The following is a 72,089-nucleotide window of genomic DNA, read 5'->3' on the forward strand; positions in this document are numbered from 1 at the left end:
TGGTTCATACCAAATTATGGACATGAACTACTCAATGCAAGGTTTTCAATAACCATAGATAGAACTCAAATACTTGGAACTCAAGAACTTCAATGATACTACTAATTTTAAGAATGCTCAACTCAGAGGGTTCGTGCGGAATTATGAGCATGAACGACTCAACTCAAGGACTCAAAGATACTTCTCTTCTCAAGACTGCTCGACTTATACGATTCATGCGGAATTATGGGCATGAACAATTCAACTCAAAGACTTTATGGGTAACATGTAATAGTCCCATGCTTAGAAATATAATCTCAAAGGGGATTAAGAACTCAATACTCAAGACTTAGAACTTGAAGATACTACTCCTCTCAAAGATACTCAACTTCTGGAGTTCATGCGAAATTTATGGGCATGAACGACTTGACTCGTAGGTCTACATAACATTATGAAACTCATGTATGTGTCTCTTCTCATTCTCTGACTTACTTCCTCAAAACTTAGTTCAAATCGATAGTTGATCTCAAAGGATTCACAATTGAACTCAAAGGCTTCCTTGAACTCTACTCTTAACTCTCTCTTGAATTTGAATTATGAATTATGAATTCAAGAGTTATGATTCATGATATGAAGGATCTCAATAACAATATAGCTATTCGATGATTAGGAATAGAACTTTTAAAAGAAATATGAATTCAGGAACTGAAAATCAACTTATCTCAAGAATACTCAAATCTAGGGAAAGTATCCTAGATTACTCTTTTTCTGATCTGAAAGTAGATGTAGTGCGTGAGGACGAACTAGTCCAACACTATGATAGCCTTACATACCTAGAAGAACAAGATTCTTGAAGAATCTTTAAGAATCTTGAAGAAGAACTTGATTAGAAGTCTTGAAACCCTAGCTTGAAGGTAAACAATCAAGAAGACCTTTCTTGAGATTCTCGAGTTAGTTTATTAAAATCTCTATAGCCAAAAATTATGATTTTCATGAGTGAAGATGTAAATCTGACTGTTTTGAGCTTTTTAATTAGTCAAGAAATTCGTTGATGGTTTTCTTGGAGGTAAAAAGACAAGAAAACGATTATTTTCAATATTTTCCCGTCGGCTAATTCGTAACAGCACTGTGTAGGTTTACTAAAATAGTCATAACTTTTTACTCAGATATTGGATTGACATGAAACTGGTGGGGTTGGAAAGTAGATTCAATTACCTTTAATTGGATAGGTTATGGATCACGTAACTCTTAATATTCTAAGAGATATGGTCGTTTAAAGTTGATCTAAGCAGAATCTTACTTCAAAACTTAATAAACTTCAAGAACACTTATCAAGAACTCATCAAGAACTTAAATCCATAAATTTCAAGAAGGAAATTCGCTGAATAAATCATGATTGACGTGTGGGTGAAAGAACCCAACACTATGGAAGCTTACATACCTCTTAGGGATCAAACCCAAAATCCGCAACAAGATGCAAGAATCTCGACGAACGCTTTCATCCTTTTTCTTTTCTCCTCTTTTCTCTTCTTGAATTTTCAACTAAAACCCTAGGCGTATTTTAGGATTATAAAACTGAACCTAATAGGATTAGACCCTTAAAATATTATTAAAAACGAATTAAATCTGGTTGGGTAAGGAAAAGACCAAAATACCCCTCTTTATTTTCGGCTAACTTTCCTTAACTGGACAACCTATCTTCAAAAGGCCATATCTCACTCATCCGACCTCGAAACATAGCAAACTCCACGGCGTTGGAAAGATAATTCAAAGATCTTCGCTACGGTATCTGGTAGCACACCTAATTCATCCTGAGCTAGGAGTTATGGTTGTTTGAAGTCGACCCAAAACTCATACTTAAGCATAACTTGCAAAATTTCAGATTTTGCTATTTCCAATTTAATTCTTTTTGAAACTCAAGGTGCTACATCTAGTGACCTTAACACTTAAGAAATTTTAAACTCCTTGGTAAAATCTTACTCACTATGAAGAACGGTTCGAGTCCTAGTTCAAAATTTTCTGGGGTGTTACAAACTTATACTAAAAATCAAACTATTATTATATCAAATTAAAACTAATATAAAGAAAAACATTGAAACTTTAGAGAGAATAAATCTCCTCATAAACAAGACTTTTAAACGACTACATTGTGGATGCTATTATGTTATGTTATGAGAATAGGGATATTCAATTTATAGATCTCCAAACATTTCCTCTAAGGAAAGAATAAACCAAATATGAAAGAAAATTGTATTTTCCTTTTAGAAAAAGTTCAAACATTTATGGTAATACTTTGACTTTTCTTTAAGGAAAAATAAACTTCAAATAAGGTAAGAAAATCAGGGCAAAACCCTAACAAATCTCCCCTTTTGGCTGGATTTTCTTGACAAAACTTGATCCGTCTTCTTCATATGCATGATATCTTCGTTCTTCACATAGTCTTCATCACTGCTACTTGCCATGGTTAAAAATAAAGTTTAAAATATATGGGTTAAAAATGGTTTAAAAATATTTTATTTTTATTTTCAAAGATGCAGAAACGGGAATGTTGAAAATATAGTTTTAATCTTTTCTCCACATGTAGCTGGACAAAAATCTTTTTTATCATCAAATTAGTTGCAAATTGATTTGAAACCACTTGAACCTGTCTTCAACCTCATTCAAGCATTAGATCATTGAACCATATGCTCTGATACCACTTGTTGAGTTCGAAAGGGTGATTAGGGCGTCATGCGGAAGCTTACAATTTGCAAATCATATAGTTGATAAATCAGATAACAAAAACTTATACTAAAAATTAAAATGTTATTATATCAAATTAAAACTAATATAAAGAAAAAACATTGAAACTTTAGAGAAAATAAATCTCCCCATAAACAAGACTTTTAAACGACTACATTATGAATGCTATTATGTTATGTTATGAGAATAGAGATATTCAATTTATAGATCTCCAAACATTTCCTCTAAGGAAAGAATAAACCAAATATGGAAGAAAATTGTATTTTCCTTTTAGAAAAAGTTCAAACATTTATGGTAATACTTTGACTTTTCTTTAAGGAAAAAATAAACTTCAAATAAGGTAAGAAAATCAGGGCAAAACCCTAACAAATCTCCCCTTTTGGCTGGATTTTCTTGACAAAACTTGATCCGTCTTCTTCATATGCATGATATCTTCGTTCTTCACATAGTCTTCATCACTGCTGCTTGCAATGGTTAAAATAAAGTTTAAAATATATGGGTTAAAAATGGTTTAAAAATATTTTATTTTTATTTTCAAAGATGCAGAAACAGGAATGTTGAAAATATAGTTTTAATCTTTTCTCCACGTGTAGCTGAACAAAAATCTTTTTTATCATCAAATTAGTTGCAAATTGATTTGAAACCACTTGAACATGTCTTCAACCTCATTCAAGCATTAGATCATTGAACCATATGCTCTGATACCATTTATTGAGTTCGAAAGGGTGATTAGGGCGTCATGCGGAAGCTTACAATTTGCAAATCATATAGTTGATGAATCAGATAACAAAAACTTATACTAAAATTAAAATATTATTATATCAAATTAAAACTAATATAAAGAAAAACATTGAAACTTTAGAGAGAATAAATCTCCCCATAAACAAGAATTTTAAATGACTACATTGTGGATGCTATTATGTTATGCTATGAGAATATAGATCTTCAATTTATAGATCTCCAAACATTTCCTTTAAGGAAAGAATAAACCAAATATGAAAGAAAATTGTATTTTCCTTTTAGAAAAAGTTCAAGCATTTATGATAATACTTTGACTTTTCTTTAAGTAAAAAATAAACTTCAAATAAGGTAAGAAAATCAGGGCAAAACCGTAACACATGCAAGGAGTCAGCTATTGATGATGAATCCCTTACCCAATGTCAGTAAGGCATATGCACTAATAGTTTCAGATGAAAGTCAAAGACACACATCTGAAATGCACACAGGAGGAAACATGATCGAGGCCACAACACTGTATGTAGGAAAAGGGAATTATGGATCTAGAAATGGTCGAATTAATGGTGATAACAGTGAATATGGCAAAGGGAATTATAACAATAAGAAGAAAATAAATTGGAATTTGTTATGTGATCATTGTAAGCTTCATGGGCACACTAAGGACATTTGCTTTAAACTTGTTGGATATCCTGAAGATTGGAAGTTTAAGAAGAAAACAGGACACAACAATGAACCTAGATTCACAAATTCTAGGGGAGAAAATCTCAACAAAGGCATGGCAAATAATGTGCAAGTAGATAAGGTTGATGATGGATTAAGGTCTGAGAAATCTGCACAAAAATCTTACGAAGCACAAGGATCAGGTGATTTTGACTCTATTCGAACTAACATGCAGGCTCTTGCTATGAAGTCCACATACACACATGCCCAATATAAAAAAATAATGAAGTTCATTGATGAAGAAGATAAGGTGGAAGCTGTAGTCAACATGACAGGTAATTCTAAACACATTAATGTTTCCTTGTTCTCTGATAGAAAAGGAATTGATGTGTTGAATGCTGGTAATGCAAATGTTATGCAAAATAAAAGGAAACAATGGATAGTTGATTCAGGAGCAACTTGCCACATGCCTTCTAATACTGATAAGCTGGATAACATTTGTTCTTCTAAAATGAACATAGGACGAAAGGTTTATCTACCTAATGGTCAGACTACTATTGTTACTCATTCTGGAAACTGCATAATGGGAGATGGTGGTTTACTAGAGGATGTTTTGGTGGTTCCTGATTTTAAGTATGACTTATTATCAGTTTCTCAAATGACTAGACAGTTGAAGTGTTCTGTTAGTTTTTCCCCTAAATTCTGTATTTTTCAGGACCTCTTCAGTGGAGAGGTGAATGAAATTGGTAAAGAGATAGAAGGTCTGTACTATTTTCCTAAGAGTTTTTGCCAATCAAGCACAGTTGCTGGCAGTATTAACAATGGTCAGAGTTTGATGGCAAGATCAGGTGATGCTTCACAAATGTTATGGCACAACAGGATGGGGCACCCTTCATTCAAGGTTTTAAAGCAGTCGTCATTAGTGAATAAAGATGTAAGTGTGACTGATTGTTCAATTTGCCATTTGGCTAAGCAAACTCGACTTCAATTTCCAAGTAGTATGTCTAGATGTAGAAATGTCTTTGATCTAATTCATGTTGCTGTATGGGGTCCATTCAAGTTTACTACACATAATGGATTCAGATTTTTCTTGACTATTATAGATGACAATTCCAGGATGACTTGGTTGTTTTTACTAAAGTTCAAGAGTGATGTTTTTGCTACTTTAAAATCTTTCTTTGCCCTGGTAAATAATTAGTTCAGTAAGCAAGTTAAGAGGATTAGATCAGACAATGATAATGTCTTCAATTCAAAATGTCATACATTGTTTACTTCTTTAGGAATAATTCATGAAAGTAGTTGTCCTCATACTCCACAGCAGAATGGAGTGGTTGAGAGAAAACACAGGCACATTCTTGAAGTGGCCAGAGCTATAAGATTTCAGGGCTATATTCTAATTTGATTCTGGGGTGAATGTGTGTTAGCAACTGTGTACTTAATTAATAGGATGCCTACCGATGTGTTGCATGGTCTGTCCCCTTATGAGATTTTCCATCATACTAAACCTTGCCTTGATCATCTGAGAACTATTGGTTGCTTATGCTATGCAACTAAGTTGGTCAAAAATGATAAATTTTCTGCTCGAGTTGATGTTTGTGTACTGATGGGCTATTCACTTACTCAAAAAAGGTATGTTCTATACAATTTGAGCCTTAAAAAGTTTATAGTAAGCAGGGATGTTGTCTTTAAAGAAACTGTTTTTCCATTCAATGGCCTCAAGGAGCAGCTCTCACCAGTATTTTCTGATACTTCCTTATCTGATTCCACTGATCTGAGCCCTGATTCTGTTCTTCCAGCCGACCCTCTGGGTAATGAACAAGAAATAAATGTTGATCATAATCATGCAGTATTATTTCCACAGAATGATGTAGATGCAGCAGGTGATTTAGTTCATGCAGGTATTCATGAGGAGAATCAGAATGCTCATGAAATAACTTTTCTGCCTCGTACCTCAGCTAGACACTCTCATCCACCTATTTGGATGAAAAATTATGTCACTCATGTCATTGATCACCCTCACTCATTAGCTAACTTCATGTCCTATAGTCAATTATCAGCTTCATATCAGGCCTACCTGAGTAAGATGTCTGCAGAGGTTGAACCAAAAACTTATGAAGAAGCTGTAAAAGACCACAGGTGGGTGGAAGCCATGAAACATAAGATTGTTGCATTAGAGGATAATGGCACATGGTCAGTTGTGAAACTTCCACCAGGCAAGAAGGCAATAGGATGCAAATGGATTTTTAAAATCAAATATAAAGCAAATGGGGAAGTTGAAAGATTTAAGGCCAGACTTGTGGCAAAGAGGTATAGCCAGACTGAAGGAATCGATTACCAAGAAACATTTCACCTGTAGTGAAAATGGTCACAGTGAGGACAATTATTGCTATTGCAACAGCTAAGAATTGGATGGTCTATCAAATGAATGTTTTTAATGTCTTCTTACAAGGAGACCTTCTTGAGGAAGTGTACATGGACATGCCTAAAGGGTTCTCTACCAAGGGGGAACAACAGGTATGCAGGCTTATGAAGTCCTTATATGGACTGAAACAAGCTTCCCGACAATGGAATGTAAAGTTAACAAATGCTTTGATTAGTTCAGGGTACATACAAAGTCATTTAGACTATTCATTGTTTACTAAGAGAAGGGGTGCAACATTGGTGGTTGTGTTGGTTTATGTGGATGACTTACTGATCACAGGAAATGACTCAACATTAATACAAGAGACTAAGCAAGTTCTGCACTTTCATTTTAAGATCAAGGATATGGGAGAATTAAATATTTTCTTGGTATTGAGTTTTGTAGATCAGGACATGGAATTCTAATGAACCAGAGAAAATACGCACTGGAACTAGTGTCTAAGACTGGTCTGGCAGGTCCTAAGACATCAGCAACCCCTTTGGAAAGTAATGTGAAACTTACAAATGCTGATTTCTTTTTGAATGATTCTGATGGTTTATTTCCTGATGTAAGCAAGTACCAAAGACTTATTGGAAAGCTACTGTATCTCATAAATACTAGGCCTGACATAGCTTTTTCAGTACAAAGTCTAAGTCAGTTCTTACAGAAGCCAAAAGTCCCACACTGGAATGCTGCTTTGAGGGTAGTAAGGTACATTAAGACAGCACCAGGTCTAGGGCTGCTTCTGAATGCTGAGAAACAACCACAGTTAACTGGTTTTTGTGATGCCGATTGGGCTGCCTGCCCTAATACGAGGAGATCAGTAACAGGCTATTTGTTGAAGTATGGGAAGTCTTTGATCGCATGGAAATCAAAGAAGCAAAGCACAGTTTCTAGGAGTTCTGCTGAAGCGGAGTACATGAGTCTAGCTACATTAACTGCTAAAGTAGTTTGGGTATCTAACTTGTTCAAGGAGTTGGGATTAAAAGTGGATGAGCCTACTACTATACATTGTGATAGCAAAGCTGCAAAACCCAATGATTCTGGTGAAGAACTTGGAGTCCTCCGATATCATCTTGTACAAGGACCGTTACAAAACAAACATCGGTATGTTGAATAGTAATTGCATGAATAACTAAGATGACAACAATCCATATAATCTTTGAGATAACTGCGATTGAGACCGAGACCTTCAGACAATAATTCAAACAATGAGTCGTCACATCCTTGGAGTAGTCCATTAGTACTTCCCTGCATTGAAACAAGACATATTTTTATAAAAACAGAGTAATAACAGAACATGCTTAATTGGCTCTCATGGACCTGTCTCCGTCTTTAGATAGTCAATCAACTGAGCTACTAAGAATCCGAACAGTATACTCCAAAATTCACATCAAGCATAAATAAATCACTTGACACAATACGTTTAATTTAATTCGGATTGAAAAATGAAAATATTTACCCGCATGGAATTGGAAATTCTTGTGGACTGGGAGGATTCGGAGCCACGAAACAGAAAAGATTGCTAGTATAAAACACCTTTTTCCCAGTATCTCGAGTGTAATACTTTTTCTTAACCTCAGTATCTTACTCGAAAAACTGTCATGTTCCTTGCAATGTTTAGTCCAGGATGAATGTTGGAATGCCATGATTAACCACTTGGAAGAAACCCCATGTCTCCGATGCATCTCGAACTTTGTCCACAATCTCCTTATGCTTGATTGGATCCTCGTCGATGCCTTGAAGGTCTATCACTGAAAAAACGAAGTGTGTTTCACATATTTCCGCCTTGTTTTTTGGGGGTAGAATGAATATTTGAGGTACTTTAGTGATTCCAGAATCAACAAGACCTTTGACACCAGTCTTCGTATCATCAAAAGCTTTAAATTCACTCATTCTGTCATAATTTTCCTCAACTCTAGAGCTTCCCATATTTTCTCTGCACTATGAATGGTTAATTTTTACAACAAATATGAATGATTTCTCAAAATGAAGATGCCATATTTATTATTATAGAATAAAGAAATGTGAACAAGAAAGAGATAAAGTAGTTCACTTTTGAAATCCCAAGGGTGGAGAGATAGAAGTAGTTCACTTTCGATGTAGTGGACGTTTGGCCATAACGATCAAAAAACGGTTTGGGGAACAATTAAAATTTCACAATAATAATATAGTAGTCAACTTATTATTTAGCTAAATAGTAATGCTAAAAATTAGATAAATATTACTATGATAATATATAAATATTAGTGTTAAAAATAAATAATTTGAATCGTACTGAGTATTGTCCTAAGAATCGTACTAGACATTTTCTTAAGAAACTGTTTTCCCAAATTAAACAAGTATTCCCTATTTAAAAAGAGGATACAAAAATCAACAAATTAATTATCATAAGACAAGTGTTAAGAATTGGACAAGTGGCAAGAAGACAATACACTGCCTAGTGCTTCATTGTTGCCATTTCTCCAAGAAAGAAGACAGCTTGACAACTACATTTCTTTTATGGATTTACAAAGTACATTTTAAAACAGTCTTTTGAAACAAATCATTTTGCTTATACAAAAACAAACGATACAATAAATGAAAAACTAATTGCATTACATATAAGAACAATAATATAACAAAATACTTGTAACAAATTAATAATAACATGAAGATTTATGAAAGAAAATTGAAAGTTATCTACCAAGAGGTTAACAACACGATAAATGTACCACTAAATCATGAAATAGTAACATTTTTTTCTAAAAAGTGATTGCCTTTTATAATTTATAATTTAGGGGGGAAAATTGAATTACACAAAGAAAATAATTTTTTAGGTATACAGAGAAAAATTTTAAGTGGTCAAAATTTGAGAGAAAACGAAATTACCTCTTCTATTTTCAGCTCATATCAAATGACAAGGAATTAATATCTTAAATGGTCACCCAATTAACAATTGTTTTTAAAGAAAGTCACTTAACTTCCTTTTATAACCTCAAAGTCACTCAACAATGAATAGTTTACCTACAAAGTCACTCAATTATTGATATTTCACTTAGAAAGTCACCCGGCCAATTTAAATAATTTTTTTAATTAAATTTTGTTGAAACACAAATATTGGTTTAAACTAATATTTTTAAAAATAATAAGATACTCATTTAATTATTTTATTAAATTTATTTGAAACACCATTCTTGTTTTAAACTAATTTTAAAAAAACGATAAGACAATCAATTTAATTATTTATTAAATTATTTTGAAATATTATTTTCTAAATATCTGTGCAAAGGTGCTACTGTATATAGTAGCATACATATTAAATGAAAAAAAAAAACATTGATAATAAACAGAAAGGAAGAAAAAAAAAATCAAGTAAATCACCCGTGTTCATCTTTAAATCTCATTTTTCCAGCCAATTTCCTATCTCGTTCTTTGCTTTGTCAATCCACAAGGAATATTAACAAAATAGTATTTTAATAAAATAATTAAAATGAGTATCTTATTATTTTTTAAAATTAGTTTATAACAAAAATTGCGTTTCAACAAATTTAATAAAATATAATTAAATGAGCATCTTATTATTTTTTAAAAGACTAGTGAACTTGATTGCGCTTCGTGCGATTATAAATTATGATAATCTATTAATAATTTTATTAAATATAATATAGATAAAAGAGGTGTGCATATATATACACACCTATAATTGATTTCATAAAAAAAAATTTGGTTAGTAGTCAGTATACTTCCAACAAAGTCATATGTTACTATTGAACTAATAGAAATTATAAATTTAAGACAATTAGATACAAAGACGTATCTAGGAGAGGGTCATCGGGTTCACGTGAACCTATGCTCCCCTCCTGAAATCATATATAGCAGTATTATATTTTTAAAAAAATATTTAATTATAGATGTGTAAATCCACATTTGAAGTACCATATAATGCCGTGTAATAATGATTGAGTGCACCTCTCTAAGTGAGGCTAGAAATTTGAATCTTTGATTTATCTTGTTTTATTTTTCTTTCTAAAATTGGGTAACGCCTCTCTAAGTGGTTTTGATAGGTAAAAATAATTTTGGACCTACAATTTTAAAATTTTAATGGTTTTCAGTGAAAAAAACCTAAATGTTAAATCGATCAAATTTATATCTTAGATCCACCTTTTTGTAATGGTACACCCATCATCACAAAATTCTGGATACGCCTCCGCTCTCCCAATCTCGCTTGTTTCTCTTCTCCCTCTCCCAGTCTCGCTCGCCAGATATACAAATACATATGTATAACAGTTACATATACAATTATCTGACATATATACATATATAATTCGATAGATATACATATACAATTCGTCTCTCTGCCCTCTCTCGCTCGCCTCTCTTCTCCCTCTACCATGTAGCTACAAATCGTAATTAACAAACTATAACTATAGAGCACAATTAAGTTATTTTTGAATAACTATATGCAAAAAAGAAGTACCTAGATGGACTTGGATCCATCCTTTCTGAGGTAGGCAGCTACATATAATGATTTGGTTTGAAATGGGCTGGTAAAATGTAGCCATAAGTTTAAATTTTATGATATTTAGTAGGTGTTTGGCCATGCGATACCATATCATGATATGGTGTCGTGAGATGAAATTAGTGTTTAGACATGCGATTTTACGCTGATTCCATCTCATGATTCCATATCATGAGAGGTGATATCATATTCTCCAAAAATCATGATATAGAATTATATGGTGATTCCATATCATGATTTGAGATATTTTAATACAATAATTGATCCATGAATTTATATTTTGTTAAAACAACCCCACATTTATATCTACTAACCATTTGTTTCATATGTACATAAAATTTATAATCACATCATTACTTTTTAAAATTTATTATTCTCACCAATATAAAATTTATTATTACTTTAAATTTGGTGAATATAAATGATAAAGTAGAAATTCATTTGGTGAATATAAATAAGAACGAAGGGAGTAATACTTTTTTGATTTTTCATAATTAAAAAAACGTCTTAATCTTATGACTAAGCATAATATTGATAAAAGACAATTTTCATTGGCGGTGCCGCACTTTCTTAATCTTAGTATTCGCAAAATGTTCGTTCACATGATCGAAGAATATCAAGTCCAATGGATTGAGGACTTGGGAAAAATTTGATCAATTAGTTATTAATATTTAGTCAAGTGGACTAGTTATAATTTTTTTGATTAAATTTTATTAGAAGTGTTTTTGACTCAAACTTGTGGTAACTTTTTAAAATTTCGTTATTCTATAATAGTTAACTATTGATTTTTCTTGTAAATAGTTAGAAGTCAGTGATGTTTGTTAATTTTTATCTTAGTGTATTTAACTTCTAAGTTAATATTTACTCACTAATGTATGTTTTTTTTCTACTTTATAGGTTATTTGTAAGAGTAGTTGAGAGATATGAGCATATCAAGTACAATTTATGTTCATTTTTTTTTTATTAAATTAAAGTTAGATGAAACAATTACTTAAGTGAAGAACAAATAACTTTGTAATAATTTATTATGCGATTTTATAATTTTTGTTTATTTGATAAGATTGAATAAACAATTGGGGCTATTTTAATAGTTTTACAACTTATGAGATTTTTATGTTTATGAGAAAATATACAACACAAAAATTCCATATTGCATGTCCAAACAAGCCTTCAATTTCATCTCATGATTCCATATCATGATACCATATCGCATGGCCAAACGGGCCCTTAGTGACCACGAATATTTCTGATAACAACAAATTTAAATTTTATAAGTAGTACGTTATAAATAGTGGAAAAATAAAAAATTCGTTAAGAATATTCAAAATTTAATATATACTTCATATACTTTTCTATATAAAAAATATAATTTTTCGACAAACAATGTTCGACTGACCACCCTTGATTGCATGTAGTAATGCAACTAGTCACAAAATATTATACTTTCACAAAACATCTTCATTAAATTAGTACGCACATCACATCAATATAATTAACACTTATTTGTAGTATGTTTATAAGGTTTCATTTTAATTTTTAGTATGACTTTAATGAATTTGCCCGTGGTTTAGCACACAAAAGTACTTTAATCATTTTTGGTCCGGAAGAATGCGACTCCTCAAAAGATCGTAGTGGAATCAAAAATTTTATGAAGGGTCTCCAAAAATTATACAAGTATTTATTTTTTGGACCAATAAGTGTACTACAAAATTTACTTTAAGGTTCATGTCTAAAAATAAATGAAGAAGGAAAAAAGGCTTAAACGCGCCAGCAAGTGAGGTTTGAACTCGTGATCACCTAAAGCTTGAACTTTCCTCGCATGCCAGAAATCACTAGGCTACAACATTTCATTCTTTCAAGGGCGTTCAAATATGTTATTTAACCATTTAGCGTATAATTTCACTTATATATATATAAACCACTTTTTTTTTATAAAAAAAACAGGGAAAATTTTCAAAACAACGAACTTTTAGCATTAAATAGGGTCATTAGCTACATTTTCAATATTTACAATAAACAATTATACTTTAGTTTGCTATGGGTTGAATTATGTACTTTTTATTTGGTTTAACTTAACAGAATACAACTAAGAAATAACAAATTAAAGAAAATCAGGGGAGAAAACCTTTCAAATTAGGTAATATTAGTGTTGAAAATTCTCATTACTTCGTTACAAAAGATTAGGAGACCAAAAAAAGTGGTTCTCTATTTTCTTCCTCAAACTCTATTGCGACTGATAATTTTCATTGGTTTCAATTCTCTAGTGATAATGTTCCTTCTTAAGTTGATTGATCAACGTTTTTGCAATTTATTTTGAATACAAAAATTGAAAGTTTTTTTCATAAACAATTTATATTGAACACAGAAACTGAAAGGTTTATTTCGAATTCAAATTGTTTTGGAAATAGCAATTGAAAGGTTTACTTCCAATACATTTTGATTTTGATACAAAATTGAATTGTTGAATGGATATGAATTTGTATGTAGAAAGTTTCGAATACACATTTGGATAGAATACATTTTAGATGACGTTATACAAATTGAATATTTAATTTAATATAATATACTTTAGAATACAATTGAGGTTCGAAATACATTTTTACTTTGTAATCTGTTTGAGATATAAATAGTCCATGTTGAATGATTTTGATTTGTTTTTATGTTAGATGATTGGAATACAAATAATTTAGAATACAATTTAGCTGATCTTCTATATATTCAACTTTGAACATAAACATAAACATATTTTTGGAATACAAAACAAACAAAAATTTTTGATGAAAGATTTTTATGATTTAGCAATGAAACATGGGGGGAATATGAGAACGTGAGTCTTATTTTTTGTTTTAATTTTAGTCCCAAAATGTGGTTATTAGTTGAAAAAAATTAGGAACTAGATTAGAATACATTTGTTATATAAATAAAATATTCTTCTTTTTAATAATTATTTTAAACTGTAACTGTTTTCAATAAATAAGTTAGAAATTTTGACTAATTTTATAATTTTTCCATAAAAGGTCATTATATAATGTTAAAAACTACCTACTCAGTGACCACGGATATTTTCTGATGACGATAAATTAAAATTTTGTATGTACGTCGTACGTTATAAATAGTGACAAAATAAAAAAAACCGTTAAAAATATTCAAGATTTAATATATACGTATAAAAAATAATTTTATATAAAAAATATAATTTTTTGACAAACGATGTTTAACTGACCACCCTCACCGCATGTAGTAATGCCACTAGTCACAAAATATCATACTTTCATCTCATGTAGTAATGCCACTAGTCACAAAATATCATACTTTCATCTCATGTAGTAATGCCACTAGTCACAAAATATCATACTTTCATCTCATGTAGTAATGCCACTAGTCACAAAATATCATACTTTCATCTAATATCTTACTGTAGGTGTTGATTTTCTAGTCTCTGATTGGCTTTTCACTTAGAAATATTGTAGCATGTTTATAAGGTTTCATTTTAGTACAACATCATATATCTATCAAAATCCAAAGGGATTCACCCTATCTTATCTTTAAATTTGCTTGTGGCTTAGCATACACAAGGACTTCAATCATTTTTGGTCTGGACGATTAGGTTAAAAAAGAAAAAATAAATAGATTTGGTCCACTTATTTTTTATGAGACAGTTTTAATTGAAGATAGTGATAGAGTCATGAACTTTTCATGCGCATCAAAAATCACTAGGCTACAATACTTCATTGTTTCAGGGGAGTTCAAAATATGTTATTTAACCATTTAACGTATCATTTTACTTATATATACGGTATAATTTTTTACGAAGGATATTCACTTGGACACCCTGAATATACTGTAGCTCCGCCACTGACCGGAGAGAAGTCACGTTCTTGTGGTCGTGTGTAATAACACGTAAAACATGTTCTTAATGAACATTCAAATTTTTATTTTGTTTTAGTTAACTTTTATATATTGACAACGTAAAAGTATCTTTACAAAAAAACATAAAAGTGTTATGAGTCTAAGCATAGCTATATATAGTATATATTTTTTTTGGAATATCAATATATACAAGTTAAATTCTTTTAAATTTTTCACTTTGAATTCTTTCAATTGACAAAATTTTGTTCACGTTACATGTCGATCGAGTCGTGAACATCAAACATTAAAGAGAAAATTCATCAAATCACTCTCAAATTCACTTGAAAATTGTTAAGTGGTATTTTATATTTCTATGTAATTAAATGGTCAAAGTAAATTTCTCTCAAATTCAGAGGTGGTTTGAAAAGACCACATAGCTAAACTTTTCCTACCCTATAAAACTATGAATAATTTCAATAATTATTTCATTCATGGAGAGAACTAAGGGAAATAGTCCTAGTATCCTACTATTTCCATGGTTAGGTTTTGGCCATGTAAATCCCTTTTTGGCACTAGCCAAGAAATTATCAAAAATGAATTTTCACATATATTTTCTTTCTACACCAATTATTCTCAAATCTATCAAGGAAACCCTAGATAAAAACTCAACAAATTATAATCTCTCCATACAACTTGTTGAATTTCACTTGCCTTATTTGCATGAGTTACCTCCTCATTACCATACAACTAATGACCTCCCTCCCCATCTTAATTCCACTCTTATTCAAGCCTTTCAAATGGCTTCTTCCAAATTTCCAAGCATAATTGAAACCCTAAAACCTAACTTGATTATATATGATGGGTTCCAACCATGGGTAGCAACTATGGCTTCATCATGCAATATTCATGCTATTATGTTTTATGTTTCTTCAACTTCTGGTCTTGCCTACCTTTACCACCAATTTCTTCATGGGACTTCAAACCTTACATCTTTGCCTTTTTCTTCATTGTATCTTCATGACTATGAGATCAAGAAATTAGATATAAAACCAATAAAACCACGCGATGAGAAAGCCTTTGCATACGTGGTACTTAAATCCTTTGAACAATCTCACAATATTGTTTTTTTTGAACACTTGTAGGGAGATTGAGGGGAAGTATATAGATTATGTTTCTACCATAGGAAAGAAGGAGTTGATACCAATTGGACCACTTATTCGCGAGGCGACCATAGGTGAGGAGGAGAATTGGGGGACAATTCAATCCTGGCTAGATAAGAAGGATCGTTTATCATGTGTTTATGTATCATTTGGAAGTGAAGTCTTCTTGTCAAAGCAAGAAATTGAAGAGATAGCAAAAGGGCTTGAGCTAAGCAAAGTTAGCTTTATTTGGACAATCAAATTTTCAAAAGGGGTGAACACTACAATAGAAAAAATGGTTCCACAAGGTTTTCTTGAAAGTACAAAGGGAAAGGGGATGGTTATTGAAGGATGGATACCACAAAGTCAAATTTTGAACCATTCAAGCATTGGAGGTTTCGTTACTCATTGTGGATGGAATTCGATGTTAGAAAGCATGAGTTTTGGCATACCAATAATAGCCATGCCTATGAATCATGATCAACCATTGAATTCAAGATTAGTGGAGGAACTTGGCATAGGGGTGGAGATATTGAGAGGTGAAAATGGGGAAATAATGAAAGAAGAGGTGGCAAAAGGAATAAAGAGGGTGGTAGAGGATAAGACTAGGAAACAAGTTAATTTAAAGGCAATGGAATTGAGTGAAAAGATAAAATTCAAAGGGGAGAAAGCTATTAATGAAGGGGTTAAAAAGTTGTTGAAGCTTTTGTGTTGATTTATAAGGGAATGATGGATGATTGAATTGGATTTGGACACTACATGAGTTGAAACCTTATGTATTGTTTCATAATATATTGTATTGTATTATTTCGTATTGTATTGTTTTAATGAATACAAAGTTTGAAAAGATTTACATAATATCACATTTCCATAATTTAAGCGATCAATACGATACAATAGAATTTAAGTAACAATCAAAACAAACTTTGTATTTAGACTAACAATACAATACAACATGCAACAACCATCCAAACAAGGAGTATAAGTATTTTTAGATACTAAAGATTCAAATAAAAGAATTTTATATACAACTAATATCGAATGTTGTAATTTAGCTAGAAATAATTAGAGTTAATATCTCAAAAGGTCATTCAACTTTGAGAATTTATCTAATAAAGTCATTGAACTTTATTTTATATCAATAAAATCACTCAACTTATGCATTTGTATCAATAAAATCAATCAACTAAGTTTGACAAAATTATAAATTATCTTTAAACCATGAAACATAAATCCCATAAGTAAATAAAATTAAAGAAAACTCATTAAGAAATTTTATGGACAAATTTAATTAGTGAAATAAGTACTCTTATGGCATTACAATAAATAAATATACAATAATATCATACCATATGAAATTTCCTGCTCGACAATTATCATTTCTAGCGAAAAAAGTTAAGCACCTATCATTTTCCACGAAATTAAAGTGTTTCGCAAATATTTTCATAGAAAAAACATAAAAAACGAAACAATAGAAAAGTTCAATACTCATTTTATTTATTTTTTGGCAATACTTACCGATGCAATTGTATTCTGAAATTCGCCGGAAACAGAGCAAAATTTTTTTAACAAATCCTCGCAACTTTCTGAAAATAGAAAAAGAAAACCTCGTAGACAGAAGAGGAACAATAAAGTTGAATTTGTGAGCTTCGAATTTTCGTCGTGAATTTGTTTCGAGTATTAGTGTACATTTGTTTATTGTAATATCACAAGAGTATCGGTTTAACTAATTAAGTATGTCCTTGCTTTTTTTGTAATGAGTTTTTAAAATTTTATTTATTGTGGGGTTTGTGTTTACATGTTATAAAAAATAATTTAATGATAAATTTAGTTGAGTGATTTTATTGATATAAATGCACAAATTGAGTGATTTTTTTGATACAAAACAAAGTTCAATGATTTTACTAGATAAATTCTCAAAGTTGAGTGACCTTTTAAGATATTAACTCAAATAATTAGCTTCTTATGATCATATTGTCTTGTATGAATTCAAACTCTAGAGAGGATTAATACCTATTATAAGTTGAAATACTTAAGAAATACATATAATGCTTAAATTATTTCAGACATGAACAAGATACTTTAAAGTTAAAATTCACCATCAAGGAGTATTTTGAGATGAAGGAGATTATATTCCTTTTTCTTTTCCAAAGATCTCGAACTCGATTCCTGAAAAGTAGAAAAACTTAATCTTTTCCCTTTATAAGTCCTACTCAACACACATCTATATTAATTGGAGCAATATTTGGCCAAATAATGGTTAGTTATACATATATAAACATGTCACGTGATGATTGATCAATTATTTCCCAAAGAGAAAGATATTAGTGGGCTAAGACAGGACATATTCATCAATAGAGCCTATTTTTATTTTTTCATTATTTTTACCCTCTCTAGGAGCTCCCATCCCTTTTGCTCCCTTGGTGACTCGAACTCGCAACCTTCGGGTTGGAAGTGAGGAGTGTTTACCATCCGAGCAACTCCCTCTCGTCCAATAGAGCCTATTAACTTTGACATTACGTAAAAAAAATAAAAATTACACACAACCAGATCACCACTCCGACAATATTTAAAGGTATTCATTTTAATAGTAGAATTTGTAATTTTGAAAAAGAAAAATGAAAGACAAGTTACCTTTCGGAAAAAAAAAAAGAGGAGGCATTTTTTGGCACAGGTAAAATAAAATATGGTCTCCCCTTCCATCCAAGTGGACTATATTTTTCTCTTTATGGAAATTAAAAAGAGAGATATACTTCTACAAAACAAAAGATTGATGTCCTTCAAAATTCTAAAAAAATCAAGAAATATGTGCCTTTAATTCCTGCTTTTCTTTATTATGAATCAAGATGAAAGGTCGGATGTACATGAGTTAATAATGCAATAAATTGAAAGCATAAAACATTTGTATTATTGTACCAACATTATTTATACATGATATACACAAATTTGCTTTCTTGTATATAACCAAGAAAACATATTTTACTTGTCTTTCTTTGATACTACTAAACCCTCTAATATAGGATAACTAAGAACCAAGACATAAAAAGAAAGGAAACCTTGTCCAAACATCTCCTCAAAGTTCCTCTCTAAGACCAATCTTTTCATTCCAAATATGAAACATACCACATTAAACACCACTAAAAATGTCAAAGGAACCATAAACAACTTAGCACCTTGGAAATCAAATTTACCCTTTTCATATTTCCTTAATTTCTCTTCATCTATGGCTTTGTTTGTTAACCTGAAATTTGCCTTTGCAACACCTATCCACTTCATTAAAACATCTAAGCATCCAAATAAGCAAGCTGTGACTGTTTTTATTATCCAAATTCTTTGTTCATTCCACCATGTCCTTAAGTTGCCACCACTAGACAAGACTTCATATAAATGTTGAGCCAAAGATGATAAGAATATGGTTGTGAATAGTGCAAACCATGGGCTTGTCACCTGTAAATAAATAAGGACAATTGAGTGAGTCATGTATATGAATTTTTCAAAAAATAATTATTTTGTCTCACACGACTGGCACTAATTCTAATATAATTTCGAATTAGTATATCACCAAAGATTTGTCGGGATAGATAAAATTCATTTTAATCAAAGGTCTGGAATTCGAGTCTTAGGAATGTAAAATTTTCTTATAGGGAATGCTTCCTCCTTAATGGGCCCCTATGCAACATGATCTGACTTAAACCACACCAATAAATTTTGGATACCAGATGATTAAACAAGAAAATAAACTAGAAATTTCATTAATCACCACTATAGTTCAAGGAAATTTCCATCAAGCCTTTTGGATCGACTTTTCTTTCTCTTGTAATCAATCACTCATATGTCCATTTCGACTTGCAAAACCGGAATTTTCAAACATATTTTTAATGATATTATACTTGAAAAGATACTTATATATAAGTGATAAAATTAAGTTTTTACCTTGGGAAACACTGGAGTGCCCATCAAGAAGCACAAAGGTGGAACAATGCCATAAAGGAAGCAAGGAATGGAGAGAAAATGTGAGAACATGAAGTATCCATAACACATATTTTGGACTAAAGGCATTTTTGACATGAGCCCATAAGTAAGTGGGCTGTATTTTGAAAGCCCAACTTGTACTAGCCCAGAAGCCCACTTCATTAGTTGGACCAAAGCATCTTTCATATCAATGGTGCTACAACCAAGGAAGCATGGCCTCTTTGGATAAAGATATACTGATTTCCACCCCTTAGAATGCAAGAGATAACCTGTGTATGAGCTCTCTAGTAAACTGTTGTATGAGTACCCTATCTGAAACAACAGTTTAAGCTTTTAGATGAAATAATTACATAATTTAACAGACACAAATACAAAAGTATTAATTGAAGTGGCAAAACAAGCTCATGAATATATGACACATCTAAACCGTCCAAGTTTGGATTGTCTAACGACTCGTTCAGCTAATTTAGCTCTTTTGACCCACTCAATTTAGTCAATCCAAAAATTGGGCTAAGCAATTTTTTTTTATTTGATGTGTTATATATGACCATAATAAAGAAAAAAGAGTTTTGTTAGTTCTGTTTGATATAATTAAACATAAAAAGAGTTATCAGGTTTGATTATGATTCATTATTTACTCCATCTTGACTCGGCTCATTTTAATCTTGAATGAGTTAATGACTTGTTTATTTATTCTCTTAACTCAACTCATTTTAACCGTTTTAATTCAGTTCAACCTGCTTATTTAACCTTCCTAAAAATATATATGGACTAGTAATAATAGGATGATACTTACTTCTTTACCCCATCTTGTATTTTCTTCAAATGTGCAAGAAGCAAGAGTTTTAGCTTCATCAATCGTCTCATCACATAGAACATTCTCCCTTCCATTTCTTTGATCATTCAAAGAGTTAATAGAATTGATGAACTTTCTAGAAGCACCAAACTTTTCTTCTGCCTCTTGAAGTGACTCCTCTATGAATCAAATATATTTGATTAATAAATAAAATGTTCATAGAATTATATGCTTAAAAAAAAAGGAAAAAGGACAAATATATTCCGAACTATCGTAAATAGTATGTAGATACCCTCCGTCATACTTTTGGGACATTGGTGCTTCTGCCATCCAAAAACTAGAGCATATATACCCTTCATTCTAATGGAAGACTCAAAAGGGACATGTGACACAAACTTATCTGTCGATCCAATATTTAATAAATGTCGGGTCGGTGGATAAGATTATGACGTGTATGTCCGTTAGTATAAAGGGTACATATGCTCTAGTTTTTGGACGATATGGGCATCAAATGTCATCCAACAGTATGACGAATGGTATATGCATACCATTTACGATAGTTTGGGAGTATATTTGTCCTTTTTCCCTTAAAAAAAATAACCACAATTATGTGTAAATTAATAAGATGAAAACCTGATTGATACAATTGAGATTCCCACTTGTATTCTGATTGAGCTTTTAGAAAAAGTGTAGTCATATCATCTTGGTTAATTGGAGTACTATATAATGCTTCTTTCTTCAAATAATAGCCTGTGCCTGCACAAACTGTCCCTCCTACTCCATCCATTCCTTGATACTTATTCTATAAAGAGAGAGAAATGAGATTTTAAGAAGTATATACTGATGATTTAAAAAATATTTATACGATCAGATCATTTATAACATATTATATACAATAACTATAAGTAAACTTATATGATTAGCATTAGTGGGTGATCTAGTAAAAATGGTCACTAAAAATGTTAAGCAATATAATAGTATAAAAAATCTTGTTGTAACCTTTGAATTATGAAATTGTCAATTAATAAAATGAAATGAAATTTATTTTCAAATTTGTATCCACTTAAAAAGTTCTTTAAAAAAAATTAAGTTACATAGCCAAAAAAAGAAGAAGAGATAATTATAGTCCAATTATGTCGTCTTTGATGATCTAATTTACAAAATAGCCAGTAAGTATATAATTTTTTTATATATTTATGAAGTATAAATGTACATATAATATACATAACCAATATATAAGTCTGGATTAGTGCTTGTAATTAAGTTTGGCCGATGCATCAAAAATGAAAGAAACCCGAAAAGGGCCCAGCTGGCCCGGCCCACCCCAAGCCCAACAAAACCACTCTTGACCATTTTTCTCCAAGACCCGGCCCCAATCCGACCCATTGAAAACGGCCAAATGGATCAGGTTTGGCCCAGCCCAGCCCGGTACTCACCCAAAAATTGTAGTTGAAAAACTTGTAATATATAGAATACAATTGTTGCAACATATATTAAGAGGATGTGTTGGTACCTTGTATGCTGATCTTGATTGAGCATCATAGATGTCATTTTTACTAACATTATAAAAGGTTTGAGGGAATTGTACATAGGAAAGAGTAGTAGAAATATTTTGATCAAGATGAAAACACATTGCTTGCTTGGCTGAAGAAGGGTCATTGCAATACATGTCACAATCCAAAACAAGCATATATGGTGCATTGCTCATTACCCCTGAAACCCTAAGCTGCATGTCACCACAAACCAATAATAACCATAAGTGATTGTTCAAAAATTGACTGATTTCTAGTAGTGATTGTTCGTGATTTTTAAATATAGGAAAGTAGCTAGGTTAGTAACTAGTTTTTATGTGTTATCCGGAACATACATACTGGCCAAAATAATTTGAATTCATGTTGTGTAAATGTGCTTCTACTAGGATTGATTCAAAACCAAAACATCTGATTAAAAGATCCTGTCATCACATTGTTAGTATGTTTTGCAGCTTACCAATCTTTATATATCTCTACTATAAAAATTTACGTGTGATTGACTTTCTTAGATGATCTGATAATATAAAAATTATATTCCCATTTCCTAGACTCTTTTTTTTTTTTTTTAAAACTATTTGTGATTAATCTTGATACTAGAAAACTAGTGTTAAAGTTGATGAAATGTAAACTCAACCCCTTTATGCTATAAAAACTTTTCTTCCAGATTACAATTTTAATGATCGAATATTAAGTGAACGCGAAATATTTTTTGCACGGAATAAAATCGAAAAAACAAATTAAAACCTTAAGTAGGAGAAAATATTACTTACAAGAGCATTTAAGGCTCCAGCCTTGAAACGATGAGGGCTCGATGGTCGCCTCTCACGTGACATATAAACTAATTGTGGCAATTTGCTTTCCTTATCATCATGTATCACCTGCACCTCATAAATACTTGATTATTATTGTTAATCTCACCTTAATTACATTTTGTAACCCTAAATTTTTCTTACATTTGTGTTAACAAATCAAAAAAATTAAATGAAAAATACTATAACTTACAATTATCGTCGTATTAATATGATGAAAAAAATATATTTAAATATTGGTTAAAGTCTATATAGTTTGACTCTCGCACTACTAAAAAAACACTATTTTTTTCATTTAAATTTTCTACTAAAAAATATTCAGTGACTCATAGATATTTTATTTGAATCAATAAGAAAAGAAAATATGTCTAGCGGCTATTCCTAGTTTTTAAGAATCTATTTTTCTCCATGCATTTTTTCAGTAAATTGAAAAATTATATTTTATAAAATCTCTATTTTTAGTAGTATCGAAAGATAGAAATAAGTAAAAGTGAACGGAGAACCTCAATATAGGGTGGTCGATCCATTCTGACGGACCCTTCAACACTACTGGCTTTCTCTACATTTTTCTTGAATACTTCGTATGCTGCCTGCACAATAAAATAATTATATTTCACTATCTTATAAGTTATATATGTATAATAAAAGTCCATATTACCCTTTATAAAACAATAATAATAAAAAAGTTCAACCATGGACAAAATGATTGTTGAAATCGCAATTATAAACAGATAAACTAAAAACATATATTATTTAACTATATTGAGTTTGGGTCGATAATTTTAAAGAATAATAAAATTAAAGTCTCGATGGTTAATGAGACGAGTGAACTCCTTACAAGGCTTGCGTAATCCTTCTCTCTTTAAACTAATTTTTAGAGTGTGAGTTAGATTCAAAACCTTAATTTAACATGATATCAGATCTTTTTAATGATAATTTTACTACTTAATAGTAAAAAAATATGATAGGGATTTATGCCAAACCCTATGTCACCACAAGGTGGATTAAAAAAACAAAAAAAAAGTAGGAAGAATAAATTAATTGATAATGTCATTAAATTTGAAAGAAAAAAAAGTAATATAATTTTGGAGGTAGTTGCTAAAGATGGCGGTTGGTACCATATTATTGTTCTTAAATTAGTCCGCTAAGATTTTGTTGAACAAGGAAGAATTCAAGGTGACTATTGTAAGGATATGTTTTTTTTTATCCTATTGTGTTAATTAATGTTGCTCAATTTAAATAAATAATTAATATGCTCAAATTAAAATGTTTTATGTCTAAATCACTTCAAGAGTAGAGAGAAAGATTGTGATGGAATGTTGGATATATACTTTTTTATTTATTTTTAATGAGTAGTTTTGGGTTTGAGTCCAAGAAACCAGAGTCACTTTTGATAAGGAGTACATTTATATTTTAACCTTCGTAGTAAAAAATTTCTGATGCGAATACAGATTAGTCGGATTTCAATGCGATGAAGTTCTGCATCGGTGGTGGGAGGAATAATTAGCTCCTACATTCATTTTTTTCATGGTTTCAGAATCAACTCTATCCTAATTATTGGTTTACTTGATGTTGAACTTTCATGTTATAGTATTCACGCTCTAGATATCTAGTCCTAAGCATGCGAGAGTGTTAAAATCCCTATCAATTATGGAAATTGGTTTATTTACCATTATCCTTTACATAAACATTTTATTATAACAATAATATATTTTCTGTGAAATCGATTTTTCATGTTACTTATGTTATATATTATATGTTCTCTATATATAATAACATTTCATTATTGCAACCAAAAGATAATAATAACAAATGACGTTATTATAAAGAGGTTTGTCTATATATGATTTCGATCAATCTAATTATCTCTTATATTAACTTTTGGGATTGATTCAGACTCAACATCTATTTCTTTCGGTAATATTGGAACATTTTATCATCCAAATTAAAAAGGTAAAAAAAAAATTACCTTAATATTTTTCTCTTCATTCTTGAATTCATTTCCTCTGAGGATCAAACGTTCATCATCACCAAAAGAAGAGAAAAACGCATCTGGACATATAGTCTTCACTCCATACTTTCTACAAAAAGGAACCCAAACCCTAGCAAATCCACATGCCTCCTTCATAGCATACAACGTCACGGTGGCGCCACCATCATCGGAGAGATAAACGGAGAGTTTTTCCGGTGGATAATCGAGTGACATAGCCGATAAAACTGTGTTCATAACCTCAAGAACCGGTTCCTTAGTAGGATCAGCCGTGCATATAAACACGTCGACGCCTGGTAACTCGGAATCAGCCGGAAGATTTTCCGGCATGACGGACCGAGCTACCGGGTGCCAGCGGAAGGATTGTGTAACTAACCATATTATAGTGAAAATAACCTCAGAAATTGTGATAAGTCCCCATGAAATAATTGATACATCATCTCCTTGTAATAAATTTTTTATTCTATAGTATAGTAACCCTAATATGGCTGAAAAATGTAACAAAATATGGATTCTACTAAATATTGCACGAGGTTGTTGTAATGTGCGTGTATTTAGATAAGGTGCACCCATGACCAGTTTTTTTTTTTTGCACTTTGTTTTTGAGTTGGTTTTAATTTATGGAGATGGTATATATTACTCCTATATATAGGAATTTAAGAAAGAGGGTCTAGGCTAAAAACAAGAACTACTATAAAAAAAAAGGGTCAAAATCGACGGATAGAGTTGGTTGTTAAGGAAAATTGATTAAATCAATGGATTATATTGTACATCATCGATTTTGCTTGTTTTGTGAAATCGATAAATAGGATCGATTAAAATCGAGGGACAGTTGATCAATGGATAAGGTTGATTTTTCAAAAATATACACAAAAAATGTAGCTACTTGAAATCAAACTCATCTATTTTCTATGACTTTATTTGGATAATCGTACAACTCGATTATACGTGCTGCTCTTTGATCAAATATTTCCATTGTTTTTATTTATACTCTTTAAAATTGCATTTTTTTTCACTTCAAAAATCGACCATGTCTGTCAGTTTTTGTAATAATAATAATAATAATTAAAAACCGAGGGACTGTGGTGATTTTCTTTTTGACATTTTTTCTAAAAGAAAAACCCAATGGACATCTGTCAGTTTTTAAAAGTTTTTAAAAAATAAAATAAAATTGATGAGTAGGGTCGATTTTTCAGACCGACCCTATCCATCATTTTTTTTTCATTATTTTTAATAGTGAAGTTGAGGGTTTAATTTTTATGAATTCTGAATTTTACGATAGCTACCTTAAGTAATAATAACTGGATTCAAAATTACAATTTTTATATATATCAAATAAACTCCTTAATATATCATATAAAATATGAATTAAAATTACTAAATCTATCGAATTCATAATTGACCACCTAAAAACAAGTGACAAGTATTTTGTTTTATTGGTAGTGATAAATAATGTTAAATGTGGTGAAACGGCATCCTGGTGAAAAATGACAAAATAAGATTACTTAAAAATGTATAAACAAGCTGTTTTGTGATACTTCTTTTTGTTTCATTTCACTAATAATATTCAATATTTACTATGATTAGATTAATTGAGCACCCAATTTCATAAAAATGTTAAAAAGAGAATAAATATACTTAATTATATTATGTCTTAATTAACACGCTCCTTGTGATATGTGGCCTATATTTTCCAGATGAAATAAGTAATTTTTGGATGACGATAAACTATGTGTTGATGTTGTTAACATGTTAAAGGGTGTCACCTCTTTTATAACCTCTATCTTTCTATTTTTAAAAGACAAGAACAAAAGAACGGCAAAAATATATGTATGTGTCAATTTTAAATTTAGTCGAGAGTCTATAAAAAACATTCTTTATATTTTTTATGATTGGAATTAGTCTGTGTGCAGACTATTATCTTCAGACTTAACTGTAAAATTATATGTGGTATGTTATTTTCATTTTAAAAATCGAATTATATATGTAGTAGGGTGTTTTTATTATATTATTCATATGTGATGATTGATGAACTAATTCTCACGTATCTTGAATGTTAATTTGTTCGACTGAATTGTCAGCCAAAAATACTGTAAATGAAATGAGATCCTTGCTTTTTTATATATATATATATATAATTTTAATAAAGGAAAACGATATTTTTAATCTTTTACGTGTAAAAATAAAAATTTCTTTGTCAGTCACCTCCTAATAGTTGACCTTGTATAAACGAAAACGACTAAAATATTATTATTATTTATTATTCTCCATTCCAAATTGAAAGCCGTGTAATGCTAAGATTCTTAATTATGTCGTCTATGAGTATTTAATAGTTAATACCATTAAAGATAATGACTACAATGTTAATTAGTCCCATTATTTGTCTAAACGTAAGCATGGGATAAGTTTTACTACTATTATTAATTAAATATATTTCCTTTATGCATTTTTAGATTTAAGTACTCCTTTTACTATACTTTTATGGATAAACTATCTAATTATACGAACATTCAAGTCAGATACATCTAGATATATATTATTTGCTACCAAATAAAATCAAAATAAGGAGAGAGGCGAGAAACAACAAAAGGGAGGCAAACAAGATTTGTCTATGTATTCAGATACATTCGAATCACACTTGATATACTAGAATCTAGATACATGTACCTATATGTATCTAGTGTGATTACATATACGGGATACAAGACACATAAGAGAGTAACGAAATACACACCAATTACACCTAATTTTGACCAACGTATCCCGAAATACACACCAAAGTCTGATAAGATTTGTAATATTGCAGAAAATAGGAAATTTTTGAAGTTTCATCTTTACTCAAACAATGCAATTGGGGCAAATATCCAACACAGCAAGTTTTAAAAAATACATCTAGTACATAACATCAATTTTATCAGTCACAGACACTCTTTGATGAATTATAAGTTGGAAATTTCATCCACAGTTTACACAGCTTTGATGTTGACCGAAAAGATTCAGGAAAGAAGTCTGCATGAATCTCGAACGAGAAGGACAGTATATCACCTCTATCATTTGATGAGTAATCGGAAAAGTTTCATGTAATGGAGATACAAAAAGTAAAGGAGTAGAGCAAGTGACTTGCCATGGCTCCTCAAAAAGGCATCCTCCAGCTGAACGTAGAACGTAGAATTTGTTGTGTAGAAAAGAAATACTAACTTGTAGTGATCGTTCACTACAAGTGAATATTTCTAAGCAAGTTCTTCAGGATGTGTTTCTCTCAATCGTATCCTAGCTAGAATCCAGAAATAAATCGCAAATATTATTGAAAACACAGCATACATATGAAGGGAAAAAACGAGCAAATTCTAAGCATGATCAAAGTGGATTTGAATTAGGACAGCAGCTAAAATTTCAATAGGGGTAAGGAATAACCTCAAAGACAGGAAGGATCAAGCCAAACTTCCGAAGCCATCAATTCTTTGTCGATGTTCCATAGTGTTTTACAAACTTCCATGAAGGTGTAACACCATCAGACAGAGGTCTTTTGGATTCCATAAGCTGTTTGGGCCGACTGATTTTGTTTGCAAGTTCCTCTAAATCAAGAATTGCTTCCTCCAATTCATCGGACTCCAACGAATTGAATGGAATTTCACCACTGGTTTTAAACTTGTTGAGTAGGCCCAACACTTTTTGATCCATATCAGTTGGCGCAACACTTTTTGATGCATCATCTCTAATAGATGAAATGTTTGCAGCTTCTTTTAGTTCAGCAATGTTTGAAAATTGATCAAGTAACTCTTTGGATTCAGAGCCCCTTTTATCATCCAAGGCAGGTAAAGATTTTGCAGAGCTATGAGCAAAGGAAGATGCATAAGATGTGGTTTCTTTTAACATGTCGTTTGATCTGTTTGCAGCATCTTTTGAAATTGTGACGTCCCTTTGTAGGTAACCAGACAAACGAGTATAGAAAGATGAGTTTGACGACGATCCAGTTCTTGCCTGTCTGCCCCTTCTCCCTTTAACTATAGCATGTCCTACAATTAGAACATCAAAATAAGCTGCAATCATAGTTACAAGCCGAAATCGAGTAGGACTTTTTCAGGTAGATAATTCGTATTTAACAGAAAACAAAGATGTGATAATTTTAGTTGGAATGCATTAAAACTGTGATTCAAGTAAACACTCCTAACAATGATACGACAAGATCCAGAGATCACCAACTGTATAAGCTAAATGAGTGCAGAATGAGATTCAATTAATCAGTTTCTTCTGGGAGAAGTGCACAGAGCTGATCAAGATAAACTTACTCGCACCTAGTGTTCCACACCAAACAACATCAACTTACCCTGGTTAAGTTATTTAACAAGGTGCAAATGTATATTTATTTAACGAGTGGGGGTTAATGTTAACTGCCTATTGATGTGCAATACCACTTGATTTTACCAGCGCAACCAGGTAAGCCTAGGAGATTGAAGAGAGAGCTTTAAAGAGGAATGATAAGCATAGTTCTGAATATATATTTACGTCAAAATTAATATATTGGTTTAAACGTAAATCCATCTTTAATCTTTTAAAGAATATATATTTGCCTCGAAATACAAAGGTAAGGAAGCATGTTCCAAATTAAGCAATATGAGTGCACATAATAACATTATTTAAATCATATTTACGACCTATGTCAAAGAAAGAAACAGTAACTATTCCAAAAACTACAGATTGAACCATAGCGATGCAATCCTTCTAGTCAAAGAAAGACAAATTTAAATAACAGACATTCAACGAATAGCTACAGCATCACATGCTTATTGGTAAAGCACTAAAGGGGCCATTTTGGTTTAGAGACGAGTTGTGCAGAGATGAGTAATGTAGGGATTATTTCTTTTTGGATGTTTAGACTGATGTATAGCAATTAGTGCACAAAATAAAGTTTGTCTACTAATATGACGGTTAGTTTTGGATTTTAGTGTTATTAATCCATGTATTACTAAGACCTACATTCGTATTCTACACTAATTCCTACATAAAATAACATACAAATTCCTACATAACGTGGGCACATACTAAAGAATTCTAGATTTTATGTGGAGATTAAAACTCCTACCTAGACCAACCAACCCCTAAAGTTTCACAAAGTTTAGGAGCAGGATCATATTTTCACTGGACCAACAGAATCTATTCATTTACATTACAAAATAAAAAACATCACTTCCCATTACGATCTCTTATGTAATTTTACCCCTATGGGTACAGCAATAAGTTCTTTAACAGTCAATTAAGAAGTTTGTATCACATAATTGTTACCTTGACTAACAAGTTTAAGTAGCTGAGGATATTGGCAAGAACTTTCACCAGCCTGCAGTGGTCAAATGACAAGTATACGAAAGAAAATTAAGCACCAGAGGAAGGAGTATACAGAAGAATATAGGTCACGTAACGTAATTCCAACATAAGAGTAAATGGTTAAAATGATTGAATGCTTCTCTTGAAAAAATTCCTTGACCAAAAAGAAGCAACCGTGCACAGAAAAGCGCCCATTCTTCAATAAACAATCATCACTCAACTATGCCTCAACGTCATGTCAATTTGAGTCAGCCATAGAAATCCCCTATATCCATTCTGCTCTACTTAGGCCCATTTCATATAAATACTAAATTATTTTCCTTTCCAGTCAAATTAGGTATTCTTTAATCCCGCAATATATTTCCCTTATCCTTGAATGGATAACATTTTCTAATACTACTAACTAATTGAGATCATAAAAGTTTGAGGAAAGAACCTGTGATGCAGGCATAACCCAACCACACTCTGGAGACCAATCTAAGGATGGACGCAAATCCTTGACAAAGGCGTCATAAGTTTCACCTTCACCCAATGGAGGTGGCAACAACTCAATCTAAAAAGAAAAAAACATGAAGTATTATCATACAAATCATTAGCTAAGATACAGAGCTGTCATGCATGGTGAGTAGAGGATGGATCTTCAAGGAAAAAAATTTAAGTGCACAACTAAAGTTGCTTTTAATTATCACATCGATTTGAAGAAATAAATCTCAAGTAAAAGGCATCATGACAGTCCCCAGAAAGTAGTTGTTTTGCCTAAGGATCTCAATAATCAATCAATCGACCAACTTTCAATCCCAAATAAAGTTGTGGAATCATATGTAATCATTCAGCTCTATCCAAGTTCATATCATTCCAATACAATGTTAATGATAATGTAAATTCACCATAACAGTAAATATCCTGTATTCCTACAATATCCTTAACAACTTTTTGCAGTAATTTATTTCTAAAGGACAACTAGGGGATTCCTAATGCATATAACTGGATATCAGCAGTAAACACACCAACTTATTAATCAGCATGTGTGAAATACAATACTATTACCTTAGCTTTACCATTGTAAAGTAACTTTGTCACTTGTCCGGACCAATAAACAGTCATCGTACAACCAGTCAACCAAATCGCCCTCCCTCCAAGTACCATCAACAACAACAGTTACATCCGAATTTGAGCTGACATCAGACACTTTGTTTTTCAAATGGACTGGAGGATACTCAGGTCGCAGCATCAGTTGCCCCATCTGATTTAGCTCTGTCCATGCCCATTCTATAATGACAATCACAATGAGTAACATTTACTTGGATATAGTCTGAAAGCAACAGTGTATCCAAATACACAAGTTTCTCAATTCACAAATCAAGAGAACTCTGAACAGTAACTTGTCATGACATATGAGGTTAACCCATACAAAATGCTCATCATTTAAAACACTGAACTCAATAGAGCAGAAATGACCAGTTACAGCTAACTGTCTCCATTTGGTATATCATAATGGTAGGTATTCAAAACTAGCTGAGTTTTCAAGTTGTAAGTTAATGTAACCACAACTAGGGAATAGGTAAAAAAATGTTGGAACTGGAGATAATTATGAGAATATAATATAATATAACAAAATTTGTGAAAGCTTGAAGTAGGAGGCAAGGAAGATGCTGAGAATTAGGATTTGTAATTCAGTATTTCTGGGAAAGTGAAACACAACAGTGTACATGCTCATTGACATAAACATCAGCATCTATTGACCAAGAACGGAAGCATTAAAATACAAGTTGTAAAGAGCAAAACTCCATTGATTCCAATGGCATTAACAGAAAAGAAGGTACTAGCTGAAGTTGTTCAATGACAGAAGGCAATAGGGCTAGCAGCACAGTGACACTCTCCCTGACAAACACTAAAAGGTACCTAAAAGATAGATCCAGCAAACTAGGAGGCAGTGTTTCGGCTCACTTACTCTAGATCAATAAACCAGCTCTCAAGAATCAAAAACATGAATAAAAGAACTAATACTACTACATTACACAATTTCTCTGTGATCGGAGATTTATCAACTTTTTTTAGCCTCGGTTGGAACGAACACCAAGAGGATCTGTGTCTAGCTCCAACTCCCAAATTCTGCCGAGGGAAAGAGTAAAGACAACTTCGACATATAAAATGTTTTTCTGTCTACTTCTGATACTGCCAGATATGCCAGGTTTCCAAATGAGTGATAAGAATTTACAACTGCTACAGCCTTGAGATGGAAGTATCTTATGTAACTTTTCACAACAATATTTTGTACATGTATTTAGCAACTACAACTGCAGAACCCACTTGTGGGATTTGACTGGGTAGGTTGTTGTATTTAGTAACTACAAGATATGGCATTAGATGGTAGTCTCTGCATAAAATCTCCATGCATTGTCATTTAAAATTCAGATATCAAGAAAGTAAATTGTCCTGTAAATTAAACATAGAAAATGCACCCATGAATTTAAGATTCGAAATTCCAAGGCATAAGGCATTCTGTTAATTAGCAAGAGCAACAAATTAACCAGAACATATCAGAGAACATACTTTCATCTGGATAGTCAAAGTATTGCAATAAGGCACTCCAATGTCCTCCTCTGCGGCTTATCTCCTGTATCTGATATCATATATATACAAGAAAAGTGTAACTGCATCATAGTCTACTTCTTTAATCAATGAAAAGTCTTTTGTCTAGCAAAAAGCAATTTATTTTTATTGATAAACAGCAAAAAAACAATTATTTAAATGCAAAATATGGAAAAGAGTTGAAATCTCTAAAATGAAATGAAAAAAAAAAACTAAAATCCTATATCACTGCTAACCCCTATCAGCCCAACAAGTAACAGCAGGCTGATGAAACATTGATTACAAATGTGACAAACTGTCTTAGTCCAAAAGGGTAAGTTCTGATACAATGACTTTAATTTGAGGAGAACTACCAAAAGGTTCAACATAGTAGTTATGGCAGAAGTTTTACAAACTGAAAACTTAAGCAGTTAGGAGTGAAGCAGTCAATGCTCTAAGAACTTGCGAATCTCATTCAAATTCAGGATATCACTGAGCAACCATAAGCGTATGTTTCCAACTTTTTCCCATTCTTACTGACAGAAATAAGAAACAATAGCAGTACCCACCAACAAATAGGCGCCAAGCATATGCAGTTCACAGCAAAGCTCTGAAAGAGCGGAAAACACACACATAAAGACATAAAAGAGTTCTTCCTTTGTTTTTTTTTTTCTGAAACAGCGAGAGGACATAAAATAAGTAAAGAATACAATTAAACTAGAACAAACGGATGAATAACTTGAGACAAACGGATCGTGACCAAGCTATCCAGCCAACAACCACCCCCACCCCCCTAGAATCCACCAAAATATCCCACTAATTCAAGTTTGTACCTTATAATGCACTTCCCACAACCACCTACTGCCTCCGAACTATTGACTAACACCAAACAAACTAAAGCATTATGCATGATAGAAAGCACAGAGAAAGTCCAGAGATGAAACCCTTTGGTACCAAAACTGTTTTTTTATGAAGATGTTATATTAGTATGGCATCAAGTGGATGCAGAGTAGTTACAGTTGGTACCAAAACTGTTTGTCATGTTTGTAATTGATATGTCATCAACAACAACAACAACAAGAACGGCATTATAGCAACTAAAATATGTATCTTCAACAACTTCATTCTTAGTTGTAATAGAAACCCCTCCCGATAATTGAGATGACATAAGCTGTATATAACTTACTAAATAATAATAAGAAATAAGGCTACATATAATTTTGCATCCATGGAACAGTAAATAGTGGTAATGTTCATAGGATGTGTGGTATCCTGATGAGAAATCTATCCTGTCTATGCAGTCCAAGGTCAAATATTTAGCTTGCTACTGTACCCTGTGGCGTATTTTTGTCTTATCATATTCACAAAACTTATACAATGCAATGCTTGTAGATAACTGATCATCATTTTTTCTTCAAGAAAATCTTTTTAGGTCATTGAAGTAGAGAAAAAATAATTCTGCGCAAAGCACGGCATCAAAAGTAACAAAAACAACAACATACCCAGTATAATAACATAGGTGGGGTCTGGGGAAGGTGAGGTGTACGCAGACCTTACCACTATCGTTGAGGAGGTAGAGAGACTATTTACAATAGAACTTCGACTCGAGAACAGGTTTGAAAGAAGAAGAAGAAGAAGAATAAAAGGCATTAAAAGTAAGCTCTCAATAAAGCAAAGTTCTGACAAGTGGACGACTTTGAATATGCTTATACTTTAGGGTACGCATGAGCATTTCAGTACAAGTTTAAGAACACTCACTGCACTTCTATTCAAGTCATAAGGATAGCATATTCTGTAACAATTCAAACAGAATATGTCTATCTACTAAAAGAGTAGTGTAAGTTAAGAGCATTGCTAGAGAACCATGTGAAAATTAAGCTCAAAGTTGCCCAAGAAATAAATATACTCTTAGGGCAAATTAACTTGGTAAAGAGAGCAAGAAAACTACATCGAAGTGACCATGAACTTGTTCAAAAAGGACTAGATACAACTAATAAATATTTTTCAACATATAAAATGAACCTGTTCTATATGCTTAGAATCCAAATAATATAATTTGCAAGACTGAAGCTCATGCTATACTCCTAACGTATTTTAGTACCTTACACCGAAACCACGCTCCACGATATCCATCCTCCAAACACCTTGCTTCAGCTGTTTGCCCTACCTTGAAAGGTAATTGATACTTCTGGTCCATGATATCTTTACTAAACAAGCAGCTTTATCAAACACTGATTCTGCAAAATTGTATGTAAATTTTTAGACAATCATAGTCGTATATACAAATATTGATAATATGAACCACACAACGTCAATGTTGTTTAGGAGTGAACACGGGATTATAATTCATGAATCAAGATCTCAATCATTAAGGCGTTGTTTGGTAGAGTGTATAAGAATAGTACTGAATAAGATGTATTAGTAATGTTTTTTTTTTTGAAACTGAAGGTGTATTAGTAATGTTGAAGTTATTATGCAGGAATTATTTCTTATTCACTGTGTGGTTTGGTGTATTAAGGAGAGTTTTGTCTTTAACCATGCTTATTCATGTATTAATTGCTCTTGTATTGCTAATACCCTGATTTGCTATGTATTAGTTATACACCCTATAATGTTGAATATGGTGTATCTGAAAATCTTACCAAACAAAGGACTTAACAATACCATGACTAATAGATGTATTAGATTCTCTAATACATCCTACTAAACAACCCCAAGTGTCTTTGATTTTAGTTCTGAATCTTAATCAAATTTTATTTTTTTTGATGACCGAGAAATTCGTCTGTGACCCGCCTTTTGGACCAATCACAGCCTTCTAAACTCAGTGGATAATGGGCTTGCCCCTCTACCCTTCTCCACTTAAATACCAGGCTTCTCTTTGCATGGTGTGGGGATTGAATCTGCGACCTAAGCCACAAATTTTGATCAATAAGTACGCTTTTTATTTCAATCATTTGATAGGTATAAATAGATTTGAATGATTAATGTAAATATGGCATTTCACCAATACTCTACTTCCATCACTAACCAGTAACCACCCTCATGGACGCCATTGCTACCGCTCATTATTATCAACTGCCATCCTCGGCCATTGCCATCAACCACTTTTGTCCATAGCCACCATCCTCGACAATCACTACAGTCAATTGTCACCACCATTAGCCACCATTTTCAATCATCACCAAAAATTGTCTGTACTGCAACAACCACCATTCACTACCGATAATCACCACCATCAGTCATCATTATATATCGCCAACTATGCTATCAATCATCATCACCATTAGTTATCACTATCATCCACCACAATTATTAATTGCCACCACCATTGTCAACCATCATCACCATTACATAATGATAGTTCCAATTCTCACCTTTCATCTCATTTTTAACAATCCATTCCTAGTTATATTTACCAACATAAACGTGCCCTTTAACTTGGCTTCAACTGACATCTATGTCTTCCAACTATGGGTGAGCACAAGACACATGCATCCTACATGGCAATTCGTGTCCAACGTGTATTATGGCATGTAAACCACGTGTGCCAAGTTCAAGTGTCTACTTATGCACACCTAAAGTTGGAGAGCATTAGATATCAATTGAGGCCAAGTTAAAGGGCACATTTATGTATGTCTTTCTAAAAATTTGCCAATCTTGCCCTAGTTTCTGCTTGAAGATCTTGATCTTGGTCACTTGGTTCTATGTTAATTCAAAGAAATCACTGATGCACCTCAATTCAATCTTTTGTCAAATAAAATGACAATTTACTTTAATATGCTTTATTAATTCATGAAAAATTAGGCTCAAAGTAATATGTATTGAAACTTGATTGTCACATACCAATTTTATGGTGCATCTTTTCCACATCTAATCTTTTGGAGAAGTTGTCTGTCATACAAGCTCCTTTCTTCCAATATGTCCAATACATACTTCCTTTGTGAAATGAAAATTCAATTGCTAGATTGTGTCACCTTAATACCTAGAATATAATCGAATTTACCAAGGTCTTTAGTTTGAAAGTGGCTAAGATTCAGCTTAAAATGAATAATGTCTTCATTCACTTCAAATCATGTCAAAATATTGGACAATATTTTGCTAAATTGGTCAAACCATGCCCTTGGTAACCATACCCTCGGTGATTACTTGAAAGCATAAGGAGATCGAAAGCCAACATACTAATCCAAACTCCTTCTAAGAAACAAACCTTGACGATTAATCCATGCCGACCTCTTTAACAGGTTCATTGTTTTATAACTGTGGCATCCAAGCCAACTTGCACACACCTCAACTAATTCCATGGGATACCTATTACCTCCCACTGACAACATGTACCATGTAACTTTGTTCACCAAAGCTAGGATAGACGTGAAGAAATCACCTAGTGTTTTTGTCTTAACTGAGAGATGAACCTGAAACATCATGGTTCTCAACCACTTCATTGATCACTAGGTCACACACTTAGATGCATCCCTACTCAGCAAGTTCATTCTAAAGACATTTTATATATCTAACAGATATAAGTGACCAATGACACATGGTTGCTATTTAATAAGTACACATGTCTACATTCGTACACATTTAAGCGTCGTTTGGTAGGCCGCACTAGAAGAAATAGTCAATGTATTATGTAAGGTATTATTTACTACTATGTTTGGTAGGAATTTGAGCCTGTGTAGTTAATCCGTGGATTGGTTATACCTCCTACATGGTATTATAGGATGTATTACTAATACCTTCCATTTGGAGGTATTAGTAATACATAGGGTATAATACCATGGGATAAGTCTATGTAAAGACAAAAATATCCTTCAAATCATTTTACTTATTTTGTTTATTTTCTTGATTTTATGATTTATATTTGTACTAGTAAATTTATTTAAATAAATTAGCTTACAAATTATTTAGAGAGAGTTGTTTGTTACTAAATAAATCCAATACAAATCAATACAAATTTGAAATGTGAGTTGTTTAGTTGTATATGACGTTTGTGATCTTAATTGAGCAATTTAAAAAATTACATACATATTAAAATTACAACTTGCATTTTTTATCTGTAAATGTAGATGGTTTATTCAATTTTACCATTGTTGACCGTCTTTTCGATTTTAAAAGTAGATGGTTTATTTTTTAAAAATTTAAAAATGACATTTTGTGAGTGATCAATTTATTAAGATGACAATTATTTATCCTCAAATAATTCAAGTGAAAAAATAGCAAACAGGACAACAAAATTGTTCTTCTCATAGCTAGTTAGAAAGGCCATAAAATAATAATATTGTCCGACAATTATCTACCTTGACCCAATTACATAATAATTCAAGGGTATAATTGGAAAGAAGATTCTTATAGAGTTTTAATCCAAACACAAGATGAGGTGGGAAACAATGAACCAAACACTTGATAAAAATAAACCCTGCATTATTAATCCCTGCATTACTAATCCCTGCATTACTAATCCTTGCGTTATTAATTTTTGTACCAAATGACCCCTTAGATTCATTGCAACCCAACAAGGAAAATTACACAAAATATTTTTTAGTTCTACATTAATAGAAAATGTGACGAGAGGGAGTTGCTCGGATGGTAAGCACCCCCCACTTCCAACCCGAAGGTTGCGAGTTCGAGTCACCAAGGGAACAAAAGGAGTAGGAGCTCCTAGGGAGGGTAAAAAAAAAGTAATAATAATAAAAAAAGAAAATGTACTTACCTTATTAGATATGGATTGATTATCTACCGTAATATACACCGTCAGAAGTTTTTTCTACTAAACATACCTCCTGTTTGGACCATTAAATAAAAAAGAGTTAAATAACATAAAGAAGATTAAAAAGCAAAACTTTGGCATCATAACCAAATGAATGGATAATATACTTGGAATAGAATCACCACAACTTTTAGTCTAGTAGTATCAATAGAGGTATTCGACAAATAAGTGTAAGTTCGATCTCGAAGAGAAATTTGGTTTTGTAATTTAGTACAAATGTTATTTAGGCATGCGACATTTTTCATAGAGATCACCAAAAGTAACCTGGGAGATCCTTATGATAGCATTTTTTTTTCAAATTATAAGTAGGCATAGAAAATTACTTCATCAATTTCACTATCCCTCTATTTCCCTTCCCCACACAACAATAACAACATACCTAGTATAGTCCACATATGGGATTTGGAGAGGCGTGGTGTGAACGCAGTCTTACCCCTACCTTGTAGATTGTTTCTAATAGCCCATCGGCTTGAGTAAAACATAATAAAATCTTACTAACTAGGGTCATGTCCTTAATAATGGAGACCACAATGTTCGACTACCTACCAATCTTCTACCCTAATTCTCAACCTCTATATCTTACTATCTAGAGTTATGTCCTTAATAAGCTGCAAAATGTGTCATATCCATACCTGATATAGTCAACCTCTCGCACATCTGTTTTTCACATGCTTGAACCATCTCAGTCTATATATTCATATATGTCTACCACAAAAATCACTCTCATTTTTTTTATAACCGAGAAATCTGTCTGTGACCCGCCCTTTGGACCAATCACAACCTTCTAAACTCGGTGGATAATGGGCCCACCCCTCTACACTTAAATACCGGGCTTCGCTTTGCATGGTGTGGGGTTTGAACCTGCGATCTAAGCCACAAATCCTCCACTTTTTGCCACTCAAGCTAGGCCTTAGGGGCATCACTCTCATCTTATCTTGAATATCTTTATTTCTAATTTTATTCATTCTTGTATGACCCATTCAAAGGTGTATGTTGGTATAAATTTAAAATTTTACACATGTTTAGTTGGTGGACTTTCTAAGAAACAAGTTCCATAAAACGAGGAAAATGATTTTCTTAATAGAAATAAAAGAAGCAAAAACAAGTTCCATAAATAAACATTTGAAGTTCACTATCTCCTACTCACCTAACCAACACCTCCAACCCTCACACCTAACAAGCAATCTTGGTCAATCCAAAATGTTCATAACGAAAATCAAAGAGATTACAAAAAGATAAGGGGATGAAAAAACATGAACAAATTAAACTACATACCTTGGAATATGCAATCAATTTAGGGATCCCAATAAAGCTTCACTCATATATATTCGGCGCAGGTATGTATACTAGTTGAATCTAATATAAGTAGCCAAAAGGTTTACCATTCAAAAGAAACCCTAAAACAAAAGTTATAATTACCCTATTGTTTTTTTATACATAGAGGCCCAAGCCCAATATATCTATTAGAGGAGTTGATAATAATCACTCATGACCTAATAAATTGAGGTTGTCACGTGTTATTAAATGCCTAATAGGTAGGCTTGTCTATTTGGTAAACCGCTGATCTAAAGTATTTCAACATCAACCTTCAAGGGTCGTTTGATTAGAACAACTTATCCAGGGTTAAATTAAACTACATATCTTAGGATATGCAACCAATTTAGGGATCCCAATAAAGTTTCTTTCATATATATTCGTGCGGGTACATATATTAATTGAATCGAATATAAGTAGTCAAAAGGTTAACCATTGAGAAAAAACCCTAACCAAAAGTTATAATTCTCATGTTGTCCTTCTAATACATAGAGGCTCAAGTCCAATATATCTATTGGAGGATTTGAGAATAATCACTCAAGACCCAATAAATTGAGGTTGTCACGTGTTATTAAACGCTTAATAAATATGCATACATATTGGGCGTTTAATAACACGTGGCAACCTCAATTTATTGGGTCATGAGTGATTATTCTCAATTCCCCTAATAGATATATTGGGCTTGGGCCTATACGTATAATAATTAATAAGGACAATATGAGAATTATAACTTTTGTTTTAGGTTTTCTTCTCCGTGGTTAACTTTATGCCTATTTATATTAGATTCAACTAGTATACTTATCTGCATTGAATAAATATGAAAGAAACTTTATTGGATCCCTAAATAGGTTGCATATTCCAAGGTATGTAGTTTAATTTAATCTTGAGATATAACCAAATGACCCCATAAAGTTGAAGTCAAAATACTATAGATTAGCGGCTTACCAAATAGATAAGTGTATCTATAAGGCGTTTAATAACATGTGACAACCTCAATTTATTAGGTCATTAGTGATTATCATCAACTTCTCTAATAAATATATTTGGTTTCGGCCTCTATATATAAAAAGGACAATATGAGAATTATAATTTTTGTTTTAGGATTTCTTCTTAATGACTAACCTTTTGGCTACTTATATCATATTCAATTAGTATACGTACCCGCGTTGGATATATATGACTGAAGCTTTATTTGGATTCCTAAATTGGTTGCATATTCCAATGTATATAGTTTAATTTGTTCATGTTTTTTCATCCTCCATCTTCTTGTACTTTTGAATTCTCTTTGATTTTGGTTATCAACATTTTGGATTGGCCAAAATTGCTTGTTGGGTGAGATGGTCGAGGGTTGGGGGGCGTTGGTTGGTTGAGTAGAAGATACTGAACTTGAAATGTTTACTTATGAAACTTGTTTTTGCTATATTTCTATTAAGAAAATTATTTTCCTCATTTTAAGAAAATTGTTTCTTAGAAAAATGTTTACACCAACTAATATATGTACCAGCATCAAATATATATGAATGAAATTTATTGCTGCATATTCCAAACTATATACCTAACCATACCTCAAATCAAACATAGAATAAAAATAATGCTACATTTTATACTGAGAATTATACCTTATACCTCACGCCAAACGATTCTTGGATGCTTTGCATCATTCCACCTCGAATGCAAATTGCAGCCATAACTTTCCAGTTCCAGCGAGAGAAACACGAATCTGAACCTTCTCTTCTTAGAGTGAAGTCACATTTTTGCAGAGAATTACGCAGAATTTTTATTATGAAATTGTTGGACAGAGTGCACAATAGTACCGTCGATTTGCCGCCGCCACCGGAAAAATGAGGTAAGAATGCCTCACAAGTCTCCAATTAAAAAAAAGGGACAAGTGGGGCCTCTTCATCTCTTCCTCAATTTAATTTAACTCTTAATTAATATATTGGACCAAATTAGTATTTTTTAAAACTTAGGAGACTTTATTTTAAATTGTGAAGCATATTAAGAATGGAAAAAACCTTTTAACTTATTCAATTTTCTTTTTAAAACTGAAGTTACAGGGGAACGTTGGAATCTCCAAGAACGGGACTTTTTTTTTTCAAAAAAAAATAATTTCTTCTTCATCTTCAAAATCATCAAATCTTCTTTGAGTTTGTTGTGTTTTTCTTTTCAATCAGTAGCTTCTAATACAAGGTAAATTTTCTTCTCTTTTCTATTTCAAAGGATAAGATTAGGGTTTAATAAAGAAGAAAATCATCATCATCTTGTTATTATATTTTTTTGTTTTTTTACATTATATTTATTCCGTTTGAACTTGAAATTAACTCAAAAGAGCATTTTTGATAAGTATAAAAAATATTTTGTGTTCATTCTTCAGCTGGGTTTAGTGAATTCAATTTAGTTGTTTCAGCCAACAACTTAAGTAGTTGTTTGGACAACTACTGAAGTTGTTTATAGAAATAACTTTATATTTTTGTTAATACAGAAATTGTCCAACAACTTCCTGTAGTTGTCCGACGATTCAGAAGTTGTCCCAACAACTACTGCAGTTGTTAGACAATTGTGTTTAATTGTTGGTCAACTGATTAGTTGTAGGACAAATAATTTAATTGTTGATCTATAATGTACCACTATTGCTCCTTTTTTGTTGATCCTATTCAGTTGATTTCTTACTATTTACTAACTTTTAACTATTTAAGTGTAGTTATAATGCTTCAATATAAGAGGAAGAGAACTGGAACATCTTCATCCAATCCAAATGCTAAAGAAAATGTTGAGAGCTTAACTGTTGCTAGAAAAAGAGGTACCACAACACTTCAAAGTATCGGTGGACAACCATCTGGAGAAGAAAAAAGTGATGAAAAAAATATTAAGAATAACAGTGACCTATCAGGTGAAGAAAAAAGTTATGAAAATAGCAACGAAAGTTCAAGTGAAGAGAAAAAAGATGGTGAGAGTCATGGAGATGAATCAAGTAGAGAGGAACAAAGTGAAGAAAGTGAAAGTGAACAATCGGATGAAAAAGAAGAAGAAGGTATTGAATCCTCTCCAAATTATGTTAAAATCATTTCCAATGATAAGTATAAGTTTAAGACCCACTTGAGTGTGTCTGGGTCTTATGATTCAAGCATCAATGCGAGAGTTGGTTTTGGAGCTCAATTTGTTGAGTTTAGAAAGATTTTAATCGCACAAAAAATTGAAAATGATTTTAAAAAATCTTGTTTTGGTCACTTTTTGAAGTTGGATCAATCTGTAGCAGTACAACTTCCAATGAAGTTAGTACATGGCTTTTGTCTTCGTCGTATATTTTCTGAAAAGAAAAAAGAGGTTTGGATTGATTATAATGGTTTGCCTCTTTGTTTTGGCATTAATGAATTCGCTATTATGATTGGACTTCGGTGTCATTCCCTACCTCCTCTAAGTCAACAATTAGCAAAAATTGGAAAAGAAGGTGAAATTTTGGTTGATCTGGTGGGTCAATCTGCAAATGCTGCTGTACTCATAGAAAAGATGAGTGATCCATGCTTAGCCAAAAAGCAAAAGCTTGCTATTAGTATGGTTTGGTTTCTGCATTGTGTATTGTGTTCAAAAAGTGCAGAAAAGAAGATAGAAACTCATTGGCTAAAGATGGCGTCCAAAAAAAGTGTGTTCAATTCATATCCATGGGGTCGAGTTAGCTTTGATCTTATCATTAGCTATCTTTTGAAAGAGCTAGATTCAACCAAATCTCAGTATAATCTTCATGGATGTCCGTGGGCGTTCGCCGTAAGTAATTAAATTGATGTTTTTATTTTATAATTTTTAGTTAAATTATTATTTGACTTTATTATCTATACTAAGCTATTTTTAATATTATATTGTAGGCTTGGGCGTTTGAAGCTATTCCGGCACTTCAACGATTGGCCAAGGATTCTTCACCTGAAAAATCAATTCCAAGAATGATTAAAAGGATGGCTGGAACACCTGCTTACAAGACAAATATTGATCCTATTTATCAGACAAAAGAACAAGTAAGATTATATCTACATAATATTAGTAGTTGTGTTATGCAAAAGTTAAACAAATAGTGTAATTATTGGACAACTGAACTTGTTGTTCCGTCAACTATTCAAGTTGTCCAACAACAGTGAAAGTTGTAAACATACAACTTAGCTATTATTGTACAACTAAATTAGTTATGTCAAAAATATTATATATCTATATAATATTAATTGTGTTATGCAATATTGAAATACTACTGTAATTATAAGACAACTAAACTTGTTTCCACAACTACTTTAGTTGTCCAACAACAATAAAAGTGATTTCCACAATCACATATTACTGAAGTTGTAATTGGACAACTGATTCAGTTGTTTTTAAATTATGAATAACTTTTTTTTTTAAATGCAGATGCAAAATCAAGTTGTTCACCCTTTTCTTTTTCCAACAAACATAGAGAAGGAACAAATTTATGTTCAAGATATTGAGTCATATGAAGATAGTTCGGATCCAAAAATTGATGCTTTAAAAGAAGAGTTGGCACTTGTAACAGCTATACTGAATATAACTGTTGTTGAAGAAGGTCTTGAGATAACTGGTGGAGAGAATAGTGTTGCGAGAAATTATGAAGTTGAGAGAGACGGTGATGGCCAGATTGCTTTAGATACTTGTAGATCTTTTGGTGGAGTAGGAAGAGATGAATCATATTTAGCTGATCTTGGTAGGGGAAAAGATACCCCTGGTGTGATAAAAACAACAAATGTGAATGCCTTCAATATTGATTGTTGCTGTAAATGTGAAACATATTGTGATAAGTATGAAACTATTTTGAATGAAGTAAAATCTTTGTCAACAAATTAGATGGGCAGCAATCAAAGAGGACTATATATTCGAACTATGCAAGAAAATCTCCTTATACTCCTGCGTTAAAAATAAGGTTGGCCATGATTTCCAAAGCCAAAAATGCAATGAAGAGTAGATTGGAAGTGAGTTTGTACAAACCTCTTAATGTGGAGAAAAGAGAGATCTTTAGTGTCTTCATTAGCAAAAAGGAAGAGGAAAGAAAAATGTATTTGAATGGTAGATTTAATTATCAGGACTTGGTGAGCATGATTGATCCATATTTTTTGTTCGAGTGCAAGGTAAATACTACTATATTTTTAATTTATACAATAATTTATTGATATTGAATTGACTCTCAACTTTATTTTGGCAGCATGTTGATGAGATCTTGCCCCTTATGCGCAAGAGACAGATTTGGTATCCCAAGCACTATGACCAAACAGATCTTACTTTGGATCTAAATTTCTACAACACCTTGTATGATCAGTACAACAACTTGAGAGAGAAGAGTTTAGTGGATGGTTCTCCACCAATGCATGAGGCACTCACATCGTTTGAGATGGACGGTGACATACTCAAGTACTGTAAGGGTGAAATTCCCTATCCATATGGCCGAAAGTGGAATGGAGCAAAAAGAATTTACACCGTGATGAACATAAAGAATACACACTTTATTGCACTTGAATTTTTGATGGAGAAGGGCTTGATTCAAGTTTATGATTGCAATATTCATATGTGTGATGAGCCGACTTTTCTTACATTGATTTAGCCCATTCTCGAATTGTGGCCCAAACTACTCAAGCAAAGCGGGATGTTCAATCATTTGTCTGAATTTTTTTTGAATGATGCATGGTCATATGAGCGTCTAAAGAATGTGCCAAGTAACAATTCTCGTGCGACGTGTGGACCATATGCCTGTGTTTTTATTGATCACTTGCTTACTGGGACAGATATGAGTTGCCTTAACGACAATGAAGTGGATAATTTTAGGATGAAATATGTTGTTGTTGTGCTTGAGAAGGAATTAATTCCTTGAGAGAGTAGTTGTGTACAAAGTTGATTTTTGTACTTCATTGACAAAACATTTGGATCAATGAAATTATTGTGTTAGTTTTTAATGTAATTATTTCAGTACTTTGTGTTTTTGTTATCAACTACTTTAATTGTCTCTACAACTGATTCAATCGTCCCTGTAAGTGCTTCAGTTGTTCGTACCACTGGTTCAATTGTTCCTACAACTACTTCAGTTGTTCGTACAACTGGTTCAATTATTTCTACAACTAGTTTAGTTGTTCCTGCAACTGGTTTAGTTGTTCCTCTAATTCTTTAGTTGTTTTGCACAAAATTACGTAGTTTATACTTAATAATTCACAAAATAACTCGATCGATCTTTAATTTTTACTAAACGACTTAGTTTATACTTAATAATCCACAAAATAGCTCGATCGTTCTTCAATTATTGTTAAATTACTTAGTTTATACTTAATAATTCACAAAATAACTCGGTTGATCTTTAATTTTTACTAAACGACTTAGTTTATACTTAATAATCCACAAAATAACTCGATCGAGGTGGATAATTTTAGGATGAAATATGTTGTTGCTGTGCTTGAGAAGGAATTAATTCCTTGAGAGAGTAGTTGTGTACAAAGTTGATTTTTGTACTTCATTGACAAAACATTTGGATCAATGAAATTATTGTGTTAGTTTTTAATGTAATTATTTCAGTATTTTGTGTTTTTGTTATCAACTACTTTAATTGTCTCTACAACTGCTTCAATCGTCCCTGTAAGTGCTTCAGTTGTTCGTACAACTAGTTCAATTGTTCCTACAACTACTTCAGTTGTTCGTACAACTGGTTCAATTGTTCCTACAACTACTTCAGTTGTTCGTACAACTGGTTCAATTATTTCTACAACTAGTTTAGTTGTTCCTGCAACTGGTTTAGTTGTTCCTCTAATTCTTTAGTTGTTTTGCACAAAATTACGTAGTTTATACTTAATAATTCACAAAATAACTCGATCGATCTTTAATTTTTACTAAACGACTTAGTTTATACTTAATAATCCACAAAATAGCTCGATCGTTCTTCAATTATTGTTAAATTACTTAGTTTATACTTAATAATTCACAAAATAACTCGGTTGATCTTTAATTTTTACTAAACGACTTAGTTTATACTTAATAATCCACAAAATAACTCGATCGATCTTTAATTTTTACTAAACGACTTAGTTTATACTTAATAATCCACAAAATAACTCGATCGATCTTTAATTTTTACTAAACGACTTAGTTTATACTTAATAATCCACAAAATAACTCGATCAATCTTCAATTATTGTTAAATTACTTAGTTTATACTTAATAATTCACAAATTAACTCGGTTGATCTTTAATTTTTACTAAACGACTTAGTTTATACTAATAATTCACAAAATAACTCGATCGATCTTCAATTATTGTTAAACGACTTAGTTTATACTTAATAATCCACAAAATAACTCGATCGATCTTCAATTATTGTTAAATTACTTAGTTTATACTTAATAATTCACAAAATAACTCGATTGATCTTTAATTTTTACTAAACGACTTAGTTTATACTTAATAATTCACAAAATAACTCGATCGATCTTCAATTATTGTTAAATTACTTAGTTTATACTTAATAATTCACAAAATAACTCGGCTGATCTTTAATTTTTACTAAACGACTTAGTTTATACTAATAATTCACAAAATAACTCGATCGATCTTCAATTATTGTTAAACGACTTAGTTTATACTTAATAATTCACAAAATAACTCTATTGATCTTCAATATCAATGCGAAGTAATCTTAATAATTATAAAAATTGTCCCAACAACTATTAGAGTTGTTAGACAACTATGCGAAGTTGTTGGACAACTGTGAGAAGACGTTGGACAATTAAAAAGTTGTTTAATAGTGTGCAGTTAATTGAAAAACTTGACCCCTTCAACTGTATCCGTTGTCCAACAACTTTTGAAGTTGTTGGTATACATCTAATAAAAATCTTAACTACATAATTGTTTGAACTAATCATAGCATCTGTAAATACATGTTATGCATACGATAATAACTCATGAAACTACACCATTACTTGTTCCTGCAACTTCATTCGATCTCGTAGGACATGAAGTTTTTTTGTGGCCAAATCTTTTACATAGAGAGCATTTATTTCTTTTCTTTGAAACCACTTCTCCTATAGTAGGTACTCGTTTCAGCCGCTTCCTTCCCAGTTTAGTTTTCTTTTCAGGTGGAGGTATTACTCTCTCTAAAATTTCCAGAGAAAGATTCCAAAATTCTTCAGCTGGTACTGGATAGATTGGATCTGCATATGCAAGTATATATGACTCTACCTTATAATACGGAGAAGAGTACTCATAAATCATCTTGCCATATTCATCTCCAAATTTGTGTCTGAGCGCAGCCATAGCATGTTGACAGGGTGTTTTATCCAAGTCAAACTCTCGACACGAACATATTTTACTTCGAAAATGGACCATTGCGATTTCATTGTCCGCGGTGACGCTGAAGGTGTCTTCATCAATTTGATGGACCAATAATTTATTTCCCAGATTCTTATTAGCCATTATTTTAGTTTCAGCTGAAGGAACGAATGTGGTTTTTAACTTGGCGTATGCCATTCTTCTCTCATGAAATTTTTCCGACCATCTCTTGCTTATATCATTGAACAAGGCAATAATGGGAAATTCTCTTGCTTCATTGAACATTGCATTAACTGACTCAGCAATATTTGAGGTCAATACATCATATCTGAAATATAAAAATTCAAAAATATCAAAAATTAAAATACAAACTATTGCAGATTTTTAATAACTATTGTAGTTTTGAAAACAACTGTTTTTAATGTCCCACAACTTCTGCAGCTGTTGAAACAACTATGAAAATTGTCCAACAACTATAATAATTGTTCCAACGATTATAATAATTGTCCCAACAACTACAATAATTGTTCGAACAACTATACTAATTATTCCAACAACTACAACAATTGTTAGAGACCTGCAATATTTATGTTTGAACTAGTAAGAAAGTTTACCTGTTTCCTGGAAAATATGCTCTACTCCATTTGTGAAACCCAACATTTTCAAGATAATCAGCGACCTCCGCATTGATAATTCGGATTTGTTCAAAATGGTCATGGAACACATCTCTCCGATATGCTTTTGTTGCATGGTAATAATGTCTAAGAAAAGCTCCACAATGAAAATTTTTACGGGCATTTTCACCAAGATGCCTCGTGCAACATCCATGGTATGCTTCAGAGTAAAATTTTGATAGTGTTTTTTCTATGCCTGGATGCCTATCAGAAATAATGCACAACTCTGAAGTATCAGGGACTATGTCCAACAATTTCTCAAAAAAGTACTCATATGCGGCATCACATTCCTTATCTACTACACAAAATGCAACAGGAAAAACATGATTTTCTGTATCCTGTGCGACAGCAGATAACAAAACTCCATCATAACGACCTCTTAAGAATGTTCCATCAACGTCTAAAACTTTTCTCATATGCACAAACCCCCTAATCCAAGCTCCATAAGATGCAAAAAAATATTTGAACCTTCCCTTGTCATCAAGCTTTAACGATGTCTTGCTTCCTTCATTTATAGTCATAAACATATGACGATAACCATCTAGAACTGCATATCCATGCTCCGATGTCCCTCTTATCATAGCCTTTGCTATATCATTGCTTTTCTAACACTTCCGGTAGCTAATCTTGCAGCCCAAATCTGCTTGCACTATATTTTTTATGTCTTTTGTGGAGGGACCTTTTCCATTCAAGTAATTAGGTTGTATGTATTCTGCAATGACATCTGCTGAGGCATGTGGATGATGACTTGTAAGGTGTTGTGCCCCACATGAGTGAATGTTGCGATACTTTGTAATTTCAAATCTATTACAACTTTTAAGTTTTGTAGCTCGCAACCACCAATCACAATTCTGATCTACACATCTAGCACAATACACATCTTTAGAACTCTTCACAGATTTGAATGTTTGATCTTTCTTCACAGAAGCAAGCTTCAACAATTTAGTTAATTCTTGCTTGTCCTTGAAAATTTTACCCTTATAAAAATCTGTGTCGTCATCATCTGTGTAGCGGCTACCTTGTGTTGATATCGAATGTAGTGAAGCTTCCTCATTTATAGGAATCCATTGTAACATGATGCTCTTCATCATTTACAACTGAATTTGTAATCTCTATAATCTTCTCAACCACAGATATCCTTAAAATTGGCCTACTTTGATCATCCAAAAAAAATCGCAAATCAAGATCGTTTCTTATCCTAGAAGGAGCTCCTTTTTGCTTTTCAATAATGCCAAGCATGTAACTAATAGAGAGATCATTTTTATCACAATCTAATTCAAACCTAGAAATAATGATGTCAACCAATTCATCGTACGTAACATTCTCGCTTATCTTTATCGGTACTGTCTCTCGGCCCTTCGAACGCCAAGTATAACGAGTAGGATTCTCCACCCATTCACCATGTAAATCAACTCCTATTATTATATGGTCTTCCATAGAGGGAAACAATACCTGGAGACATCACAGGTAAGACATTCATCAAAGAACTGCAAAATTGCAAAAGAACATTGATTACTTGTTTTACATCTATTTAGTTACCTCACAACTATCAACAATTGGCATAAAAGTTTAGTAGCTTTGGAGACTGCTATAATTCTTCAATTATTTATTTCAACAATTAATACTTTGCCCACAATTATATTACTTGTCCTAAAAACTAATCCGTTGACCAACAACTGAACACAACTGTCAAACAACTGCAGTAGTTGTTGGGACAACTTCTATAATCGTCCGATAACTACAGACAGTTGTTGGACAACTTCTATAATCATCCGATATTGTTAGACAATTTCTATATCTGACAGAGATGTTTATTTATTTCTACAAACAACTTCAGCAGTTGTCCAGACAACTACGAAAGTTGTTGGCTGAAATAATCAAATTAGATTTAATAAACCTAGCTGAAGAATGGACACAAAGTAATTTTTATACTTATCAATAATTTTCTTTTGAGTTAATTTCAAGATCAAACGGAACCAATGCAATGCAAAAAGTTCAAAAATTTTTGGTATCCATTTTCACAAATTTTCTTGATAGATCTTCTCATAAACCACATATATGCTTACAAATTAAGAATGATGAGGATGAAGAAAAAGAAGAAGAAGGGAATTGAGAAGCATACTTCAGCCTCGTTGAAGACTTGGTAGTTGTCCTTCAGGCTCGTTGTTGAAGACGCTGCAGGTGAGAAAAAAGTACCGCCTTTTTTCTTCTCATATATTTTAGTGAAATTTTAGGTATTTTGAGGTAAAAAATATAGGGTAAAAGTGTAAAAGTTAAAAGTTTGGGGCTGTTGAGGAAAGATTTTTTAATTTCATTAATATTAATTATATATTTGTCACTTCTACCTAATATTTAAAACTTGGAGGACTCCTACCTAATTAACAAACTACTTTGTCACTTTTAATACACTATCCCGCCGACGCCTCCCAAATTAAGAATAGTCTGAAGATAAATTAGGGCTAATTAGAAATTCGGCTTAATGTTTAAGGGGGTAATTTTTTGATTTTCTCAAAATATTATGTATTAACTATTAAGTACACTTCTATTTCTGATGTATAAAAATGACAAAAGAATTTTTTTCAATTAAATGGTATTTTCATTAAAGATGTCAATTTTAGAGAAATATTTTCATTAAAGATGTCGATTTTAGAGAAATAATGTCAAGACCTATTTACTTTTTCCAATTTTTTTTTTAAAAAATAAGATTTTCCTTAAGTATTGTAACTATTACAATTCTATAAATATAAACATTCCTTTAAGATTAATTAAGAGTTTGTGATTTTTGCTTTATGTAGAAATTAACTTAAATTTCATGTAAATAAGGCGTTATAAGTTATTTTCAAAACGTTTTAAATGCATATATTTAGAAGATTATTAAGTTTTTATATTACCTTTTGACTTATTAATAATGTAAGTATGTGTGAGTATATTTACATACATAAACACAAAACACACGCAGGACTATAACATCTATAGCTTTGTGCATAATTCATAACTTAATTTTGATATTCATCTAGTTCAAATAAATGATATTTGGATAGAAATGAATTATTTGTTGTAATAGAATGTCCAAAGGTTTAAATATGTATAATTATTAAATATAAAAAGTAAATATATGAGTCGTCAAATAGATCTTGAGGGGTTAACAATGATTGTGATGGAATTGATAATATATCTACACCTTTAATTAGTTAGAGATCTCAAAGCATTGAAACTTCTTATGATAATATTAGAAAAATACTATATTTCGACATGATTATTTATCATTATTTATTAAAATTCAAAGACACATGTTATTTCACTTTGCATCTTTCCTTTCTCTTTGACTTATTAGCTTCTTCATATTGACTTCTCACTTTATGTTTAAACCACATTTCTTCTCCCTTTCCATCATCATTTTCCTTTGTTGAGCTTGATTTCAAAAAGACAAAACATTCCAAGTGCATAAAAAAGAAATAGCAAATATATGATAATAGTCGATCGAGAGATAATTCTATATCTAAAGAATTTTACCAATGCAATCTTTCTTGTCTTCGATGATTATAGATATCTTTTGGTGCCTGTTAATTACATAATTCAACATCAAGTGTACCAGGAATAACATATTGTTGTAGATTGATTTGCACATTTTCGTAAAATCCTACATGAAAACAGTATTCTTTTCTGTTATCAATCTCCCACAAGTGGTTCAAAGAGGCACCATAACTCCAAGAAGAATCTTCAAAGCTTCAACTCATAGCCACATTGACACTCGGTCTTTTCATAACAATGTAACAACATATAATGATATCACTTATTAATCACCTTTTTTTACGCCTAACAACATAATAGCTCACGATAAAAATATGTATTTTAATAGAGTCACTCAGCATTCCTTTATACGCCAAGTTTAAATTAATGTAATCATCTTTTCTCGACAAAAAATAATACTAATAATATACTAACTATAAATGGACAAAGGCTAAAAATACCAGTAAAAGGAAAAAAATAATTGTAAAAGGAATGGATTATTTATTTATGGGAAAAGGGCCTGATATACCCCTCTACTTTGTTATTTGGAGCTGATATGCCTCTCGTTATGAAAGTGGCTCATATATACCCTTACCGTCCTACCGTTACAAAATGAGCTCACATATATCATTCATGTAACGGAAGTGAAAAAATTAGTCTTAAATTTATATTTTTGACTTTTGATTTTTTAAAAAAAATATTTAGGATATATGATTTTTCTAGCAAATTTCAAGGTATATTTTAATTTTTTTTGGACACAATTTTTTTTTTGATCTTTTGATTATCATTATTTGAGTTTCTTATTCTTATTTTATTCTTTCTTTCATTCCTTAGTATAAAGAAAAAAAATTAAAACTATTTTTTTTGTGGCTATATTATAATGTAATTTCGTTTTTGTATTTGAAGAAAAAAATTGGGTCATCTATAATAAATTTTACAAGAATATTAACAAAACTTAAATAAATTTGACCATCAAAGTAATTGTCACGACCCGAGTCTACACCATGGACGTGGCCGACACTCAAGAACCATTGTTGGTCCCCAAGCGAACCCTCATCATGGCTGACTACAAGTTGAAGACTAACTTAAGCATAAAAAAGCTTAAAAACTGAATAAATATTCATGAAACTGAAATACAAAACTTTAACTCAAATGAACAACTTAGAATAAAAATAATATATTTGACTCGCCATAAAATAAGCAACTTAAGTCTTTAAAACATTTAATAAAATAAATGAATAATACTGACTTCTCAACTATACTGACTATCTATGAAACCTTTAACTGATAAAAATGGAAGTCGGGACAAGACCCACGACATCCTAACAACTGATATAACTGAAACGTAAATAGAATCCTCCGGAAGCAAGAAGGCTCACCATAGCTAACTCGAACTCTCAGATGTATCAACGAAGCTCCTGTTGATGATCCTGAATACATGTGTCTGCATCATGAGAAGATGCAGGCCAAATGACTCAGTAAGAGGAATTTTAAAGCATAAACATAAGCTTGAACTTTAATAAAAAAGAGACATACTTACCTCTTTTCAAACTTACTCAACTCAAGGAATACTCAAGGATACTCACAACTACTTAAACTTACTCAACTTAGAAGTACTCAAGGATAAGATACTCAACTCAGAGAGTAGATACTCAACTCAGAGAGTAGATACTCAACTCAGAGATTAGATACTCAACTCAGAGATATGATACTCAACTTTGGATACTCAACTCAATATAAAGCAACAATACACATGCAATATATAGAAAGCCTTTAAAACAGTAGAAAACAACTTAGTTCGTTAAATAAAATGCAATAACAAACTCAACTTTACTCATATAATAAAGTAATATAGTTTCTGTAGGAGATTCTCTAACCGACAACCACCACTATGAGCATAAGTGGTGATACACATCTTGCCCACGCTGTCAGAACTGTCCTATACTTTTCCGTCATATAGAACGCTTAACTTAGTGGATCCACTAGCTTAACTTATGTGATCATCTAAAAAGTATGACCCATTAATACCCATGATGACTACATGGTTTATGGAGACTTGAGTTAATATGAACTTGCATCCCCATATCGGTGCTCAATACTACTCCCAAAAATGTACTTAGCTCATATGTTTTAAAAATAAACTTCTTTGTTTGGTTTGAGATAATTACTCAAAACTTAACTTAAAAACTCTCTTGGAAACCATAGTTTCCTCTTTATTGAAAAACTAGCTCAAAGGCTCTTTTGAAATCTCAGTTTCCTTTCTTGTTTAAATGTGAAAACATTTACTCTTTGGGAATACATAGTCCCGATATACTCTTTTGAAGAAATGAACTCAACTCTTTACTCTTTACTCTTTGCTTAGCTCAAAACTTAAGTCTTAACACAAAGTTAAAACGTTTGTAAAAGACTTCTTAGAATATGGTTCATGCCGAATTATGGACGTGAACAACTCAATGCAAGGTTCTTCAATAACCGAAGATAGAACTCAATACTTGAAACTCAAGAATTTCAATAATACTACTCACTTCAAGAATGCTCAACTCGGAGGGTTCATGCGGAATTTATAAGCATGAACTACTTAACTCAAGGACTCAAAGATACTTCTCGTCTCAAGACTGTTCGACTTATAGGGTTCATGCGGAAATATGGACATAAATAACCCAACTCAACGACTTTATGGATAACATGTAATAGTCCCATGATTAGGAATGAAATCTCAAATGGGTTAGAAACTCAATACTTAAGACTTAGGACATGAAGATATTACTCATCTCAAAGATACTAAACTGATGGAGTACATGCAGAATTAATAGGCATGAACGACTTGAATCGTATGTCTACATAACATTATGGAGCTCATGATACAACTCTTCTCATTCTCATACTTACTTCCTCACAACTTAGTTCAAACCAATAGTTGATCTCAAAGGGTTCACAATTGAACTCAAATACTTTCTTGAACTCTACTCTTAACTCTCTCTTGAATGTGAATTATGAATTCAAAAGTTATATTTCATGATATGAAGAATCTAGGTGATAGTGTAGACTCATGAATACATTATCCTCACTCTCATTGTCACTTACTTGAGTCTTGAAACAAGTTACTAGAAGTTGTAGAAGACTCCTCAAAAGGGCTCAAACGGACTTTCTTAGAATGTTCGAATGAATGCTCAAAGCTTAACTCTTTAACTCTACCTTGAATTTGAATTATGGATTCAAGGCTATGATCATGTTAGGAATGATGTTAGGCGTTTAGAAGTAGCTTAGAGTAGTTAGAATCGAAAATGAGTGAATGTGCACTTTAAACGAACTCAAACGAGGTAAACCGACGACAAACTGGAGGGGCTGGAGACCCTAGGGCTATGGGTGGCGCGGAGCGCCAACCTCTAACATTCAGAGGAGGGTTTGGGGCGCTCTGGCAGGTGCATCGCCCCAGGCCCCCAACCTAGAAAATCTGACGAACTTCTTTGCTCGTTTTTTCACCCTAACTCGCCTATAATCGAACGATTTATTCCCCAATCACTTAGAATCAATTACTTAACATAAGTACTCTCTAATCTACTCAATACATCCCTTAAAACACTCACTTTGATCTCAAGAAATCATCCAAAACCCAACACAACAAGATTTAGAATGAACTTCAAGAACACCTATCAAGAACTTATTAAGAACTCTAATCTTTCAACTTCAAGAATGAAATTTGCGCTGAAAATAACATGTTTGGTGTGTGGGTGAACAAAACCAACACTATTGAAGCTTACATACCTTTTAGGGATCATACCCATGGCGAAAATCTGCAACAACACGCAAGAATCTCGACGAACGCTTGATCCTCTCCTCTTTTCTCTTCTTGAACTCTCAACTAAAACCCTAGGTGTAAACTAGGATTATAAAACTGAACCTAATCATATTAGACCCCTAAAATATTACTAAAAATTAATTAAATCTGATTGGGTAAGGAAAAGACCAAAATAACCCTCTAAAATCCGGTTTTGACTTTCCTTGACTAGCAGCTTAACTTCAAAAGGCCATATCTCACTCATCCGACCTCGAAACTTAGCAAACTTGGCGGCGTTGGAAAGATAATTCAAAGGTCTTTCTTACGGTATCTGGTATCACACCTAACTCATCTTAAGCTAGAAGTTATGGTCGTTTGAAGTAACTTATACTTAGCTTAACTTGCAAAATTCCAGATTTTGCTATTTCCAATTTAATTCTTTTTGGAACTCAAGGTGCTACATCTAGTGACCTTAACACTTGAGAAATTTTTAATTCCTTGGTAAAATCCTACTCACAACGAAGGATGGTTCAAGTCTTAGCTCAAAAATTTTCTGGGGTGTTATAGTAATAAATCTAAATTAGTCATTGAAACAAAATAAAGTTTTTTAAAAAATAATATATGTTTGAGGAGGATTAAATATACCCATATGGGATTATATATATTTTTAAATAATTAAAAAAATTAAACTAAAATTAATTTTTTCACTTCCGTTAGAGGAAAAGGGTATATGCGAGTCATTTATATAACAATAGGGATATATATAAGCCTTTTTTTATAACGAGGAGTATATCAGTTCTAAATGACAAAGTTGAGGATTTCCTTTATTTATCGTAAAAAGAGAAACCCCTAAAAATTGTTATAGACAAAAAAGGAGAAAAGGATGAAATTGTCATAAAAGGGAAAATCTTGAAAATAACAAAAAAGAAAAGAAAAGGAAATGAAAACCTAAATATGTTAAAGAAGGAGCCGAAAAACGAAAGAAATATTTATTTATTTATTTATTTTTATATAAGAAATATAGAAATACACAAATGTCATTAATTCTGTGAATTATAAAAGAGTTTAATTTAATATATATATATATATAGCCTTTGTTCAGCAGGTTTCTTCCACCTCTCAAATCTCTCTCTACACAGCTTCCATTTTTCACCATTGACAAAAGCTTTGTTCTTTGTTCAGGTTTGCTTCTTTTCTTCGATCTACTCTTGTTGTTGTCATTTTATTAATTTAGTTATGATTTTTAACCAATTCTTTTTCTTAATTCTAGCTCCCCTTTACTTTTTCTTGTGTTTTGGGGTCTATTTTGTGCAATTCGTTTTTTTTTTATCGTTCTTGATATCTGGGTTGTTGATTTTTGTACTTGCCTTGATGGGTTTTGGTCCAATTGGGTTTTGGTAAATTAGTAAAAAAGAATCTTTTTTGTGTTTTGGTGAATTTGCTGATTGGGTTTGGAGTATAATTCTATTTTTGTTTTTGGGGTTCTTTTTTATTTTGTGGAAGTTAGTTTGAATTAGGGTTTATTGGGAGTTATCCTAATGTGGGTTTCCAGGAATTGTAATAATTGTGAATTAGAATTGTCATTTTATTTGGAATATGTACCAATTTTTGTTGTTGCATTGCTTTCTATGAAAGAAATCCTTGTCGTTTCTTTGAATTATTAATTTATTATCTATGCATATGGATAAACTGGAGTATACAATCCAAGGATATTGGTTCAGCGTTTTGTGTTGGGTTTACCTTTTGTGTTTAAGTCTGTGAAAGTGGGAAAATGAAGATTTTTGTGTTTATATTAAATGTGGTTTAATCTTTTTTGGATGGAAAAGGCGAAGCTTTTAATAGTTTGGTGGGAGTTGTGGGGTGAGAATGGCTTCAAGTGCATCTGAGGAAGCAGGTAGTGCAAGGTCTTTGGAGGGACTGTCAAATGGGCATCAGAGATGCCAATCTAGTGAAGCGTTGGCTGAATGGAGGTCTTCGGAGCAGGTGGAAAATGGGATTCCATCAACTTCGCCTCCTTACTGGGATAGTGATGACAATGAAGATGCGGGTATGCTGCTTGCCATTTTCTATGCTTTATTTTTCTTTCTTTTGAAGTCTTCTTTTGATTCTTGAAAGACACTGCTTGCCATTTTTGATGTTTGCTCCATACTTTTTATTCTTTTAAGATCTTTTGAAGTTCTGTTTGGTTTTTTGAAGTTGCATAGTTGAGGAATGAGTTTCAGGAGACTGGTATTTAGTTGAGGGAAGTTGCACCATTCATAAGATAGATTGGCAGTTGCTTGCAGTTCTTTAATTTTGGACTTACCTGCATCCACTGTTTTTCTTTTCTACAAAAGATTGTGTGGAATCATTGTATACTTATTTTTGGATTGATATCTCCTTTCCGTTTTGGTGTCAGAGCTCTGAATATGAACGCTTAGAGTTTGAGTCTTGTTAATAGTGGTTTAATTATTTTAATTTTTTGTTCAGATTTACTAAACTGCTCACTTTGAAGATGAACTCTTAGAATATCAATTAAATTGATTGCTTATGAACTATACCTGTCATTGGTGGGTGGACTTTCTCTTGGTTTGCATGCTAGACTATATCAGCTTTCTACAGGAATAGGATTGATCCTTTGTTTTTGTTTTTGTATCGAGGGATCCCAGATAATGTAATCTACAAAACTATCTCAGTGCTTGCTCTGTTTCAAAGCTATACTTATCATTGGTGGCCCTTATGGGAATTTCTCGGTGATGTGAATTAATTATCCGGTTCTAAGTTTGACAGGGTGTTCAGTAATCTGTTGTTTGATAGAAAACTTGATTGATTTTTCGTTTTAAAAATCCTTTATTTATGGGAGATTTTAAATCTTATTACAGGATTGAGGTGGTGGTTATTTTGTTTTTAAATCAATGTAGAAATTTTCTTCTTGAAGAAAGTAGCTTGTTGATTGATGTCTATAACTCTATATATATTGTTTCGAAATATGCTACAGGCAGGCTTTTATAATTTATAATGAGTCCTCATCTCAAAGTGTGTTCTTCGTATTCATGTTGTATCAACAAGAATAGTTTTTGGGACAGGCTTCGCCATCTCATTTCAAAACTTGCCTAAAACTGCCTGCTATTTAATAGTAGACCAAACCCACGTACATGCTTCCTTCTCCTAAATCAGTTCCATAATTCTCTATCCAACCTCGTCTACATCTATATGCTTTTATATTGTCACCAAGTCTGCTGATAATGCATTCCAACCTCTTTTTGATGTCCTCTTTCAAGTTTGTAAATGTAAAGTGAACAAGACTAGTGTCTCAATGTATAAGTTGTAGGAGGTTTCAATGATCAAAATATAATCTAGGAGGTTTCGTGACCATTGGTAGTGCTACTGCTATCTCAGACCTAAGAAATAATGTGAAGTAGATACTACCTGAAGTAACTTCTTCTCCATGGTGGAATATGGTGTTTCACAATTGTTATCTCATGAGATTCAATTACACTATAATTGAAGAGTAGTTTGCTAGTACAGCTCCTTTATTCCGTCTTATATTTGATTTCTTCATTTTGGGGTGGGGGCTGATGCCGTACTGTTGATAAAAAGAAGTAGAAGTAACTAACCATAACTGTTTATCAACCTGATTTCGATTATGCATGTGTTTCTTAATTGGCATAACTGAGACTGTGAGTTGCGTGTGCTTCTAGGTTGTGAGACTACTACTGATATTTCTTCAGAAGTTTCTTCCTTACACTTCACCATCTCTGTCCTTCTGTATCCTTTTATGTGCTTATTGTGGAAGCCCCTTTGTATTATTTATTCAGTTATCCTCGTTTATTGTTCTTAGGACCTAAACCTTCCGAGCTTTATGGGAAATATACCTGGAAGATTGATAAGTTTTCACAAATAAACAAGAGAGAACTTCGGAGTAATGCATTTGAGGTTGGAGGCTACAAATGGTATGATATCCTTGGGAAGAATTTATTTTGACACATACTTGTTTGGTGGCCCTTGCATGTGTTCTCATCCTTCTTTTTGATTGGAAAGGATTTTATGCATTCTCATCTTCTTGTAGAACGAGATATGTATTGTCCAATGAGGCAAATTCTGCATGTCCAGTGTGTATCAATTTCAAAAACTATCTGCTGATGCTTTTGATATGTCTATGGTTTCCTACCTGGATAAAGTTAATTATAGTGGGAAGAATTGGACTTCCCTATTTTCTACCGATAGAGTTAGGAAATAAGAAGTTTGCGGAGAGTTATTTATGTGCGTACTTTTAAGTAGTTTGGATCATGTTACGTTGGTTTAGAAGAGGAGCCAGGACATAAGAAAGAGAAGAGAAAAGGGTTATTCCCGGTGCTCTCTTTGAAAATAAAATCAGATGAGCACATAACTCATCTATGTAATAGAAAATTGCGGAGTATGTTGTTTATATGTGCATATTTTGTTTTTGGTTCGGACCATGTTAGGTTTGGATAGATAAGGAACCAGGAGTAGGATGTAACAAAAGAGAAGAGGAAAGGGTTTTGCGGTGCTCTTGTTTGGAAGTAAAAGCAGAGGAATGCGCACCTTGTGCAGTCATCTTTACAATCCTATTTGAAGTTGGATGAACGTAAGGAATTAAATCCATTTTTACTTCCTGGTGCATACTTAATAGGTGACGTGTGAAAAGTTAGGAGCCTTGTCCCTGCATCCCTGCACTACCTGTATTTAGAGAGAGATTGCATGACTCCTTACACTGTTAGTTTACTCTTAGAAAATAGGCTGACTACTGCTGGAGTTTGATCATTAGGTTATCCATTTCATTGATGTAGAGGTAATCGTAGACACTGTTATCTTGCTTTCTGTGAAGTTTTGTAGTTTGGGTTGTACCAAGTTTGATATTCTTACACCCTTAATGCACGTTTACTATAATCTTGTATGCTTGTTTATTCCTCTTATTATTGAATGATAATTACCAGTTCAGGAATTGTAAAATTACTGACAAATGCTTGATGTGATTAACTGATTGTGGCAGGTATATTTTGATTTACCCTCAAGGATGTGATGTCTGCAATCATCTCTCTTTGTTTCTGTGTGTGGCTAATCATGACAAGCTCCTTCCAGGTGTGATAATGTTGGTAATTCACTCCAAACCGTCTTCAAAGTGTTATTGTAGAGGTGATGTTGATATTTTCTTGTCTTTTGATAAGAACAGGTTGGAGTCATTTTGCCCAATTCACTATTGCTGTGGTGAACAAAGATCCTAAGAAGTCCAAGTATTCGGGTGGGTAAACTACATTTGGTCTTTTGCAATGGATCTTGAAAAATCTTTGCATGTTCTTGTTAACACAATTGCAGATTTCTGCAGATACACTACATCGATTCTGGAAGAAAGAGCATGATTGGGGTTGGAAAAAGTTTATGGAGCTTTCAAAAGTTTTAGAAGGGTTTATTGATGCTGATACCCTCATAATTAAAGCTCAAGTTCAAGTTATCAGGTATTTTATCATTTTAATTTGTCTATATTTCATTTTTATATCAATTTATGTATCTTACATTACCTATGGCATGGTTGGCTATAGCCTAATAGCATGAAATTCCACCACCATTTGCTAGTCTATTTATGCGTTTGGTAAACACCAAAGTCCAAAAGTGTTCATATGCCAAAATCAGTCAAAAGCCATAAGTTGGTCACCCCAACTTGACTTTTCAACTTATAGGCACTTTTGGTTTGCCTAAGCCTTTACTATTTTCTCTCTCTCCATTTTATTTCTTTCATTCATCCTATTCCAAATAAAAGTATGTTCAAATAAATTCATTGGAAATCGCTTTAATGACATTTTAGTTATTTTAATAGAGAAGTGTGTATCAACACTTCTTTCACCAAACACATTAACGATTTATTATCAGTTTCAATACTTTTATCCAAACACACAAGTATTTATTTATAAAATCGGTTTCACCACTTTAAAGTGTTTTTCAGCACTTGATATTTATTTTTAATCATCTAACCTACATGGACTTAAGTTAATGGGATTCCTCTTCGTGCTTGGAAGCATTAAAAGGACTAGTTGGTTCAACTTTTTCATTCAACATAGGTTTTCACATATAAAAATTGTATCAGACGGAATGAGGTCAACATGGATCTGAACATGCCATAGATGTTTGACTTGGACACACTGACATAGATTTTCTATCAGGTGTTTGACACAACACAATGGATTTTTGGTTTTCAATATTTTTCTCTTATAGCATGTATGGGTTTGAATGGAACTGAAACACATTCTTGTATCAAAATTTATGATTATAGCCCGTTAACTTTATAACTCATTATCTTTTCCTCGCATAGATAGTTTCAGTGGTGTTACTAGGATTTGTATATCTCAGGAAGAATGAGACGCAAAATAGGAGTTTCAAACATGCTGATTTCATAGGTATTTGTTGGTCAAACCATGAAAAGAAAAGAAAAGTTGGGAGATCAATGATTTGTGGAACCTGTTTGTTGTATGTCTGGATGGGTCATGTTAAACATTGTTCTTAATTCTTAACATGGACATGATGATGTGTAGAAATGTCGCTATTTTGTATATATTAGAGTTTGAACCCCATAGCCACTTGCACGTAGGTAGACCTAGGAGACATGTTAGTCTTTTTATACGAAGAGTCAAAGACAACATTATTTTGTAAGTTTTGTCTATCTTTTAAGTTATCAGATTAACTTTTTTATTCAGTTTATCCATCATCCCATTATTCTTGAGCATAAAGTGCTCCTTTCTTTAGAATAATCTGTCTTCTATAGTATTGAGTATACTAAGCTATTTCGTAGATGTCATGATGGATCTCAAATGGTGATCCTGACCCCATTCTGCCTATGCTCTTTGTTTGTAGGGAGAGAGCTGATCGGCCCTTCCGTTGTCTTGACTGTCAATATAGGAGGGAGCTTGTTAGAGTATATTTAACCAATGTTGAACAGATCTGCCGCCGTTTCGTGGAAGAGCATCGAGGAAAACTTGGAAAGTTGATAGAGGATAAAGCTAGATGGTCGAGGTAAGGTGTAAAGTTTCTCAATTGTTTATCTGGTTCTTGATGTGATTCTAGATGCAAGAACAATAAGTTGAACCACAATCAAACAAGCAATACAAGATAACAAGTATATGATTAAGAAATAGAAAGAGAGGGGGAAGAGATTTAGAAGAAAGAAAGGATAGTCTAGCAAATAAAAGACATAAATTACTAGAACAAATCCTCCATAAATTCACACAAAGATTATTTCTCTATCTTCAAACTTAGCTCACCCTAATATGAAGACTTAAAGACTATTTATACTAGTCTTGTAAAAAGAGGTAAACTACAAGAATGATCCAACATCCTTGATGACCTATGTGGTTGTCATCACTTCCTTGATTTGCATCTGGTTTTAGAGACTGTTAGATACTAATAGCTATGTTTTGTTGTGTCTTATTTAGATACTTCAGTTGTGGTTATGAATATGGGTAATATTTTATATTGAATGACATATTTGTTCCCCTTAATCCTCATGTAGGTAATGCAATATATGTTTGCTTTGGATTTGTGATTTTTTAGCATTTTGACATAACATTCTGACTTCTCACTTGACATGGAAATTCAGTTTCTGTGCTTTTTGGCTGGGAATGGACCCAAATTCTAGGCGCCGAATGACCCGGGAGAAATCACATTCGATTTTGAAAGTGGTGGTCAAACACTTCTTCATTGAAAAAGAGGTTACATCTACTGTAGTGATGGACTCTTTGTACAGTGGGCTTAAGGCTATTGAAGGCCAGACTAAAGGAAAGAAAGGGAAGGGGAAATATTTGGATGCAGAAGAACAGCTGGTTCCTATTGTTCGTTTGGACAACGACATGTTTGTCTTGGTGGATGACGTCTTGCTATTGCTTGAGAGGGCTGCCTTGGAACCGCTGCCTCCAAAGGATGAGAAAGGTCCCCAAAACCGTACAAAGGTAAGTCACAGAATTCCATGGTTGAAGCAGTATTAAGAAATGCTACAAAATTATGGCTTCAATTGCACCGCCTACTGCAGTTATGTTTTCCTTCATTGCTGAAACTATGGGACTCACGATTGATACTGTTGTTAGCAAGCTTCTATTTGTCTTTTCTATTATTGGACTAGGGTGTCTTGTTATTGCCACCCACAGATTTGTTTCCTTGTTTTAGCAAAATCTAGACTTAGCCCTTCTCTCAAGGTTTTATAATAGACAAATATGCTTCAGTAATATTCCCTATATGTGGACAAACCTTTCTTATGATTAATTGACATGTTCGGTTACATCTGAAGCTGCTTTTGTGGATAAGTTACTGAATGTGAGTAAGAATGAGATTGAGCTTTTGGCTAGTGGTAGAAGGAATTATCAAGTGATCATGCAACAAGGCTAATAATTGTGAGTGTACTTTGGTTGTTATGGATGATATTTGAACTGGATCCTATTTCAATGCCTATGATAACTGAAAGAATCGTGTATCACGTACTCCTCGTTCTCTCTCTCTTGAGGAAAAGAAGGGAAAGAAAGACAAGCACTTGTTCTTTTCTTCGCAGTGTATATCTATCCATTCTTATTTACTTATTGTACTATTCTTTGTTTTAGGATGGTGCTTCTGGAGAGGACTTTAACAAAGATTCCATTGAGCGTGACGAGAGGCGCCTAACTGAACTAGGTCGTCGAACCATTGAAATATTTGTCCTTACACATATTTTCAGGTAACCATCATCACTGTTGCTATTGAAATGGCTATCCACGGCTCATCTAGTTAATCTATTCTCGTCATTTAAAGTTAGAAGGTCTAAATAGGTTCTTTTACCTCAAATTCGGAAGCAGCTGCATTTGCTGCATTTATGTGGAATGATGTTGTACATTATGTCAAGATTTGTGTTAGTTTTTGATGGTTAACAATGACCTGATTATACTGATAAAACAAAATTTACCATCTGTAGTAAAATAGAGGTTTCGTATCAGGAAGCTGTTTCTTTAAAGAGGCAAGAGGAGCTCATCCGTGAAGAGGAGGCTGCTTGGCTGGCTGAAACTGAGCAGAAAGCTAAAAAAACATCTGACAAGGAAAAGAAGTCGAAGAAAAAGCAGGTACATGTCCTTCTGCATATGTTTATAGTATTTGATTACACAGGTAAGATATGGGAACTATATTTATTTTTAATATGCCGGAACATCTGTTTAAGTGAGGCTACCAGATCAGTGTTAAAAAGACTCCTGTATCTTTTACATTGTCTTTGTTACCTGGTGTTGCTGAGTCCTTGCATGGTATGGAAAATTAAAAATTACTTTGCCAGCTAAGAGATGCTGGGCTTTAGGTATTAAAGTTTGAGTTTCTGTTATCAGCTATTTAACTTTAGGGGACGAGAAGCAAAGTTATCCTTTGCTTGGAGTTCTTTTTATGCACAAATTGTGGTTATAGGTAATGCTGAAGCAAGGACCTCTGTTGTGTCAGCTCAAGTATTTATCTTTAGTTTGAAAGAAAAGTCTTGGCTTTCAATTATTGACATCATTAATGTAGTTTCTATGCTGTATTAGATTAGATGATTGCATATTCTTCCCTTGCACCACCTAAATTTTGTTTTCTTTAGAGATATCATCATCAAGCTTGTCTGATTAAAGCTGCTTGTGAAGAAAGACAATGTTCTCCATGAAAATGAGAAGAAAACATGTGTATAATAGCAGGAAAAAGAAAAGAAAGGAATAACAGAAAATAAACAAAATGAAAAAAGATTAAGGAGAAACTAACAAGAATGTGCTGAGGCAGATTAAAAGTTGTAGATTTTGCCAACTAGTTTGTGCGCAACTCTTAACTGTCCATTGAGGTTTAGTGAACATATTTATCCTTTTGCGCCACCTGAAGAAAGTGCTTTGTGTAGAATATTGTAGATACACTTTATCATTCTTACCTTGTATTTCAGGGTAAACAGAAAAAGAATAATCGCAAAACGAAGGATAAGGGAAGGGATGAAAAAACTTGTATAATTGAGCAAGAGAAGAGTGAACAAGATGGGTGTATTCTAGATGGAAATGATTACGAGATTGAGAAGTCAGAGACAGCGCTGGAGAAACCAGATATGCTGGAAAATGGTTCGGATGTTTCTGATTCAGTCGATTGTGTCCCAGAAGTAAACCACCTTGATTTTGAAGACATAGGTGCATGTCCTGTCAACTGGGATACTGACACCTCTGAAATGCATCCTTCCACAGAAATTAACTGCTGTGGGTTAAATGGCCTTTCAGCTGCACAGAATGGTATTTCAGGAAGAAGTCTTTCTGTTATCGATGATAGTTCGTCAACGTGTTCTACAGACTCAGTTCCTTCAGTGGCTATGAATGCGCCTTACAGAGGGACTTCTTCGAACCATAAAAACCAGAAATCACCTAGCAGGTAACCTTCTTAAAATTTTTGGGCATCGATAAATATCTTTTATGTTGTCTCTGGTTTTTCTAATTGTTGGTGTCTCAACTTTTCAGAGTGGTTAACCACAGAAGCAAGTCAACCAGTAGTACGACTGACTGGGCTAGTGAAATACATAGGCAGCCATTAGATGCTCTTCCAGATATAGGGAAGCTAACTAATACAACTGTAAGTCGTAGGGCAACTAGATCCGAGTCCCAGGCTATAGCGCATTCGCACGAGTGGGAAGTGCTGAAGAAGGTTTGTCATTTTCTCCCATTATGCATTCACCTCTTACTCCACGGAATTGACTGGGTTTCATCCTAGTAAAGAAGCTTTACTAAGGAATGCGTGTTGTAACACTTAAAAGCATATTCATGGATCTTTTTCTTCTTTATTTTTTTGGGTGGGGGTGGGGGTGGGGTGGCCTGTCCCTATCTTTCAGTGTTTCCTTCATGTTTCTTTATATAGTTAACAGAAAGAGGATGAAAGAAACTGAATAATCTCGGAAGCTGAGTGTCCGGTTCTTCTTCCTATTTTTGGAGTAAAACCCCATGTATTCCTGAAATATTGATGAACTGACTAGTTCTTTTGCTCTAAGCTGTTTACCTTGTAAACGGAGGAGATATAGAAAGTGTGCCATGCTTGATTTATAAGATTCTATAATCCATATGCTCAATTATTCTTTCTGCTAATTGTCATTTTTGGATTTTAGAGGCAACTTCTTTACTGTGGATGCCATGATTCTGCTTATGTTGTTTTTCAGTGAATTCCAACTTTCATGCCACACTTTCTTGTATGCAGGAAGTAGTAGTTTCACAGCAGAGAAAGCTGAGTGAGCCTGATTCAGAGAGACCTCCCTTGGAGAAGCCACATGTCATATCTCATCCTAGTAGCCCTTTAAAAGGTGCTGCGTCTGCCATTCAGTTGAAATCAGAGCTGAAGGTCTTGGCCACAAGTGATCCAAACTCTTTTAAAAAATTGTCCTTGAACAGTTCTAAGCTGACTCATAAATCAACTACTTCGACTAATTTAGCCGAAACTGCTGTGTCCTTTAAGGCTGATCCTAATAAAGGTATAGAACGACAAGTGGCGGAGAAGCCCTCAGTGCATTCAGTATCCATTACACCTCAGAACTTCCAATCTCATCAAGTGACTGCCTCTGCGACAACGGAGAAGCCCAAACCTCAAGTTCCTGCCCTGTCCAGACCCTTGAATGGTCCTGTAGTACCTGGGCCTAGGCCTGCTGCCTCTGTTGTTTCTATGGTTCCAACGTCACCAATACTGGCCCGTTCAGTGAGTGCAGCAGGTCAATTGGGCTCTGACCCTTCACCAGCAACCCACAGTTATGTTCCTCAGTCCTATCGAAATGCAATTGTGGGTAATCCTGTTTCTGGAAATGCGACTGGTTTTAGTCAACCCTATTCTCCAAGTTCAATGGTTAACTGTTTGCAGCCATACCCTCAATCACCTTCGCGGATTTCTGGGCCGTTATTCTTACCACAGGGATCAGAAAGAACAGAACCTAGTTGTATCAGACCAAGTTATCCATATGGAATAAGTCATGATACCCTGCAGAATGGAGTTCAATGGCAGAGTTCCCAGAGGGATAGCAGGAGTATATCTCGGGATCATCCTTCTATACTAAACGAGTTTCAAAACTTTGATGTGTTCCAGCCTGTAAGTAGAACCCATGATCCCATCCCATCCGAGTTTCCAGCCTGCACGTCTGGACGCCAGTCCCAGAGTGCACTGGCTGATGAATTTCCACATCTTGATATCATTAATGACTTGCTGGATGATGAGCAAGGAATTGGAAGGACTTCGATGCCCGCCACAGGCTTTCAAAGTTATAGCAATGGGTCACACAATCTAAATCGGCATTTCTCTTTCCCTGGTGATATAATGTCCACTGACTTAGGTCCTTCAACAAGTTCCAATAGGTTTGAGCGAACACGGAGTTATCATGATGACATCCAGCATAATTTTTATGAAGGCCCTTCAGACAGTGCAAGGGATATGATTCGTCAGCCTAATCTGCAATTTATAAGTGGGCAGATTGATGGGTTAGTACCAAACCAGTGGCAAATGATGGGTTCTGATCCATCTTCTCTTGGAATGGGGACTGCAGAAAACGATCCCAGTTACCGGTATAACGTCCCTGACTACTCAAACATGTCTTCTGGTGGTGTAAATGGCTATAGAGTATATAGGCCTCCAAATGGTCTTTGACAACAAGCTATAGTTGGCTGTATTAAGTTGTAATAATGTACTAGAGGAAAGCATTTGGTATTGGGATAGTGGAGTGTGAGGTTGTAAGTTGTAACCCTCTGGCAAGTGAAATATTTTGTAAAGAGTGATTCTGCCCTTGTTGGTTTTTCTATATTGATTAGCTTTCAAAAATTTGGCTTTTCCTATAACTCCAATTGGGGGTTTGATGTTTTAAAAGTTTGGCTTCTCTTTCTTTTTAGTTTCCCATTCGATGTCCGCTATCCGCATTAGAGCCCGATTATTTTGAATTCGTGCTGTGTAGGGCTCATTTGGGGGAAGGACTCCCTACCAATGATTTTTCATATTCAGGGCTTGAACTCGAGATTTTTGGTTAAGGGAGGAGAAATTCCATCTGCTGCACGACATCCATTGGGGGTGTTTGGCCTTCTCTTTTATGATGATACTAAACCTTGATTGGAAACTGTCTATGGGGTAATATGGTAGCACAGTTTAATAACTAGGCCTATCGATCGTTTCTGAACATAGCTAGGTGAAATCTCACGAGATATATAACAATAATATAATATACTTAGAACTTGTTGTCAAACATTTCGTCATGATTCTATATTAAAGTACTACGAATTTTCTTCTATAAGTTTAAGCTATTAAAAGAGTAATTTTTTTACTTAATTATACTTTCTCCTTAATTACATCTAGGCTTGTATCTTTTTCACGAGTCGCACACGTGTAGAAATCTTCTTTAATAATGGGGTGCCGCTAATGTGGCGGTGAGACTCGAACCTTGTGAGTTGTGACCTACTTCAATATACCATATTGAATTATATGATTAACTCATCTAAAATTTTATTTAATTAATTACATATTCATTCAAAGCCAATAGCTAATAATGTATACAACTTAAAACTCTATTTTAATACTACATTTTCCAACCTAACCTTCTTTAAAGTGTCCATGTATTTGGATTTGTAACAAATTTAAGGAATACCAACCTTCTAATTACTTCGTTATTCTTACCACGTAACATTGCCAAATCAACACTTAATAACAAATTTTGCCAAAGTCAACTATAGAATAACAAAAATATAATAATAATATTATTTTTAATAAAAATAAAACATAGTCATTAGTCATTAAAACACGTTATGTTTTTATAGAAATCCCTTGCCTATAAATACACTCAATGACATCCCATAATCACAAAAAAACATTAACAAGAATTATGAATTCCAAGAGAAGATTCATTTCGTTACTTCTTATTGTCTTTATTATTTTAACTACAAATACCATATTATTATTATTATTAGCAGAAGGTGCAAGGCCTAATTTGGATATGGCTGAATTTATAGAGAAAGAAGCTATTCTACTCAAGGCATCGTTGCCACGAGGTCGAGTTCCACGATCTCGTTCTTCCCCTTGCACCAACATTCCCGGGCGTGGTCGTAGTGGCTCTTGCTATTGAAAAAAACGAATTCAGAATTTAAATTTTAAAATTTTGAGGTCGAGTTTCACAATCTCGTTTTTCTCCTTGCTCCAACATGTCTATCCACCACCGCAGTGAGTGACTCTTGTCATTTGAACATGTGAATGTTATCGTGCATCGGCAATGTCTTGAGACAAATTCAGAATTTGAATATTAGAATTATTGTATTTATTTAGTGAATTTGTTAAGTACAAGGTCTAAGTAGTGACTAGAATAGGGTTAAACAATTTTATCTTGTCCGAGATAAGTTTAGAATTTTTTTATCTTGTCCGACTTAAATTTTTAGAATTTTTGTCTTGTCCGGACAAAATTTATGTAGGAAAAAAAATATGTCTATGAGTTCTGAAATTGAACTTATGTCTCTATCGGCATAAAGTTGGGTAGAAACTAAGACATAACTTGTGTTATGAATTTTTTTAGTTATAACATTTTAATAAAGTGGAACTTGTGCTTTTATCAACTTAAGTTCCGTAGGAACTTGTTGGCTTTGAACTAAACTTATACTTTTAACGACATAAATTCTATAGGAATTAAGAGACATAATTTGCTATGTTTTATAAAGCATAACTTGTGTTATATTACGATATGAAAAATATAATCATTTACTTAGCAAGTTTCTTTTTGTTTTTTAAAAACATCAAAGATATTTTCGATTGCCTTTTTATTATTTAGTGAACAAAAATTAAAGATCACTACAAAACTTAAAGACCAACTATATTTATCCAATCACAAAGAACTTTATTATAATTACCAAATTACCCTTATTAAAATCACACTTGATTTTTCTTCAAGATAAGTAGGATCCAACAAGGTTAAAATAGAGATGACGCTGTTAAATACTCCCGCTGTCCAATAATAATTGTCCACTATTGACTTGACACACACCTTAGGAAACAATAAGTAATATTATTATAATATTACTATATTACCCTTTGAATATATTCAATTTAATGTTTTGAGAAATGTATTCGATATTAAATAGTATTGGGAAAAAGGACAAATATACCCCCGAACTATCGTAAATGATACGCAGATACTTTTCGTTATACTTTTGGGATATTAGTGCCCCTATTGTCCGTTAGTATAAAAGGTATATATACTCTAGTTTTTGGACGTCAGGGGCACCAATGTCCCAAAAATATGACGGAGGGTATCTGTATAACGTTTACTATAGTTTGGTCCTTGATCCCAATAATATTTAATACCAAGAATAACATTGATACAAAAGGTAATGGACAAGTAAAAATGACCGGATGGACGGATGGTCAAATAAGAAAACGTAATATTGACTTGTATATATAGTTGTACGTTTTCTCTTCCCACTCTAGCGCAAAGTGCATACTCAATTCTGCACAGTAGAGCCCCAAATGGCGGCACCCCAAATCGATTTCAACAGTGAAAATCAAGAACCAAAATCAAAGATTGTGTATTTAAACTACAGGCGAATGCCAGCAGCAATCTTTCGGAAGAAGTATTGGGATTGGAATAGCATGGTGGCGGTATGTAAACTTACAATGGTTGGAAAATTCTTTATACCTAAACCAAAGATGACTAAAATTCGTGTTAGTTTCCAGGCGAAACTCTCTCTTAAAGGGGTAGTGAAAATTAGGTCTTATGACTCTTACCATGTGTTTCTTGATTTCACTGCTGAAGAGGAT

The 72,089-nt window shown here is 32.8% G+C and overlaps 5 protein-coding genes, 1 long non-coding RNA gene and 3 pseudogenes across 14 annotated transcripts in view; 3 read left to right on the forward strand and 6 right to left on the reverse strand.

Moving 5' to 3' along the window:
- Positions 1-7,524: 7,524 nt before the first annotated feature.
- LOC125839408 (1-aminocyclopropane-1-carboxylate oxidase homolog) lies at positions 7,525-8,452 on the reverse strand (annotated as a pseudogene).
- A 6,890-nt stretch (positions 8,453-15,342) lies between these two features.
- Positions 15,343-16,735, forward strand: LOC125839671 (beta-D-glucosyl crocetin beta-1,6-glucosyltransferase-like; annotated as a pseudogene).
- A 2,253-nt stretch (positions 16,736-18,988) lies between these two features.
- On the reverse strand, positions 18,989-20,167 carry LOC125839573 (cellulose synthase-like protein G1). The gene is made up of 2 exons (XM_049518562.1): positions 19,943-20,167; positions 18,989-19,456 (listed from the first exon to the last, which is right to left on the reverse strand). Exons 1-2 carry the CDS (start codon positions 20,165-20,167, stop codon positions 18,989-18,991), a joined length of 693 nt encoding a protein of 230 aa, XP_049374519.1.
- Positions 20,168-20,553: 386 nt separating this feature from the next.
- Positions 20,554-25,681, reverse strand: LOC125839409 (cellulose synthase-like protein G3). Its single transcript, XM_049518392.1, has 7 exons — positions 25,088-25,681; positions 23,622-23,708; positions 23,080-23,187; positions 22,291-22,503; positions 21,411-21,579; positions 20,778-20,956; positions 20,554-20,559 (listed from the first exon to the last, which is right to left on the reverse strand). Exons 1-7 carry the CDS (start codon positions 25,679-25,681, stop codon positions 20,554-20,556), a joined length of 1,356 nt encoding a protein of 451 aa, XP_049374349.1.
- Positions 25,682-27,925: 2,244 nt separating this feature from the next.
- Positions 27,926-28,780, reverse strand: LOC125839574 (uncharacterized). Its single transcript, XR_007443684.1, has 2 exons — positions 28,523-28,780; positions 27,926-28,382 (listed from the first exon to the last, which is right to left on the reverse strand). It is a non-coding gene; the product is annotated as an uncharacterized LOC125839574 (long non-coding RNA).
- Positions 28,781-28,823: 43 nt separating this feature from the next.
- LOC125839410 (uncharacterized) lies at positions 28,824-41,784 on the reverse strand (annotated as a pseudogene).
- Positions 41,785-48,008: 6,224 nt separating this feature from the next.
- Positions 48,009-49,632, reverse strand: LOC125839411 (uncharacterized). Its single transcript, XM_049518393.1, has 2 exons — positions 48,992-49,632; positions 48,009-48,705 (listed from the first exon to the last, which is right to left on the reverse strand). Exons 1-2 carry the CDS (start codon positions 49,630-49,632, stop codon positions 48,009-48,011), a joined length of 1,338 nt encoding a protein of 445 aa, XP_049374350.1.
- Positions 49,633-58,128: 8,496 nt separating this feature from the next.
- Positions 58,129-69,117, forward strand: LOC125839507 (TNF receptor-associated factor homolog 1b-like). Of its 9 annotated transcripts, none has more exons than XM_049518486.1 (13): positions 58,129-58,386; positions 60,160-60,271; positions 61,333-61,421; positions 61,513-61,581; positions 61,666-61,795; positions 63,186-63,344; positions 63,928-64,276; positions 64,919-65,031; positions 65,266-65,410; positions 66,241-66,409; positions 66,530-66,710; positions 66,812-66,980; positions 67,524-69,117. In XM_049518486.1, the coding sequence occupies exons 1-13, from the start codon at positions 58,206-58,208 to the stop codon at positions 68,949-68,951; spliced, it is 3,294 nt and encodes a 1,097-aa protein (XP_049374443.1). In that variant the 5' UTR covers positions 58,129-58,205; the 3' UTR covers positions 68,952-69,117. The 9 variants fall into 9 exon arrangements, with proteins under 9 accessions (XP_049374443.1, XP_049374440.1, XP_049374441.1 ...); XM_049518485.1 differs by having other exon boundaries at positions 58,130-58,386; positions 66,797-66,980; XM_049518483.1 differs by having other exon boundaries at positions 66,241-66,710; positions 66,797-66,980.
- Positions 69,118-71,778: 2,661 nt separating this feature from the next.
- LOC125839592 (uncharacterized) overlaps positions 71,779-72,089 on the forward strand; it is a 5,872-nt gene continuing 5,561 nt past the window's right edge. The window contains exon 1 of the mRNA XM_049518584.1: positions 71,779-72,089. This exon is cut by the window's right edge and continues 90 nt beyond it. Within this exon, the coding sequence (XP_049374541.1) occupies positions 71,799-72,089 (291 nt within the window). The 5' untranslated portion in view covers positions 71,779-71,798.

The sequence above is a fragment of the Solanum verrucosum genome, unplaced genomic scaffold (genome assembly GCF_900185275.1).
Source record: "Solanum verrucosum unplaced genomic scaffold, falcon-dt-bn FXZP01000306.1, whole genome shotgun sequence".
In the NCBI taxonomy this organism is placed as follows: Eukaryota; Viridiplantae; Streptophyta; class Magnoliopsida; order Solanales; family Solanaceae; genus Solanum; species Solanum verrucosum.

Excerpts from the sequence above, each read along its gene's own strand:
- LOC125839573 (XM_049518562.1), bottom strand. The coding sequence starts at position 20,167 with ATGAAAGATGCTTTGGTCCAACTAATGAAGTGGGCTTCTGGGCTAGTA. Across the intron at positions 19,457-19,942 it reads GCACTCCAGTGTTTCCCAAG|GTGACAAGCCCATGGTTTGC; the intron begins GTAAAAACTTAA and ends ATTTATTTACAG.
- LOC125839409 (XM_049518392.1), bottom strand. The coding sequence starts at position 25,681 with ATGGGTGCACCTTATCTAAATACACGCACATTACAACAACCTCGTGCA. Across the intron at positions 21,580-22,290 it reads AATCAAGATCAGCATACAAG|AATAAGTATCAAGGAATGGA; the intron begins GTACCAACACAT and ends CTCTCTTTATAG. Across the intron at positions 20,957-21,410 it reads ATCTCAATTGTATCAATCAG|AGGAGTCACTTCAAGAGGCA; the intron begins GTTTTCATCTTA and ends TTTGATTCATAG.
- LOC125839411 (XM_049518393.1), bottom strand. The coding sequence starts at position 49,632 with ATGATAAGAGGGACATCGGAGCATGGATATGCAGTTCTAGATGGTTAT. Across the intron at positions 48,706-48,991 it reads GCATATTTTCCAGGAAACAG|ATATGATGTATTGACCTCAA; the intron begins GTAAACTTTCTT and ends TTTATATTTCAG.
- LOC125839507 (XM_049518483.1), top strand. The coding sequence starts at position 58,206 with ATGGCTTCAAGTGCATCTGAGGAAGCAGGTAGTGCAAGGTCTTTGGAG. Across the intron at positions 63,345-63,927 it reads GATAAAGCTAGATGGTCGAG|TTTCTGTGCTTTTTGGCTGG; the intron begins GTAAGGTGTAAA and ends ATGGAAATTCAG. Across the intron at positions 66,981-67,523 it reads AGTGGGAAGTGCTGAAGAAG|GAAGTAGTAGTTTCACAGCA; the intron begins GTTTGTCATTTT and ends TCTTGTATGCAG.